The 71409-nt window shown below is 46.1% G+C and overlaps 3 protein-coding genes across 10 annotated transcripts in view; 1 reads left to right on the top strand and 2 right to left on the bottom strand.

Annotated features, from left to right (window-relative positions):
* Positions 1–13475, bottom strand: part of LOC120712047 (protein DCL homolog, chloroplastic-like) — a 15845-nt gene extending 2370 nt beyond the window's left edge. The window contains exons 1-3 of one of the 2 annotated variants that reach the window (XM_039997748.1): positions 13065–13475; positions 12842–12956; positions 12028–12483 (exon numbers count right to left, since the gene is read on the bottom strand). In XM_039997748.1, coding sequence (XP_039853682.1) covers positions 12424–12483; positions 12842–12956; positions 13065–13351 — 462 coding nt within the window. In that variant the 5' untranslated portion in view covers positions 13352–13475 and the 3' untranslated portion in view covers positions 12028–12423. Of the gene's footprint in view, positions 1–12027; positions 12484–12841; positions 12957–13064 lie in introns of those variants that run through there. The other variant, XM_039997747.1, reaches the window with a different exon arrangement.
* Positions 6519–11783, top strand: LOC120712046. Of its 2 annotated transcripts, XM_039997746.1 has the most exons (4): positions 7630–7766; positions 10291–11298; positions 11387–11455; positions 11526–11783. In XM_039997746.1, the coding sequence occupies exons 1-4, from the start codon at positions 7749–7751 to the stop codon at positions 11748–11750; spliced, it is 1320 nt and encodes a 439-aa protein (XP_039853680.1). In that variant the 5' UTR covers positions 7630–7748; the 3' UTR covers positions 11751–11783. The 2 variants fall into 2 exon arrangements, with proteins under 2 accessions (XP_039853679.1, XP_039853680.1); XM_039997745.1 differs by having other exon boundaries at positions 6519–11298.
* A 28702-nt stretch (positions 13476–42177) lies between the features above and the next one.
* LOC120712045 (elongation factor G, mitochondrial-like) lies at positions 42178–69761 on the bottom strand. Of its 6 annotated transcripts, none has more exons than XM_039997739.1 (22): positions 69451–69761; positions 69246–69351; positions 68233–69002; positions 67196–67417; positions 63823–63944; positions 63587–63737; positions 62210–62281; positions 60955–61050; positions 59323–59411; positions 59142–59208; positions 51929–51967; positions 51065–51125; positions 50862–50971; positions 50697–50771; positions 50555–50623; positions 47621–47742; positions 46920–47045; positions 46714–46834; positions 46339–46439; positions 45167–45227; positions 44144–44197; positions 42178–42516 (listed from the first exon to the last, which is right to left on the bottom strand). In XM_039997739.1, exons 3-22 carry the CDS (start codon positions 68644–68646, stop codon positions 42412–42414), a joined length of 2277 nt encoding a protein of 758 aa, XP_039853673.1. In that variant the 5' UTR covers positions 68647–69002; positions 69246–69351; positions 69451–69761; the 3' UTR covers positions 42178–42411. The 6 variants fall into 6 exon arrangements, with proteins under 6 accessions (XP_039853673.1, XP_039853672.1, XP_039853674.1 ...); XM_039997738.1 differs by having other exon boundaries at positions 69446–69752; XM_039997740.1 differs by lacking the exon at positions 69246–69351.
* Positions 69762–71409: the final 1648 nt, after the last annotated feature.

The following is a 71409-nucleotide window of genomic DNA, read 5'->3' as shown; positions in this document are numbered from 1 at the left end:
CGCTGATACGGCGTGCCACCGTGGCTTTGGCGGGATTTTTGCCGCCTTTTCCGTCACGTGATGCCCTCGTGAAGTCGTGAGAGCAGGTAAAATAAGCGAATACCCCCCCCCCCACCCTGATGTTTCCTCACCTTGGTTTCGCCCTCCTCACTTCACCGACCAGACATCTAGAGCGGCGGCAACGAGGAACACAGAGACGAGCCGGCGGCCACAAGGAAGGCTGCGGGTTGGCCCCAATCGAAGACCGCGGCAGTAGGGGGCCGTTTGGCGGGCGTCCCCCCATTCTGGTCCTCTTCCCCATGGCCCCGCAGAGGCGAAAGGAAGGGGAACCACCCCCTGAATATGGTGAGTGCCCTTCTTCCTCCTGGCTTTAGGATCTTCTTCAGCAGTAATAGATTACGATTCGAGTTGTACCTCACAGCTGTAGGTAGAAAGATTGGTTTTTCAGAGGTTAGGGTTTGTGCAATATGTGGACATTTAGGGATTAAAGGTTTTGGTGAATCAATTTGTTGGTTTTTGAAGCAAGCTGTTTATTGTAGGGTCCGATTCTATGAATTTTTCAGTAGAAATTCATCATGGTGGTGTTTTCTGTGGTATTGGAGCCGATCGTGCCTATTTTGGTAGCCAATCAAATTGGTTTGATTATGTGGATCCTGATAGTTGGTCTTATTTCTGGATAGATGAATTCATCATGCTACTGGGCTATGGGTTTAGTCCTAGTAATTTGAAAGTGTATTGGTTGTTGCCTGGCAAGGAGTTGTCTGATGGCTGATGAGGACACACAAGTGATGAGGGCAGTTTCTGATAAGGTGAAGAACATTGTTCTATTCTTTTGTAACACCCGGTTTATAAAAGGACATGAACCGAGCAATCATATACGTGCCAGGATCAAGTCACACGTATATACAACAGAATGAACAGTATATCATAGCACATATCACGTAAAAAGACATAATAAATCGAATACGAATGTTATTTATTACATTAATGACAAAAATGTAATAAATAACATTCGTATTCGCTTTATTATGTTTTTTTACGTGATATGTGCTATGATATACTGTTCATTCTGTTGTATATACGTGTGACTTGATCCTGGCACGTATATGATTGCTCGGTTTATGTCCTTTTATAAACCGGGTGTTACAGAGTGGTATTAGAGCCGTATCGACTGTAGGACGAAGCCTAGATAGAACTGGTCGAGTTTTAGGACTTCTTCTCACCAATCCTTGCCTGCTGAAATTATTTTACTATTATACCCCTTGACTTCTTTGACTTGTTACCCTTCTTGCCTTGATTTCTCTCTCTGAAGAATAGTTTTCATAGATTTGGCCTGAATCAGTCATCTGACCACCATGAGTATAGCTAGGTGATCTTTTTATAATAATACGATAGCACGCTCTGCGACGCGTTGTGTTAGTCGAGTCGTGTGCTAAACTCGGCTAAGTTGTGAAAATTGTCTGCTTGTTATTATGCTACATGTTTGATTTGGATTTTTGAATGATTGCATAGCTTAGTAGCTTAAATTTGTTTAAAGAAAATCACTCTTATGTTAAAGTTAATTAATTAATAAAATGAGTTAGATCGTTGGGGGTAAAACAGTCCACTCTATCCTGTCTACTTTATCATGGCTGAGTCTTTCCAGATGCCTGCAGAGTTATGCGAGGAGTTCGAGCAGTTGAGTCTGGGCTTCTTGCATCATACCTCCAGTGCAGCATTTGAGGCAGTACCGACTCTAGAGTCAGAGATTAGGCAGCATCAGAAAGAAGATGAGAAGCTGCAGGAGATCCGTGAGTTGCTCAAAAAGGGCAAGGCTCCTCATTTCAGAGAGGATGATCAGGGTACCTTGTGGTACAAGAACCGGATCTGTGTGCCAGATGTGAAGGATCTCCGGAAGTTGATTCTGAGTGAGGCCCATGATACAGCATACTCTATTCATCCGGGCAGAACGAAGATGTATTATGATTTGAAGGAACGTTTCTGGTGGTATGGGATGAAGCGTTCAGTGGCAGAGTACGTGGCTATTTGTGACACCTGTCAGCGTGTCAAGGCTGAGCATCAAAGGCCAGCAGGTCTGTTACAGCCTTTGAAGATTCCAGAGTGGAAATGGGAGGAAATCACTATGGACTTCATTGTTGGATTGCCTCGTACTCAGAAAGGGTACAACTCCATATGGGTAGTAGTGGATCGTCTGACGAAAGTTGCTCACTTCATTCCAGTGAACACTACTTACTCCGGTGCTAGACTTGCAGAGTTGTACATCTCCCGGATTGTCTACTTACATGGTGTGCCCAAGAAGATCATATCTGACAGAGGGTCTCAGTTCACTTCTCGATTCTGGGAGCAGCTCCATGATTCGTTGGATACGAAGCTGCGTTTCAGTACGGCTTATCACCCTCAGATAGATGGGCAGACAGAGAGAACCAACCAAGTGTTGGAGGATATGCTGAGAGCTTGTGCCATTCAGTATGGTACTAGTTGGGATAAGTGCCTGTCTTATGCTGAGTTCTCATATAACAACAGCTATCAGGCCAGTCTGAAGAAGTCCCCCTTCGAGGCATTGTATGGCAGAAAGTGCAGAACTCCTCTCTATTGGGATCAGATTGGTGAGAAGCAGCTCTTTGGCCCTGAGATCATAGATGATGCAGAGCAGATGGTTCAGGCTGTGCGAGAAAATCTGAGGATTGCACAGAGCAGACAAAAGAGCTATGCAGATGGCAAACGGAGAGACCTGACTTTCAGTGTCGGTGATAATGTGTATCTGAAGGTGTCTCCGATGAGAGGAATCCGCAGATTCAATGTCAAGGGGAAGTTAGCACCTCGGTATGTGGGGCCATTCAAGGTGCTAGAGCGTAAAGGCGAAGTTGCTTATCGCCTGGAGTTACCTCTCAGCCTCTCAGGAGTTCATGATGTCTTTCATATATCTCAGCTGAAGAGGTGTCTGCGAGTACTCGAGGAGCAGGCACCACTGGATGGAGTAGATGTACAGGAAGATCTGACTTATACTGAGCATCCGGTGAAGATTCTGGAGACATCAGAGAGGGTTACTCGGAACAAGCGCATCAAGATGTGCAGAGTTCAGTGGAGTCACCACAGTGAAGCTGAGGCTACTTGGGAGCGAGAAGATGAGTTGAGGAAGACCTATCCAGATCTCTTTGCTAGCCAGCCCAGCTAAATCTCGGGGACGAGATTTCTTTAAGGGGGTAGGGTCTGTAACACCCTAATTTAATTTCAGCATTTATTAATAAATTTAATTGATTTTATTTAATTTTCTAAGGTTTATTGTGTTAGACTTGCATTTAATCTAATTTTTGTTCTATAAGTAATTAAAATTTTATCATAGGTTTAAAATTTGATGTTGCATTCATGCTGGTGCATACTTTAAATGATTTGAGTGTGGTTGAATTCAAATTTGTATTTGAATTCAAACCTTGTTTGAATTAGGAATAGAAAAATTTAGAAATAAAAAAAGAAGAAAACCCAACAAATCCCAAACCCAACAGCAGCCCAAGCCCAACCCCTCTCAGCCCACTCTTCTCTTTTCCCCTCCTAGCGGCCCAGTTTATTTTCCCTCTCGGGCCGACCCAGCCTCTCCCCGCGGCCTAAGTCCCCACTCGGCCCAGCAGGACCCCGCCCAACCCGCGCGCGCGCGTCCCGCTCCACTTCGGCCCAGCACGTGCCGGCCTGCTCCCGCTCGCCCGCGTCTCGCAGCAGCCCAGCGACTCACCCCCGCGCGTCGCCTCTCGCCCCTGCCAACTGGGCCCCGCACGTCAGCCCCTGCAGCCGCCCGCCTCGCGTCGCCCTCGCGCCCCTGACGGCCCGGGCCCAGCGGTCAGGCTTGTCCCCTTCCTCGCACAACCGCCGCGCCCGGCACGCCGAGATTCTCGGCGGGCTTTCCTTCCTGGGCACGCACGCCCAGGCCATCCCGCCGCCCTACAAATAGGGGCCCGAGCCTCCCCTCCTCCTCCCATCCGCAGCCGCCACCGTAACCCTAGCCCGCGGCGCATCTTGCTCCGCCGGACAGCCGCTCCTCTGCGCCGCCGTGGAGTCGCAGCTCCGCCGCACCTGAGCTCCGTCCAAGGGGCGCACCGGCTCCGCCTCGATCCCTGGATCATCCTCGAGCTCCTTGGCCCCGGACTGAGTCACGCCGCACCGGGAATTTCGCCAGGGACGCATCGCCGGTAAGTGGCTCTGCCGCCGCGATTTCCATGCCGCCGACGACCGCCGGACCACCCTAACCCCCGCTTCACCCTCACTGCCCTGCCGGGAGTCGAACCAGGGAGTCCAGACGCTTGGAACTCCACCACAGTGCCCCGCCACCGAGCGCCGCCCGCGACTCGCCGCCGGAGCTCGCCGCCAACCGGTCCTTCCTTCGTTTCCGAGCCCGGTGAGCACCTCATCAGCCTCCTGGTCCTTTTGTGCAAGATAGCGTAGCCCGTAGCACAGCCCCGCCCGCACAACACCGCTCGCCGGCGAGCACCACCACCCAGCTCCGCCCCGCGCCGTGGCGAGCCCCTGCAGAGCCTCCCCGAACCCGGGAAACCTCCCCAGTGGATCACGCATGATGCGTGGAGTCCTCCCGACCCAAAAACCCGTCGATTCGACCCTAGGATGGCCGATTTCGGCCATCTCCGGTGAGTTCTCCCCACGCGCCGCCGCGGGAACCCGCCGCCGACGCGTTCCGCCGCCGCTGCCGCCGCGAAGCAAGCCCCACCGCCCGATCCGAAATAGACGGCCGCGATTAGAACCTGTTTTGATCAGATCTGGACCGCTAGATCTCGATCCAGCGGCCTGGATCCACGCGTACCGGTTCGGCCCTGGATTTTTGCTAAAGAGCCCTCGGCCTTTTTCTGATTCAACCCGCAGTCCGATCTTATTCAAAAATAATTACGCAGAGGTCCTGTTTTTATCGTTTTGGCCCCTGAGCTTTTCCCTAATAGTACCCGCAGTCCAGCGCTTGTTCTTTTACGAGTTAGACCCTGGAGTTAACGGTTAATTACGTTTTAGTCCTCAGTTTTTGCAGAAAACCCCCTGGAACTTAGTTTTTCTCGCAGATAAGCACCTAGAACTTGTTTTTAGCCTAGAAAATGCGTTTTAACTCCGTTTTAAGCGTTCTTTATGTCCACGCGATCGTTGTAACGCGTAGAATAGTTTTAGCTTAGTTTTTCTTGCTGTTTTTATGTATTGATGTACTGTTTCCTAGTTTTTGTTAGTGATTGCTTGTATGCTTATTTTTGTGCCTTGTTTTGGCCATGTGTTCGTGAGTAGACGTTGATCCATCTGAGGAGCCCCAGTACCAGTACCTGGAGCAGCCGTCTTCCGAGCACTTTGAGCAGCAGCAGGAGCAGTACGAGGAAGGCAAGTATAACATGAACAACACCTATCACTTTAAATACATTTTCATACTGCATTTTAATATTATATGCCTATAAGGACTTTCCTAGCCACTTTATATCCTTTTATATATATCCCTTGGGTTGCATTTTGGTTAGTTGTGCTAGGTTGCTGCGCTATAACACTCTCTTGTCCTTTTTAATTAATTTGATTAATGGTTTACTTAAATTTAATTGTGAGAGTGGCCCTCTGTGCTTCGTGCTTGGGTGGCTCACGTCTCGTTAAAATATGGTTTTTGTAGAAACATGGTTTAGGGGGCCAGCACGGTGCTTAGTGCTTGGTTGGCCACTCTCCATAAGGACCGGTTCATAGAGCGACAACCTGGGACAACAGCGCTACCACAAGACTAGAATGGGATAGACTTGGCGTAATAATTAGATCTTTTTGGTTTGGAGTAACATACCTGCGGGGCAGGGGCGGTAAGCTTCTATGGCCCTCGTGCTGAGTGGCCTCGTCTGTGCTTCGTTTCTTGACGCCCACTAGACCTGCTCCATAGTCGCCGATCCACCCTTGCGGTTACTCCCTACCAACGAGATTCTTTGTAAAGGCCTTCGTCTCTGCAGAGTGTAAAACTGGTATACTAGCCATGCTCACGGTTATGAGCGGCCCAGATCCTCCTTTTGATTAGTGGGGTTGTCTCCTTCCAACGAGGGAGGTGCCTCTCGGGGTTACCTTGGTGGCTTGGTTTTGGTCTGGTTCTCAGTAGTGTCATGATTAAATTTGACTAATTACTATGTAACTGGGTTCATGGTAATTCATCAACTCGTAGTAAATAGCTTTAATAAAACTTTGCCAATACTTAAAAGCTAATGCAGTTGAGTCAGCCAACCTTAGAGCCTCATAGTTTGTGTTATACTTGTTGAGTACAAGTTGTGTACTCACTCTTGCCTCTTCTCTACTTTTTCCTCTTGGCTACGCTACTGCTGCTCAGTTCCTGCCGACACGAGGGAGTTCGCTCTGCGCTACCAGGACTACGAGGACTTCTAGGTGTTCGTCTCCCAGTCGACGTCCCTGTGGCGCCCTGCTTCAGCTTCGGAGAGCTTTTATCGTATTTTGTACTTCGCTTCCGCTGTATCAGACATTTTTGTCATTAATGTAATAAATAACATTCGTATTCGCTTTATTATATCTTTTTACGTGATATGTGCTATGATATACTGTTCATTCTGTTGTATATACGTGTGACTTGATCCTGGCACGTATATGATCGCTCGGTTTATGTCCTTTTATAAACCGGATGTTACATCTTTGATCACGAGTGACATGAAGAACCAAAACCTGCTGCTGAACCTGAGGGGTCTGACGATCCAGAGTATATGGACAGTGACAACAATATAGAGGATGGAGATGATGACCTTTACATGGACCATTTGGATGAGAATGTTACAGAACAAGATCTTGTAAAGAAGAGCAAGAAGGCACCAGGTAGCAAATTGGGAAAAGCAACAGCAGCAACAGTTAGGCAATCAAAGGTGCAGGATGCTGATTCTGAGAGTGAAGAGTTGGATGTCCCAGAAGATTCTGATGGAGAAGGTGGTGTCAAATTTAAGTTCAAGAGTTTTGTGCCAGATGACCTCAACAATCCAACATTTGCTATTGGTATGTGCTTTCCTTCTGTAGAGATGGTGAGAAAAGCAGTGACAGAGTACAGCTTAAGGCATAGAGTTGACATCAAGATGCCTAGGAATGACAAGACAAGGATAGGTGCTCATTGTGCACCTGCCTGCCCATGGAAATTATATGCATCAGTGGATAGTAGGGTAAAGACCATCATGGTAAAGTCATATGTTGGAGAGCACAACTGTAGAAGGGAGTGGGTTTTGAAAAAATGCACTGCTAATTGGCTTGCTAATAAATACATTAAGAGCTTTAGAGCTGATGACAAGATGACCTTGGGTAATTTTGCTAGAGTAGTTCAGAAGGAATGGAATCTGACACCTTCAAGGAGTAAGCTATCAAGAGCAAGAAGATTAGCCCTAAATCAGATTTATGGTGATGAGATTGAGCAGTACAATAAGCTTTGGGACTATGGATGTGAGATTAGGAGGTCCAACCCTGGTAGCACATTATACTTAAGGCTATTAGATGGGCACTTCAACAACTTGTACTTTGCTCTTGATGCTTGCAAGAGAGGATTTCTCAGTGGATGCAGACCAATCATTTGCTTGGATGGATGCCACATCAAGACTAAATTTGGTGGACAGCTTTTAACTGCTGTGGGAGTTGACCCAAATGACTGTATATTTCCAATTGCAATGGCAGTAGTAGAAGTAGAGTCCTTGAGCTCATGAAAGTGGTTTCTTGAAACACTTAGAGAAGAACTGAAAATTAGCAACACATATCCCTGTACCATTATGACTGACAAACAAAAGGTAACTAATACATCACTTCTCATATTATTCTTGCAAGGTCTTATGCCATTATTAATTTACAACAACAACAACATAGCATTTTGTCCCAAGCGAGTTGGGGTAGGCTAGAGATGAAACCCAAAAGACACAAAGGTCACGGTTCAGGCACGCTGATAGCTAGTCTCCAAGCGCTCTTATCCAAAGCTACCTCTTCAGAGATATTCCAATCCTTAAGGTCTCTCTTAACCGACTCGTCCCAAGTCAGTTTAGATCTACCTCTACCACTCTTTACCTTATCGACACGATTTAGAACCCCACTACGCACCGGCACCTCAGGAGGTCTCCGTTGGATATGTCCAAACCTTCTCAACCGATATTGGGTAAATTTCTCCTCAATTGGTGCCACCCCTACCCTTTTCCGAATAACTTTGTTCCGGACTCTATCCCTTCTTGTGTGCCCGCAAAACCACTGCAACATCCGCATCTCTGCTACACTCAGTTGCTGGACATGTCGCCTTTTTGTGGGCCAACATTCAGCACCATATAACATCGTTGGGCGAATCGCTGTCCTATAGAACTTGCCTTTTAGCTTTTGTGGCACCCTCCTGTCACAGAGGATGCCAGAAGCTTGACGTCATTTCAACCTGCCAGCTGAAATTCTATGCCTAACATCTTCATCAATGTCGCCATCCTTTTGTAGCATCGATCCTAAATACAAAAAAGTATCCTTCGGAGCCACCACTTGCCCATCGAGACTAACATCTCCACCCTCATGCATAGTCGCGCTGAAATCGCACATCATGTGCTCGGTCTTGGTCCTACTAAGACTGAACCCTTTCGACTCTAACGTACGTCTCCACAGCCCTAACTTACTATTAACCCCTGTCCTACTCTCGTCAACTAGCACCACATCATCAGCAAAGAGCATACACCAAGGGATATCACCTTGTATGTCCCTTGTGACCTCATCCATCACCAAAGCAAATAAATAAGGACTCAATGCTGACCCCCGATGTAGGCCTATGTTAATAGGAAAGTCAGTGGTGTCGCCATCACATGTCCGGACAAACGTCATCGCATCCTTGTACATATCCTTGATGAAGGTAATGTACTTAGTTGGGACTTTGTGCTTTTACAAGACCCACCACATGACATTTCTCGGTACTTTGTCATACACCTTCTCGATGTCAATAAAGACCATGTGCAAGTCCTTGTTCTGCTCCCTATAACTCTCCATCAATTGGCGTATTAAGAAAATCGCCTCCATGGTCGACCTACCAGGCATGAACCCAAACTGATTTTGGGTCACACTTGTCACTCTTCTTAGGCGGTGTTCGATAACCCTCTCCCATAGCTTCATCGTATGGCTCGTCAGCTTAATTCCACGGTAGTTAGTACAACTCTGAACATCTTCCTTGTTTTTGAAGATCGGTACTAATATACTTCTCCTCCATTCTTCAGGCATCTTGTTTGACCGAAAAATGAGGTTAAAAAGGTTAGTTAATCATACTATCGCTCTGTCACCTAGGCATCTCCACACCTCAATGGGGATACCATCAGGGCCCATCGCTTTACCTCCCTTCATCCTCTTCAAAGCCTCCCCAATCTCTGCCTCCTGAATTCTCCTCACAAAGCGTCTGTTGGTATCGTTAAAAGAGTCATCTAACTCAAGGGTAGGCCCCTCATTCTCCCCATTAAACAACTTGTCGAAGTACTCTCGCCATCTGCCCTTGATCTCTTCATCCTTCACTAGAAGTTGATCTGTCCCATCTTTGATGTATTTGATTTGGTTGATGTCCCTTGTTTTCCGCTCACGGATCTTAGTCATCCTATAAATGTCATTCTCCCCTTCCTTCGTGCCTAGCCGTTGATACAAGTCATCATACGCCTTACCCTTTGCTACACTCACAGCTCGCTTTGCAGCCCTCTTCGCTAATTTATAGCCCTCGATGTTGGCTGTACTCTTGTCAAGGTGGAGGCGCTTGAAACATTCCTTTTTCTCCTTAATAGCCCTTTGCACCTCGTCATTCCACCACCAGGTGTCTTTCCCTCACTATTTGCCTCCCCTACTCACGCCAAATACCTCTGAGGCCACCTTCCGAACACATGTTGCCATCTTTAGCCACATGTCATCTGCATCTTCTCCTTCCCAGGGCCCCTCACCTAGCATCCTCTCCTTAAACGTTTGCGCCGTTTCCCCTCTAAGATTCCACCACTTCATTCTCTCAATCTTGGCACGTTTGTCCCGGTGGACACGTACCCGAAAACGAAAATCCGCCACCACGAGTTTGTGTTGAGGGACAACACACTCCCCAGGAAATACCTTACTATCTAAGCAATCCCGTCTATCCTCCCTCCTAGCAAGGATATAGTCGATCTGGCTCGAGTGTTGTCCACTACGAAAGGTCACAAGATGGGATTCCCTCTTCCTAAAAAGGGTATTCGCTATCAACAAGTCGTAGGCCAATGTGAAGTTCAAAACCTCCTCCCCCTCTTGACTCCTGCTACCATAATTTCTCATGGTCATTTATTTCTGTCCATGCAGGGTCTCATACCAGCAGTACAACAAGTCTTTCCAGAGTCAGAACATCGGTTTTGTGTCCGACATCTTTACCAAAATTTCCAGGAACATTTCAAAGGTGAGAACCTCAAGAATCAGCTTTGGGCATGTGCTAGATCTAGTTCTGTTCAACATTGGAATACTAACATGGAGGTCATGAAGGTTCTTGACTCTGATGCTCACGCTTGGCTTGAGAAAATGCCACCAAACACTTGGGTAAGGGCTTTTTTCAGTACTTTCCCTAAGTGTGACATCCTTCTTAACAATAGTTGTGAAGTGTTCAACAAGTATATACTTGATGCAAGAGAGCTGCCCATACTCAGTATGCTTGAAAGGATAAAGGGACAACTCATGACTAGATTCTACAACAAGCAGAAAGAGGTCAATGACAATTGGACAGGGCCTGTTTGTCCAAAAATTAGGAAAAAACTGTTGAAGAATTCAGACTATGCTAACCTGTGTTATGTGATGCCATCTGGTAAGGGCATTTTCCAAGTGCAGTGTAAGGGTGCTGACTATAATGTTGATATTTGCAACAAGACATGTGACTGCAGAAGGTGGGATTTGACAGGAATCCCATGCAACCATGCTGTGGCCTGTCTTAGGCATGAAAGGATCCCTGCTGAGGAGGTACTTCCAATATGCTATTCCACTAAAACATTCAGTAAGGTGTATGGTTTCAATATAATGCCTTGTGCTGACAAGAATAGTTGGGAAAAGACAAATGGACCTAAAGTGCTACCACCAGTGTATGAGAAAAAAGTTGGAAGGCCAACTAAATCTAGGAGGAAACAGCTCCATGAGGTGCAAGGCAAGGATGGCCCAAAGATGTCCAGGCATGGTGTTATCATTACTTGTAGCTGGTGCAAAGGCCAACATCACAATAGAGCTGGATGTAGTCTTAGAAAACTGGGAATTAAACCTAATGCTCATAGCAATCCAAATCCTGTTGTTGATAAAGAAATCCTAGATGACGAACCTGTCATCACCCAGGTAATTGTATAACCTCATACATTATTTCATAATGTCACAAGTGCTTTTATACTGTCATACATGCATTGTAATCCTACTATCCTTGTAGGAAACTGGTCACCCGCAAGCTGTGGACGTACAACTTCACGACACCATATTATCACAAATGTTAGAAGAGGTAAGCTGGCCCAAAAGTTATTCTTTCATTGCAACTTTTCTTACATTTTGACACTATGATGACTCTGCAGGCTTCAAGTACTATTGCTCCACACCAACCTCTAGGACCTCTGCCAGATTGTTCTTACATTGCAGCCAACCAGCCTGTTCCACCTACCACTGCATCCAAGACTATCAAGGCAGCAATGAACAAGCGAAAGGCTGCAGGAACCAAGCTGAAGGGTGCAACAGGGAAGAAAGGAAAGAGCGAAGGGAACAAGACCAAGACTGTAGGCAACACTGCAAAGAAGAAGTAATGAAGAAGCCACCTTTTGTGAATGGCCGCTGTTGCTGACCCATTTTGTGAATGAAAGAAGCTGACCCCTTTTGTGAATGGAAGATAGGTTTCTTTTGTGATGTAATTTGCTCCAAAACTTTGTGTGGAAGCTTACATCATGTGATATTTCGTAGCTGTAGAAGGGTTGTGTGAGCTCTGTAAAACAGCTAAATCAAAGCTCCTATCCATGGTGCTAGCACGGTAGCACCAAAAAAAATTGTATGGATGCTATGGGCTTATAATATATTAAGCTGGATGCATGACTCGGCTGCTATATTATCTTGTTCTGGTATAAAATGTGAGTATTGCTTGATTGGTAGGGCTGCAAGGGTTTAAATGCAAACTTGCATCAATAGATCGAGGGTGGAGACAACTTCTTTGGCGGCAAAAATCCCGCCAAAGCCACGGTGGCACGCCGTATCAGCGGCCGGATGCCTGCGTGGGCTGTTTGGACCCGCGGTGGCACAGTAAAACAAGTTTAGGGTGCCGCATGCACGTTTTGCAAGTACCGGGACCGGAATGAGAGCGCGGAACAAGTTTAGGGACCGCCAGTGAAATTTACTCTTTTCTTATAGTCGGTAGTTCTGAGCATTGCAAAAATGTATGAAGTTATATAATAATAAAATCCAAACATATTTTGGTTATTTTTATTTTTAAATAAGAGGTCTCATTTTATTTTTCGCACCAGGGCCTCCAAAAACTTTGGTACGGCCCTGCAAATGATAAAAGTTTTCAACAATGAGATGGCTGGTCCACTGTGCAAACCAAAGTTTGATCAGCGGCAGGACAAATCAAACAGGCTCATGAACCGAAACCCGCAAATAAAACAACTGAAATTACACCCCCCCCCCCCCCCACCCCCTGACACACACATTGAGAAAGAAGGAAAAAAAAAGCAACCAATACAAGTAGCCGCAGCATTGCAACAGCTAAAATTACAATACATCGTTATAGTTATTCATTTTTTGGTGGAGTATTACGACATACATGGCCAGTATTCCATATTTTCAACAGGAAATCAAAACTAACTCATCAATAAAATTGCGCAAGTGGTTGTAGAAGCTCACTCACCATTATAGCGTCAAGTCCACAGCCAATCTTATCCTGCGCGCGTGGATGGAACGCGAGGAGCTTCTCCACGACGACGTTTTCGTCCTTTGGGCAGAGGCATTCGCCGTCTCCGTATCTGCTCGGACGCACGCAGCTTCGTTAGAAGGCGAGAAGAAGGGTCGCCCGACCACCGCATTTCGATTTCCACCCAAAGTTCATCGCAGCTGCGGAGAAAGGGGCCCACCTGTCGGAGTGGAGGATATCCTTGATGAGCTGCACGACGGGTTCGATGTCGCGGAGGATCTCCGCCTCGGCGGCCCTAAACGGCAGCGGGGGCTCAGGAGCCCCAACGACCGGGGGGTCGGCGAGCTTGGACGACGGCGGGAGAGCCGGATGTGGGGGTACGCCGGCAGTGGGAGGCCCGGGGAGGAGCCGACGGCGGGGCGCCGGCGCTGCCCACGGCGCGAAACGGACGGAGCGGAGGACGGCGAGCGGGGCCGCGGCGCGCGGGAGGGTGAGGGCGGCGGCCATGCCGCCCGAGGGGGAGGGATTGGTGACTGCGACTGCGAGTCGGGGAGCGTGGTGCCGTGCCGTCAGCTGCGCGGTGGATGGACTCCGGCGTCCCGCTCCGTCCCTAAAATCAAATAAACAGGGAGTTTTTCTTTTTTTTTTTAGACAACAGGGTGTTTTTCTTTGATGGCGCGGTAAATTGTTTGGTGAGTGGTGACTGTTTGGTGGGCTCCGTCTACTTCTGATTTCTCAATGGAGCTGTTGCCGCATTTTTTTTTTTTTTTGAGGGTTGGATCTGTTGCCGCATGTCTCAGCCTACATCGCACTGGTCGAGCAAGGCTCTCCTTTACCGCGCGAGCCAGGCCCTCTATCAGGTTGTCCTCATACCGAGTTGCCCTCCGCTACTCTATGTCCCCAGCCTGCATCGAGTCGACCTGGCCCGACAGAAACGCTCTATTCCTACATTTTCCGTGAGCTTGGCTAAGAGACGCATCTTGCACCTGAAGCCTGGCTCGACTGCTGGCGCGGATAACCAAACACTCAGAAAGTCGCATGTTTGGCTACAACCAGCCAACCAAACGACACTGTACGATGAGTTAATTCTTTTAGAGAAATGATTTCATTATAAAAAAGTGATTGTTTAAAATAAATTTTATGTCAGAGGTGAATCGAGAGAGTCACTTTTGGCTCCTAGGACTTTAGTTCATTTAACAGAATTGCTTTTGAGAATTAAATTAAAAAATCTTCAAAACATACCAGCTAAGTTGACCAGCTTGGCAAACATATATATGATCACTTTAGCTAGCATTCACAGTCTATAAGGAAGTTTGGTAAGGTGCATAAAAGGCTACCCAGGCTTGTATAGTGCAAGTCTGGTTTGTTTAGATAGGTGAAGAAGTCCCTTATGCATGTAGTTGGGTATTTTAACATTGCGAATAAATCCGCAAGCGTACGGATATCGTTGTAACTTTCATCCGTGAGTATTCAAGGGTATCGTATCCACAGGGAACGTGTGTGCACTAACTTCTTACTAAGTCGGTTCAAGAACACACCAAAATAAGTGGCGGGGATAGAGAGGATTCTTGAGGTAGTACTAAGGATAAGTCGGTTCAAGAACACACCACGTCTATGCTACTAATTACAGCCGTAGTCTAACTACGTTTGGTACCCCGTAGCAAACTACGACACTCTGTATAAAACAGAGCAACGAACCCGCGAGTAAGAGAACTAATCTCACTCAAAGATTAATACTATGCAAGATCAAGAAATCACAAATACTAACTTACTTTACTCCGAAAGAAGCCAATATCTGTAGAGGTACAAGCTTGGAGAAGAACACCGACAGGCCCGGTGCTTCCCCGAACTACTCCTCACTCTCCTCATTTATTCTAAACACTAGCGAACTAGCGCGTCGTCTTTGCAATGTGGCACTACTCTACTCCCTTGGATGATGTGTGAAATGAGGGGTGAGGGAGGTCCCATTTTATAGCCCAAGGAGGTCGGTTCCCGCCATTTTTAATAAGGAATCACCTGTGCACCGATTTCTAGAGGATAAGATCAAATCTCTCGCCAAGCCGCACCTGGACGGGAGCCAGTCCGGGTTCGGGCGACCCCAGGGGTCGGCCGACCCCTGGTGGCACTCCCCCGGGTCCTCCTTCCTCTGGCTGGTTTGCAGGTGGGCCCTAACCTTATCCCTTGGGTGCATATTGCTTGGAGCGCCCGTTTTCTATGGTTTGTGGGCCCGTCTTGCAAGTGTAACGCAGGACTGGATCATCTGTGCATTTCTTCTGCGTTCACTTGTGTTTCCTTTGCATTTCAATTGTGGGTGCTTGCAGACCATGATTCACCAAAACTCGTTGAACTTAATTAGGTATATGCCCTACAACTAAGTTTGGTGACAACATGTTATGAAAAGCTGCAGGAGTTGACGGCTGTTTTTAAGACTTAAGGATCGTCAACAACACCCCCACACTTAGCCTTTGCTCGTCCTCGAGTGAAGGAGAAATGACTAAGGTGAAACATAACTTCCAAAGGTATAAAGCGAGCATAAGGGATATTCTAAACCTCACCTTGCACATGTGAACTTTGAAGTGCCTATCATGCCATCTCGGGTAGTTGAGGAGTGGAATGGTCTTGAATCAAGTCACCTCAACTCCTTATGTCAAGTAGCTTGGGATTTTTTTATTAGTTTTCAAAAGAAATCTTGCTTAGCTCCTCATTTGATCCTCTTAGAATGCTCAAGATGTTTCAATCCTCACCAAGGTCTTTTATGTACCTTTCTTTTTCACCTTACTCCTAATGGCTTCTTTTTGTGGAGCTGTAGGTATGGAGGATATGAAGGCAAGCTTGCTTCTCATATTTTGCTAAGTCAAAAATCGGATCCAAAGGAGAAATAAGTCATAAGCCTTGATCAAGATGTGCAGGTGTGTGGGTATTTTTTTTTGTTTGGTAGATGGTGGATGAACTCATTTGCATGATCCCTCTTTCTCCCCCTTTTTCTTTCTTTTTTTTTTCTTGGATGTGGGCTATCTTTTTCTTCTTCTTCTTCTTTTGACATGCCTTGTGGGCATGTGGCATACCTTCTTTGGGTATGCATTTTTTCTCTCTCTTTTTTTACATGCCTTGTGGGCATGTGGCATATCTTTTTTGGGTATGCATCTTTTATTTCTTTTTGCGTAGCCTGTATCCTTGATGGTAACTTAGAGAAAGAGAGTCATGTTATGGCATGGAGTTTTATTTTGTGAGTGTATGGATGGATGTACTTGCTATCTTCCAGTGTGGAAGTATAGCGTGGAAAACTTGCTATCTCACTATGGGTCGCAACAATTTGACAAAGCTCAATGAGAAAACAAGTTGCATAAGTAGAAAGGCTTTTCAAGAAAACTCGTCATATGGCTTTGGTAGGACTTTGGCAAATCAAAGCGGAGCTTTGCAAGTTTTTTTTTAAAATAAATTTTCCCAAGTACTTAAACATTAAGAGCGAAGATCATGTCAACAAACCATATCGCACACATCAACTACTTAGATGAGCATGTTGTCCTAAAGATATTTGTTCACAAGCATCAAGATAATAAGTTCAGAATATAACTTATGCAAGCCAACCATAGAAAGTATGTAGAGTGGATGGAGCATGTTCATTCATTAAGAGTGAAGCTTGGGGTTGCATACCTTCGCTGCGTGTAGACAATCTGGGGGTCGGGTGACCCCCCCCCCCTCCCCACACACACACTTATTCTTCTGCCTGTAATTTATTAGGGAACAAAGCAAAACAAAAGGGAGCCTAGGAAGACAAGGGTTGTTTAGCCTATTTTATTTTGGCAGTTGATTTTAAGGCTAGGTTTCTTCGATGTAGTTGATCACATCATCCTCTTTATTATCAGGTTCTAGGAAGATTTTTAAATGATGACCGTTTTCCTTGAAGGTCTTACCTTCGTCATCTTGAAGAGTGATTGCTCCGTGTGATGCGACATTGACGACGGTGTACGGTCCTTCCCATTTGCTCCGAAGTTTTCCATGTCCGAATAACTTAACCCTGAAATTAAAGAGTAATACCTTATCTCCTGGCTTGAACTCCTTTTGCTTGATCCTTTTGTTGTGCCACTTCTTGGTCTTCTCTTTGTAGATCTTAGCACTATGGCACGCTTTGTTCCTCCATTCTTCCAGCTCTGATAGCTATTGCTTTCTGTGCATTCCGGCTTTCTTAAAGTCCATGTTGATTCTCCAGATTGCCCAGTGTGCCCTGTGTTCTATCTCGACAGGCAGGTGGCATGTCTTCCCATACACTAGCTGATAGGGTGACATGTCCAGTGGTGTTTTGTAGGCAGTTCGATATGCCCACAGTGCATCGGGTAGCTTTGTCTTCCATGATTTCCCCATCTCTTGTACCTCTTTTGCAGAATGTTCTTGATTTGTTTATTTGATGTTTCTGCTTGACCATTGATTTGGGGGTGATATGGAGTTGCTATGTTGTGCTCTGCTCCAAGCTCTTTGAGGAAGCTTCGGAAGGTCTTATCAATGAAGCGAGACCCTCTGTCACTTATCACTATCCTTGGTGTCGCAAAACAAGGAAATATGATCTCATGGAACATCTGTCGAGCATGCTTGGAGTCGGCAGCACGACATGGCATTGCTTCTACCCACTTGGACACATAATCAATTGCCACCAGGATGTATACGCTGTTATAGGACTTTGGGAATGGTCCCATGAAGTCAATGCCCTATACATCAAATAGTTCTATCTGGAGGTTGTTTTGTATGGGCATTGCATCTCGTGCAGTAATTCCTCCATGCTGCTGGCATCTTCGGCATCTTCGAATGAAGTCTCTGGTGTCCTCGTACATGGTTGGCCAAAAGAATCCACTTTGCCAGACCTTGGCCTGAGTACGGTATGCACCATAGTGTCCCCCATAAGGTGCCGCATGACACTTCTCAATGATTCTTATTCCTTCGGCTGTGGGTACACATCTTCTCAGCAAGCCATCAGCACAAACTCTGTAGAGGTACGGATCATCCCACAAGTGATGTCTACTTTCGTAGATCAGCTTCTTCTTGTTTTCTCCCGGTGGTACATACCCTGCAGCCATAAAATTCACAATATTCGCATACCAGGGTGTGGAGTCCGTTACCTTCATGAGCATGTCATCTCGGAGGAAGTCATTTATCGGTAGCTCCTGCATGTTAGTGAAATGCATACGCGACAAATGATCTGCAACAGAGTTTTCTACTCCCTTTTTATCCTTTATTTCAATGTCAAATTCTTGGAGTAGAAGGATCCAACGTATCAAGCGTGGTTTAGTATCTTTCTTAGTGAGCAAATATTTCAAGACAGCATGATCGGTATAAACAACAATCTTTGCTCCTACTAAGTACGATCTAAACTTGTCGATAGCAAAGACAATGGCAAGGAGCTCTTTTTCAGTGGTAGCATATTTTAGTTGAGCTCCTATCAAAGTCTTACAAGCATAAGCGCTTCCTATCCTTAGTCTAGCCGAGGGCAGCCCCTACGGCGTAGTCATTGGCATCACACATGATCTCAAAGGGCAGCATCCAATCTGGAGGTTGGATGATTGGCGCTGAAATGAGTGCCTTTTTGAGAGTGTGAAAGGCAGCGAGGCACTCATCGGTGAAGTCAAAGGGTGCATCCTTAGCTAAGAGGCTCGTGAGGGGTCTAGCGATGTGAGAAAAGTCTTTGATGAAACGGCGGTAGAACCCAGCATGGCCTTGGAAGCTACGGACTCTGTTGACATTGATAGGAGGTGGAAGCTTTTCTATAACTTCAATCTTAGCTCGGTCCACCTCTATCCCATGTTCAGAAATATGGTGCCCCAAGACAATGCCCTCACGGACCATGAAATGGCACTTTTCCCAATTAAGCACCAAGTCTTTCTCCGCGCATCATTGTAAGACCTTATCTAAATTCTCAAGGCAATGATCAAAGTTTTTTCCATAAGCAGAGAAGTTGTCCATGAAAACTTCCATGATCTGCTCAATCATGTCCGAGAAAATAGACATCATGTACCTTTGGAACGAAGTGGGTGCATTACACAACCCGAACGACATCCTACGATAGGCGTACGTTCCCTAAGGGCATGTGAACGTGGTCTTACTTTGGTCATCGGGATGGATTGGGGATTTGATGATAACCGGAATACCCATCAAGGAAACAGAAGAAGGAATGGTTTGCAAGCCGCTCCAGCATTTCATCAATGAAGGGCAGCGGGAAATGATCCTTCTTTGTAGCCTTGTTGAGTTTCCTATAATCTATGCACATCCTCCATCCAGTAGGGAGACATTGAGCGATCAACTCATTCTTCTCATTAGGGACAACTGTCAACCCTCCCTTCTTAGGCACTACCTGAACAGGACTAACCCACTCACTATACGGCACGGGGTAGATAACCCTGGTGTGTAGGAGTTTCAGGACCTCTTTCTTAATGACTTCCCTCATTGCATTGTTCAACCTCCTTTGAGGTTCCCTAGAAGGTGTGATATCTGGATCCAAGGGGATGCGATGGGTACAAAGAGTTGGGCTAATTCCCTTCAGATCATGGAGGGAGTATCCCAGAATAGCTTGATGTTTCTCTAGGACGATGATTAGTCTCACAGATTCTTCTTCTGAAAGTTTATCACTAATGATTACTGGGGACTCGGTGTCACCGTGTAGGAAGGTGTAACGGAGGCCTGCGGGTAAGGGTTTCAACTCTATTGGAGGTCTATGGGGAGTCTCAAACTCGGATATGTCTATGGGTTCTGTGGGTTTGTCCTCCTCCTCAATAAACTTTTCAGCATCTTTTTCAAGGAGGGATTCTGGTGAGTCAAAAGGGAGAATTCTCGTAACCTCCATGATCGGTTCAGACTCATCAAGGGATGGTTCGGCCACAGAGTTTGTGGTTCTAGAGATTTGGACAGAAAAGGTTTCCTTAGACGGACATCGAGCTTACCTAGAGTCGGAGCATCCATCAGCAATTTCTCAATGGGATGCCCGATCATGAAATTGAAGTCTTGGACATCGAAGACATGAAAAATCAAGGATCATATCGATGTTTTCGTGCTTAACAATCATGTTATGCAAAATCCCAATTCCTTCTAGGATTTCTCTAGAGGAAGTCTGGAAGGTTTTGTCAGTTTGAACCATCGACTCATCTCCCAAGAGTTGGAACGCGCATTCACTGGAGATCATATTGGCTCCAACAGTGGGACAATAGAGAACGTCTACCGGGGTTCCCCGTATGGTGCAAGGAATGGTTGATGGAGGGGCGTTGATCCGGAGAACTTCTGGAGACAGTTCTACCTCCCTTGACCATTCACTAGCCATAATGGATGTTATCTTCTTAACATTTTCCATAAGGAATGTGGCTTCTATAGGATCCATGGAAGGGATGGGAACTGATGGCTTCCTCATGCAGAGATAGTTCGAGGTGTTTCCAAAATCTTCAAAATGACCATCCTCGAACTCAAAAGGAAACCCCGAAGGTTGAATTTCTTCTTCCCCCGGAGCCTGTGGTTCACAAAAGGGTTTTAGAGCTGAATCTAGAGTTGTAGGAGGTGAAGGATTAGATTTGGCTGCTAGAATGTCCTCATGGCTTGACGTACACTCTTCCTTGGAGGGTTCGGAGTTGGCAATGAAAGAAGTGTTTTCGGTGATATGATCTAGGATTTTCCTTCCTTCAGATGGAGTCTTGTGGGCAAAGGATCCTCCAGAGGTAACGTCAAGGTAAAAGGCGGATTCTGTGTCGAGTCTGATGTAAAAATGTTGAAGCAACACATGATCGGGTATCGACAGGTTAGGACCAGACATTAGAAGAAGTGAAAATCTAGCCCAAGCCTCACCTATGGATTCCTTCTCATTCTGCTGAAAGCAGAGGATATCCCTTCGTAGTGCGACGATACGGGACTGGGGGAAGAATGACAGACAAAACTTGTCTCTAAGTTGATCCCAGCTTCCGTTCACGCTCCCTACGGTGTATGTGTACCATTGTTTATCCCTCTCAACAAGAGAGAAGGGAAACAACTTCCACTTGAGGGTATCGTGTGGCATGCATGTGATGGCACGACATCAACACACTTGCTCAAACTCCTGCAGAAGATGGTATGGGTTTTCACTATCTAACCCAGAGAAGGAAGATTTCTGAACCAATGCGATCAGTTCAGGGCTGAGCTCATAGCTGGATGCAAGAATTGGGTGTTTGGATTGTGGTGGCTCATTGACCTCGCCCTTACGAGCAGAGAAGCTTAGGATAGAGGGCTACTCCATGATAGAAGGGGTGAAGTTAGAGATAAAGAGAAAAATGAAAAGATTTTTTTTTGAAAATATAAGATACGAGGATGACTAGGCAAGAAGAAAGATACAGCAACCGTTCCCCGGCAATGGTGCCAGAAAGCTTGTTGGGTCTTTTAACGTTGCGAATAAATCTGCAAGCGCATGGATACCGTTGTAGCTTTCACCCGTGAGTATTCAAGGGTATCGTATCCACAGGGAACGTGTGTGCATTAACTTCTTACTAAGTCGGTCCAAGGACGCACCAAGATATGTAGCGGGAATAGAGTGTATTCCTGAGGCAGTGCTAAGGATGAGTTAAGGTCGATCTCTCGGGCTAGATACTCACTTCGGGCACCGGCTTACCCCTGAAATGGACCAATAGGATTGTCACCACCTGTGGACTATCTCTCAGACCGTGGGATATAAGGCAAACAAAGGTAACCCTTAGCCTAGACACCACGTCTATGCTACTGATTACTGCCGTAGTCTAACTATGTTTGGTACCCCGTAGCAAACTACGACACTGTATAAAACAGAGCGACGAACCCGCGAGTAAGAGAACTGATCTCACTCAAAGATTAGTACTATGCAAGAACAAGAAATCACAAATACTAACTTACTTTACTCTGAAAGAAGCCAATATCTGTAGAGGTACAAGCATGGAGAAGAACACCGACAGGCCCGGCGCTTCCCTGAACTACTCCTCACTCTCCTCCTTTATTCTAAGCACTAGCGACCTAGCGCGTCGCCTTTGCAATGTGGCACTACTCTACTTCCTTGGATGATGTGTGAAATGAGGGGTGAGGGAGGTCCCCTTTTATAGACCAAGGAGGTCAATTTCCGCCATTTTTAATAAGGAAACACCTAGGCACCGACTTCTAGAGGATAAGATCAAATCTCCTGCCAAGCCGTACCTGGACGGGAGCTAGTCCGGGTTCGGGCGACCCCAGGTGTCAGCCGACCCCTGGTGGCACTCCCCCGGGTCCTCCTTCCTCTGGCTAGCAGGCAGGTGGGCCCTAACCTTATCCCTTGGGTGCATCTTGCTTGGAGCGCCCGTTTCCTATGGTTTGTGGGCCCGTCTTGCAAGTGTAACGCTGGACTGGATCATCTGTGCATTTCTTATGTGTTCACTTGTGTTTTCCTTTGCATTTCAACTGTGGGTGCTTGGAGACCATGATTCACCAAAACTCGTGGAACTTGATTAGGTATATGCCCTACAACTAAGTTTGGTGACAAAATGTTATGAAAAGCTGCAGGAGTTGACGGCTGTTTTTTGGACTTAAGGGCCATCAACACATGCTTATGTAATGCAAATAGGCTTGTACGACCTGCATTGTGGGAGATGGAATTCAGCTCCATCTCTAGTTATGGCGTGGCCTCCCACTTGGCCGTCCGGAACCACTATAGCCAATGAGTGTTGGCGCTCTCCAACATCACCGCTAGGTTGGGTGCTCCTAGACGGCAACACCCACGAATGCCAAGGAGGCTATAGTATTTCGTAAACCGTTCGTAAACCATTAATGAATCCGCAAGCGCACAGAATACCGTTAAAGCATTTTACCCGAGAGTATTCCGGGGTTTATTTATGTTTTCGCAGGAAAGACGGCGATTAAGGCACATAAGCTAGTTTGTGAACTAATCTTGATTTGATATTCTATTGCATGAACAGGGGTAAGATAAATGGTATAAAGAAGTAGTGTGACACACAAGTTCATACTCAACTCAAAACAAAATAAAGGTGGGAAGAAAGGAAGAAGTTAGCAGCTCAGGTTTAATGTACTTAAGTTAATTATGTAGCATATATTGTACACTATACACATGAATATTCCTACTTTAGCGAATCCAGCAGTACCAGGAAACTGCTACTAGCTTGGTAGAATAGGTCTGACCAAGCCATAGGGCTCGTTATGGACCTCCTACCCCCTAACCGAATATGGAGGATTACTAGGGCTCGAAATAGGGCTGTCACCACCAGCCAGCTACCTCTGCAAACCATGGGAAGAGCGACATCCTGAAAGGACCTTAATCGCGTGATGTCTCCTAGAGGGGGGTGAATAGACATTTAAAAACTAATCCTGCAAATTAAAAACACTTAACACACAGTTAGTTACTGACCGGTCAGACCAGTCAGGCAGACCGGTCAGACCGGTCTTACACTTGGTACAGGAAGCTAAAACTCCAACCGGTCAACCCGGTTGAGCAAACTGGTCAGACCGGTCCGACGCAGAACCTGCACAAACAGAGTTTGTTCTCCCCTTTTTCTAGCTCTAGCACAAATGCAACTTGGTGTGGTGCTTCTGTAGGTGTCAAAGAATATATTCCACAACCCTGCACACACAGAAACAGCACAACCGAGTAGATCGAAGCGGAAGCACAAATAAAGTTAGAGCACAAAGTGTGAGGCAAACTAAATCAAGATGATACAAAGGAGACACAAAGATTTGTTTCACCGAAGTTCAGATTCACCACGTGCACCACGTGTGAATCCTAATCTCCATTGAGGAAGCTTATCGCGACCACAAGGTCAAGCTATCTCCTTCTTTCCACTATATGACCATGTGCCCTTGTGGCACACGATCGCTGCTGCAACAAACTTTCCGCTGCTCACCACAAGCTTGGGAGCTAGCCGGCGACGCCTAGCCATCTAGGAGGCTTCACCTCCAAGAGTAACAAATGCTTCAACAAGTTGGCGACGCAACCGCAGGTGCTCAAGCTACGGCTTATGGTCTCACTGCTCAAATGATCTCTTTTGCAAAGGTTTCACTCAATCCAACTCAAGGATCTAATCTTGATTCACTCAAATCTCACAAAGAAAGGTTAGGGAGGACTTCTCAAGTGCTCTTACGGCTCAGAGATGGCTCTCGAATGTAATGGCATCAGCACCCACGAATGGGTGAGGGTGTGAGGTATAAATACCCCTCTCTCAAAAACTAGCCGTTGCTCTGTCAGTGTTAGACTGGTCTGACCGGTACCCCAGATCGGTCAGTTCAAATAAACTAGCCGTTGGACCCCGACCGGTCAGACCGGTCGGCTAGACCGGTCCCCCATAGGTTTTCGGCTCCCAAGTGTTTCTCTCTGATTTTTCTCACATGGGATAGCTATGAGCACTTTTGGTAATGTCAACCCACTGATGTTGCATCCCCCTTGATAGTACGGCATTCTATACTCAAGTTTACATGAAATGACACATACACCACACTTGAGTTTCATGTCTTGATCAAGCCGAACTTCTTCAATCCATATCTTGAGGCTGCCAACATCCTTAATTTCATTGAGCATGCCTGCTTGAGTTGGTGACTTTGAATCTTGCTTCATATAAGAAAGAAATCCATCTTTGATTCACAAGTCACTTCCATTCTCCAAATAATGACACTCTTCAACATAGAGCTCTCCATGACTCTAGGATCTCCGGTACTTTGACCAGTATCGGTTTCCATGCTCCCCCAAGCTGTTGCTTGCGTAGCCTCTTTAAACACGCCTCTCGGTCCTCTCTACCTTCATCCTAGCTGTCCATTTTGAACTTCACATTGATTTGTGTCATGCATGAAATCTTCTTTACCAATATAAATTCACCATTTAATTTCATATGCAAGCTTTCCAATTTTGAGACAACATATGAATATCAATTCATGTCTCATTCACTTTTCTCTTGCTTTCTTCCCTTGTACAACAATATTCATCTCATATGACAAGTCATTCCAATTTGAGACTATGCAACAACATATCATGTCTCACTCTCATAACCTTTGCTGGTCATATGAATCCCATCACAAGTTGAACAAGCCTTTTAGAGAGATTTGAGCCTTCATATCAACCATGAATACCTTGCTCACAATTTTCCTTTTATAACTTTGCTTGTCACTTTTGAGTCCCACATGAACTAACAAACTTTAACACTTTAGAGCTCTCATATCAAACATGAATACCTTGCTCCTCCATTTTTCATTCACATTCTAGCTTATCACATATAATGATTGCCAATGGGACATGCACAATTGCTTGCAATACATGAGCTATCTCTATTTATATCAATTCACAAATTAAATACATGCTCATGATCTCATGCAAACAAATTAGTCATTTAATCGTGTTGTCAATCAATACACCAAAACCCACTAGGGGCCTAGATGCTCTTTCACATCCAGCAACACATAATTAATCCAGACACCACGTATGCATTAAGAAGCGATACTTTGGTATCCAGCGTGGAGCTCCCACCTTTCGGATGGACAGACATCATACTAGAGCAAACATACGAATACTAGAACGGGCATGAGTGTGCTAAAGCTTTTAGACTAATCATGCAAATCATAGCATAACAATGTGAAATGATCATGAAGTATATGTCTGACACAACAGGATATAAGTCATGCGAACACAAATTACAATAAGATAAGTCTGATACAGACGATCAAGAATTACAAAGAAGAGCTAGAGACGTACTCATACCGAGCCTCCAGAGCAACTTCAGGGTCCGACAACTACTAATTTCAACCTAAACTCCACTAACCTATAGAACTAAACAAGAGAAGAGCTTGAGCTTGAGAACTTGTGGTGCGCTGATTGTTGGGTATTTTAACGATACGAATAAATCCGCAAGATCGTAGCTTTCACCCGTGAGTATTCAAGGGTATCATATGAACGTGTGTGCATTAATTCCTAACTTAGTCGGTCCAAGGACACACCAAGAATAAGTGGCATGGTTGGAGAGGATTCCTGAGGTAGCACTAAAGAAGAGTTAAAGGTCGATCTCTCGGGTAAGACTCACAGTATCAGGCTCAACTAATATTATATTAGTAAGCTAGCACAGGTGTGTGGGATTAATTTGTACATTTTTTGACTAAGTGTTGTAGTGCTGATTTCTTTTTCTTTTCTTTTCTTTTCTTTTTTATAAGTAATAAGTAAACAAATAAAATAACGATTTTCCTTAAATTTACAAACTTCTTCATACATTTTCTGTTTATTACTGTTAGAAAAACTAAACAAGTCAACCTAATTACCAACCCAACCTTAGCCTTCCTCCTTCGCAATTTCTCCTTCAACTAGCAACGAAATCGCGATCACATGGGGTCCATAATCAAAACGAAATGGATCAAGCAGAATTAGATTAAAAGAGGATGTAACAAAACAACCGGACCTGGTACCCCTTCTAGGTGCAGTAGGTGGCAGCGGACTGGATGGTGATTCCCTTTTCACGCTCGAGGTCCATGGAATCCATCTTGGCGCCAATACCGTCGCGCCCGCGAACCTCGTGGATCTCGTGGATCCGGCCGGTGTAGTAGAGGACCCGCTCTGTCAGCGTTGTCTTCCCGGAGTCGATGTGCCTGGAGATGCCGATGTTCCGCATCCGGTCCATCGACTCCCGCCACCGCGCCGCGTCCTTCTTGTCCCGCTCCCGCAGGGTCGACGCTGACGACAGTGCCCGCCGAGCCGAGGCCACCGCGGCCGCGGCCGCCGGCGAAGGGGCATCAGTGAGGGGCGGTTGGAGGAGGAGGGTGAAAGGGAGGAAGGAGGAGAGGAGAAGTGAGGGGCGATGTGGGGTTTTGGAATTTTGGTGGACTTTTTCTTGGAGTACACAAAAAACCCTAGTCCGTCAGTCCGTGTACAAACGAGTGAGGCGCATCACACGTGACAACGTCTTCTCTTCCCCTCAAATCGAGTTATCCAGTTCGTCCTCACCGAAAGATCGGCCACCTATGCCTTCCCCAACTCGGTGCCGCCCGCAGATGGGAAGCGAAGAATGTCGACCCAGAGGCGCACCAGCTCCTGCAGTGGCGGCGGCATGCGGTCCCCCGGGAGCAAGTAGAGGAGTGCCTATGGTCCTCCACTCAAACTCGCGCGCTCCTGGTCCCACCCACTGATGCGACCGCCCCGGTTGGCTAGAAGGGCGGCGGCGGAGGCCACCAGTGACCCTATCGCGATGCGGATAAGCGCGTGGAGGGGGGCATCGCGCACCCATGCTCAATGCGTGTGGGACTCGACAACCGTGCAGTGCTCCTCCTCTCCACTGTCCTCATGGCATGCTCCCCATCGACCACGAGGTGCTCTGGCGAGAAGGACGGCGACACATCGAGCGGGGTGTAGGGAAAGGGAGCACCCTCTGGAATAAATTTAAAAATTATTTTTAGGGGCGGGTGAGGGGGTGACTCGCCTCTAAAAATGCATTTTCATGGACGGATCAGTTGCTACAATAACCCCACTCCATTTGTAGCAACGGGTCAAATTTTGACCCGCCCCTACAAAAAACCGAGGCGTTTCTACAAATCGTTTTTGTAGTAGTGGTTTTCAAGCAGCATTGTATAAATATAACAATATAAATTTCATTTATAACCAATATCTCAATATTAGTTAATGACTAGAGAGGCTCGGGCTTTGCCGCAGTGGGCATGTATTCCGCGTTGTAGTACGATAGTTGATGCAGACTTTAGTTCTTGGATAAAGTAATAATTGTTGTAGGTAGGCAGATGTATATTTTTTTAAGTAACGTAGGTAAGATGAATCCATGTTTAGGGAGTTTGCTCACAACAAGCCCGCACCACCCATGCTGGAGTTTGCGTGCGTATAATTTTTATGTGATTATATTTGCCATTATAGAATAATTTGGATCGATTATATTAGGTTGAATGCAAATGGTTACGTGTATTTGCAAGTGACGTGTAAATTAACAAATAAAGTGTATGTAGTTGCGCAGAAAATATAGTACACTAATTAGTTTATATAGTAGTAGAGATAGTTTATATGGGAATATATACATCTTGATATGGATGGTTCTATTCTTCACAATGAGACTGTGGATATTGAATGAAGATTTATTCCTTCATGCATTCTCAGATTCTATACTGAACTTAGTTTTAAAAAAAAGGTTCTATACTGAACTTAAACTTAGCACAGTCTCTCTCAATCGTATATGAATTTTATGCAGCAAGAATTATGCACTATTAATTAATTCCAAAAATGGATCGACATAAACTGGAGGATGCTTCACGGGATTAAATTTGCACATGATGGGCTTAAATGAGCTGTGCTGCAGCCTTTTAATTTGGGCTCGCTAGGAGGGGGAGGAGGAGAATAGGGATGTCATCCCTTTCCTGTGGATCCTATATATCTTTCGGAAGATTTTTTCTTTCCCATCTTCCAGTGTTTGAGATTCGTGCAATAAATCATATCTATTGGATCCTCATCACTCCCTCCCTCAACCCTAACACTGTTTACCCGCCGCCTCCTTCCTACCCGCGTGCGCCGCCGCCGCCGTCCCCGAACAACCAGCTGCCGCACCGCCTCTGCGCCTCCGCCCATAGCTTGCAGCGTGCGCCGCTGCCCCACCGTCGCGGCGGCCCTCCGTGCCCCGCTCCCGCCGCCGGCTCCCATCACGGCGGCCCTCCGCGCCCTGCTTCTGCCGCCGCGGCTGCACCCCGTCCCCCGCACGCCGCCGCTTATGCATCTTGTGGAAGTTATATAGGAGCCCCCTCCCTTTCCCGGCCCAGAAGAGGGCGCGGTTAGTCATCTCCAGAAGCGATGGGATTCGTAGCCATCACCCAAAGGATCTTAGTTAATTGGGCTGCTTTCAGCCCAATTAACTATTTCTGTAATTCTGTTTTGATGGCAACGGAGTGGGCGGATGGCCCCGACGCCGGACGTCGAAACGCCCGAGGCCGTAGGCGCGGCCTGTCACCGTGTCACCTGTGCCAGGCGTGGTGGACCAGGGCCTGGTAACTCTGCCTCGGGCTTTGCTTGCCACAACCTCCTCTAGTCTGTGGAGGTTTGTAATGCTTATTGTTCTTTTTAATACAGAGGTGGAGTTTCACATATGTTCTTTTTTCAAAGTACGCAATTGCCTGATCCCACATGCAAGGTGTATGTCCATGTAAAAAAAAAACAGCACATGCCTACAGTTCCTTGAACGCTTTTGTTCTGAAAAGATATTTGAAGGGCAAAACAAAAGTCACCGCTGCTAATTGGTGCTAAGCCTAACGGCAAATAAAAGAGAACTTCATGACTTCATAGCCCTCCTTTCACTGTGTTTGTAAGGAAGATGGAAGAATGGGTCCATGTGAGCGTGGGAAAAAAGGCACCGTTTTTCACTTTTGGACCACTACCATCTATTTGATCAACAAATCAAAGCCTTATAGATCGTTCTTTGGTTAGCTACTTGTGGGAACAATCTTCTTCCTCATCTCTCTTTATAAACTTAGATCTTTTGCATATGTTCTCCACTTCCCGGGAGAATGCAAACACACAAGATTGTTTGCAATGAAGGTCTTCTACACAAACAATTATAGAGTTGGGAGTTTGACTTTTGAGTCAAATATTCTTTACCAACCATGGCAAGTTTTACAATATTTCTACCTATTGTTTACTGGGTGATTGCAAATATACTATTAATTAATTTCGAAAATAGATTGACATAAACTGGAGGGTGCTTCACAGGCTTAAATTTGCAAATGATGGGCTTAAGTGAGCTGGGCTGCGGCCTTTTAGTTTAGGCTCGCTTGGAATTATCAGAGGGGGAGGAGGTGAACAGGGCTGACGTTTCTAAATCCGAGGGCATGGGAGAGAGGGGAATAGGGGATGATGTTGGGCTTTCATTTTGGTAGTTCTTGTTGGGGGTTGGGGCATGGAAGGGAGAGGGCCATGGACGGCCATTGTTGCGGGTCTTAAAGCTCGTGGGGAGCTCAGCACAGGCGAGGATAGAGAGGGGCGCGGCTCGGGAGAGTTAGAGGATGGTGTGGAGGTGCTCATTGTCAAACCAATTAGACTTTGGTGGCCGGCCATCGGAGACCAACGATGGCGGCCTGTTTTTGTGTGGAGGAGCGGGAGGAGAAATTGAGGAAGACCGAGAGCGGTGGCCGGCGAGCGTAGATGCGAGCCTCAGGGCTCGTCGAGGTGGTGGGCAGAACAGCGCGGCTAGGTGAACCGCCGAAGGCCTGAGCGGCAGGGTAGCACGACGATCGGGAGGCTGCCCATTCCGATTGGTCGTTCGATCCCCGATCAGATAGCCCATATTTTTTCGAGCGACATGGCGCGAAGAGGTGCCAGAGAATCGCCTGGGGACGGACGCACTTTCGTGTCTAGAGATAAGTGGATTCCAACAAGAATTTAGTAGGGATAAAAGTGACTAAAAATCTGGAAAGCCCAAAATTTCAACTTACTAGTGAATAATGCTGATGTGAGAAAAAAATGACTAATTGAAAGTGCATCTAGACCCCTAATGGGTTTTGGTGAATTGAATTACAACTTGATTAAAGGACTAACACGTTCATCTAAGTTTTCATGAGCAGGAATTTATTTGTATATCAATATGTGTATTGGCTCATGTATCAAGGAATCAAATAAAAGGAAAAATGAGAAAGAATTGTTCTTGAAAGTCAAGCATATTATGAAAAGGAATAAGAAACAAGTGATCATGCAATAACAACGATGGTTTCTATTATGGCTTGATAAAAAGTGATAAATGTATAATCAAAGGAATGATTGCAAAGCTATGACAAGCATACAACAAGGATCAAAAGAAACAAGTGTCCGAACATTGATCATGATGGTTTCTAATTATGGCTTGTCAAGTTGAATAGATTCTTTGTCTAAGAGAATTGATAGTTCATGTTTAAAAAGCAAGACAAAGAAATCAAGATATGAGAGTGAAGAAATGGAATTCATTGTTGATGTGCAAAGCTCAATTCAATATGGCAAGGGTAAGTGATGAAGGAACCAACCGAGATGACTAGTGCGAGGGACTAATCAAGCTTTGGTGAAGCGATGGCTTACCATGTGCGAGTTGCTATGGTGAAGTTGCTAGTATCCGTGGGGTTTTCAAAGTATCATATCTAAGCCTTATTGGGAGAAGCAATTCAATGCATCAAATATATTATGGAGTGACTTGGATTCAAGGATAGATTCTCCTAAGTGATGGAATTCCTAAGTCACTACCTCAAGTATGGATTTGCTCAAGAAAAGAAGATAAAATGCAATGTTGAAGTCCCATGATGACAATGTCAAAGTATGGCCAAGCTGAAATAATTCAAGGCACAAGTGGTTGAATTGTGTTTTATATTTAATCTTGAGTATAGGAATGCCGTACTATCAAGAGGGATGCAACAATGATTATTTGACATTGATCAAAATTGCTCATAGGTCACCCGACCCAAGTAAGAAACCTGATAGAAAAACCCCTGAGAACTAATCTTGAGTCACTTGGATGATCAAGTCTTGACTTGGTGGACCGAATGGAAAGTCTAACGTGTGTATGGAGTTCTCTGGCCCTGACCGGTCTGGGGACCGGTCTGACCGGTCCTTAGGTTTGCAGCAGTGGGTTGGCCAGACCGGTCTGACCGGTATGGGGACCGATCTGACCGGTCCAAGCCCTAACGGCTAGTTGGTTTAAACAGGCTGGTCTGACCGGTCTGTGCTGACAGGAGCAACGGCTAGTTTTTTAGAGTGGGGTATTTATACCCCTCAGCCCTCTCCTTCGAGGGATGCTAGTTCTTTGGCCTTCCTTGTGCTTCCTAAAGCTTTTCTAGTGACCAGCAAGCTCTCCCCAACACTCTTTGTGAGTTGTGCTAACGAGATTGCATATCTTTTGGTTGGGTTGAGAGATTGAGTGTGTGTGAGCAAAGAGAGCTTTGTGAGAGCTGTATTTCAAACAGCAAAGAGCATCCCATAGCTTGAGCACTCTTGGTTCCGTCAAGAATTCATATTGCATTTGTTACTCTTGGAGGTGAGCCTTCTAGACGGCTAGGCGTCGCCGGCTAGCTCCCAACGGTGTGGTGAGCAGCGGGAAGTCTGTGCGGGCGTGATCTTGCCCCCTTGGTGGAAAGGATCAAGATAGTGGAAATGAGGTGTGGTTGAAAGAGACCCAACTCACGGGATCGAGTTGAAAGAGACTCACACCCGACGAGTGCCTCAACGGAGACGTAGGATTCACTGTGGTGAATCTGAACTTCGGGAAATAAATCCTTGTGTCTCCATTGTGGTTTGCCTCACCATTTTGTGTTCTAGCACTTTATTTATAATTCCGCATCGATCTACTTTGGTGTATTATTTCTGTGTGTGCAGGGACTTGAAATATACTTGATATCACCTGCAGAAGCTTTAAACCAAGTTGGATTTGTGTTAGAACTCGAGGAGGAGAGAAACTCTGATTTTGTGCAGGTTCTGCAAGATACCGGTCTGACCGGTCATCCCAACCGGTCTGACCGGTTACCATCTGGTTTCAGCAGTCTAAGTGTTAGACCGGTCTGCCTGACCGGTCAGTGTGCTGACAACTGGTTTAAGTTTTGTAATTTGCAGAATTTGTTGAAACGCCTATTCACCCCCTTCTAGGCAACATCCGAGGTCCTTTCACTAATCGGCGTGGATAAAAGATACATCATTGAACATTGCATTGACAGTCAATACAATAATTTTTACTTTACACCTACCCGTCTCTTACTGAATATATGAATATTCCATGCATAGTCAATCCCTTTTTTGCGGTACCATGTCTAACCGCCCAAGAATAAATTGTAGAACCTTTCGTATGTAGGTGTTTGGAAATCTTTATCAAGAAAAATAAAGATAGGAGATAACATGAAACAATCATTCAAGTCACCTGCCATGTTGATAAACTACATTTACATAGGGAACATGTGACCGTATATGCATACATTTGACAAATTCGTGCATCAATTTGCAAATTCTTCTGCTCATTGGATCAAAGTGATACAACCACACATGCAGACAACTAGCCCAGCCATACCATTAAATAGGCCGCTTCCTGCATCTAAGTTGTTACTCCATCAGAGGCAACACAGACAAGGTCGATAACTAGGTATATGCAGAATCTATACATTATGACCTTCAACGCCAAGCCGAGAAGCAATCTATGCAGCAACCATATCAGCATAGTTAATGACTTTTAGTTCTTCACCATTTGATCCATACTATAAAAATTGAAAATAACTAAAAACATTTCTCACCTAGATTGGGTCCACATGTCGGGGTCGAGGGAGGTTGATAGAGGCGGAGTGCCCGATCTTTCGGTGAGTGGGGATAAATTCGACTTGGCGGAAGATGACCCTCATGATCCGACTACGACGAGCGAGCCCGAAGCGCCAATGCAATCGCTGAACCAACTCCCTGTGGTTACCGACCTTGTTGATGCAAGATCAGCCTGATCACGAAGATCGTTTCCTGTCCGCAATCGAAGAACGAACAAGAAAAAGATGCGAGCAATCTGATTATCACTCGAAGGTGGAGTTCTGAATACACGAGGACAGCGCTGATTTGCGCGTATTCAAGAGTAGCTAAAGCTAGATGTAAAACAAAACTCAAGTCTGAAATGAAAGGAAAACTCTCTCTAAATAGAGGGAGAGGGGGCGCAGCCCCTAGGAGAGGTGCGGCCAGGAGATGGGGGCGCCGCCCCTGGCGTCCAGGGAAAGGGGGAGGGCGCAACCCTAGGCGCCCACACAAGGGCCTTTGTTGGGCCAGCTTCTATTCTTCTGGGCCTTCATTCTTCAGTAGCATGACGAAGTTCAGTTCTCTTGCACGGGCCTGCGTGATTGGTCCAGAAGGTGGCGCCTGGGGTGGAGGTGCATCAGGAGGCGCTGGAGAAGGTGCTGCTGGTGTAGACGTACTCGTGGTGTCCTCATCATCCTCCCCTTCTTGAACTGAAGTCGTCCTCGATGGCAACTCCTCATCCTCGCCCGCATATGGTTTCAAATCTGCAACATTAAAACTAGTGGAAACACCAAACTCCGCAGGCAGGTCAAGGACATAAGCATTATCATTAATCTTGGTTAGCACCTTAAAAGGACCAGCAGCACGAGGCATCAATTTAGAACGACGCAAAGAAGGAAAACAATCCTTTCGCAAATGCAACCAAACCATATCACCTGGTTCAAAAGTAACATGTTTTCTTCCTTTACTACTAGCAACCTGATACTTAGCATTAGTAGCAGCAATGTTTTGTTGTGTTTGTTCATGGAGGTTAAGCATGTGTTCAACATGTGCAACAGCATCTATATGTGGGGCGTCCTCAGCATCAAGCGAAAACAAATCAATAGACGCCCGAGGAATGTAGCCATAAACAATCTGAAAAGGACACATCTTTGTAGAAGAATGTGTTGCACGATTGTACGCAAATTCAATATGAGGCAAACAATCCTCCCAACATCTCAAATTTTTGTCTAAAACAGCCCTAAGCATGGTTGATAAAGTTCTATTCACCACCTCAGTTTGTCCATCAGTTTGAGGGTGGCAAGTTGTGCTAAACAGCAATTTAGTTCCCAATTTATTGCAAAGAGATCTCCAAAAGTGACTGAGAAACTTAGCATCACGATCAGAGACTATTGTATTCGGAATACCATGCAAACGAATAATCTCTCGAAAGAACAATTCAGCAACATTACTAGCATCATCAGTTTTATGACAAGATATAAAATGAGCCATTTTGGAGAATCTATCAACAACCACAAAAATGCTATCCCTCCCCTTCTTAGTTCTAGGCAATCCCAAAACAAAGTCCATAGATATATCAAGCCAAGGGGAAGTAGGGACAGGCAAAGGCATATACAAACCATGGTTGCTCAATCGTGACTTAGCTTTCTGACAAGTAGTGCAGCGTGCAACAAGGCGCTCGACATTACGGCGCATCCGTGGCCAGAAGAAGTGTGCAGCCAGCACCTCATGTGTCTTGTAGACGCCAAAGTGTCCCATGAGGCCACCTCCATGTGCTTCCTGTAACAACAAAAGACGAACCGAGCTTGCTGGAACACACAGCTTGTTAGCACGAAACAGGAACCCATCCTGCAAGTGGAATTTGCCCCATGGTTTGCCATTCATACAATGTGTGAGGATATCATTAAAATCAGCATCGTTGACCTATTGATCTTTCACAGTTTGCAAGCCAAAGATTTTAAAATCTAGCTGTGAAAGCATGGTATATCTACGAGACAAAGCATCGGCAATGACATTTTCCTTCTCGTTCTTGTGTTTAATGATGTAAGGAAAGGACTCAATGAATTCTACCCAGTTTGCATGACGACGGTTCAGATTTGTTTGGGTACGAATATGTTTCAAAGCCTCATGATCAGAATGGATTATAAACTCGCGATGCCAAAGATAGTGCTGCCATGTTTGCAAAGTGCGAACTAAAGCATAAAGCTCCTTATCATAAGTAGAATATCTCAGACTAGCACCGCTTAATTTTTCACTAAAATAAGCAACCGGTTTTCCTTCTTGTAACAAAACAGCACCGAGCCCAATACCGCTGGCATCACATTCAAGTTCAAACACTTTACTAAAATCAGGCAATTGCAAGAGAGGAGCATGTGTTAACTTATCTTTCAAAGTGTTGAACGCTACCTCCTGCGAATCACTCCAAGTAAACGGCACATCTTTCTTTGTAAGCTCATGTAGAGGTGCTGCAATGGAACTAAAGTCACGGACGAACCTGCGGTAGAAACTGGCAAGTCCAAGAAAGCTCCGAATTTGTGTGACCGTCGTCGGTGTAGGCCATTCCCGAATGGCATCGATCTTGCTGCTGTCCACCTCAATGCCCTGTGGAGTAACAACATAGCCAAGAAACGAGACACGTTGGGTGCAAAAGATGCATTTTTCTATGTTACCAAACAAGTGAGCAGCACGCAACGCATCAAAAATAGCACGCAAATGTTCTAAATGTTCTTGCATAGACTTGCTGTAAATCAGGATATCATCAAAATAGACAACAATGAACAATCCTATGAAAGGCCTTAGAACTTCATTCATTAAGCGCATAAAGGTACTGGGAGCATTAGTCAATCCAAACGGCATAACCAACCATTCATATAACCCAAATTTTGTTTTAAAAGCCGTTTTCCATTCATCACCCAGTTTCATTCTAATCTGGTGGTAACCACTACGCAAATCAATCTTAGTGAAAATAATGGCACCACTAAGCTCATCTAGCATATCATCAAGGCGTGGTATAGGATATCGATAACGAATGATGATGTTATTAATAGCACGACAGTCTACACACGTACGCCATGATCCATCTTTCTTTGGAACAAGTAACACAGGAACTGAGCAAGGGCTAAGAGACTCACAGATGTAACCCTTGTCGAGCAACGCCTGTACCTGGCGCTGGATCTCCTTCGTCTCATCCGAATTTGTACGGTACGGTGCGCGGTTCGGAAGCTGTGCGCCTGGAATGAGATCGATCTGGTGCTCAATGCCACGGAGTGGTGGAAGACCCGGTGGCAAGTCCTTGGGAAAGACATCAGCGTACTCCTGCAAAAGGTTAGCAACCACAAGGGGAATATCCAAAGACGGTGCATCATCAAGTGAAACGAGCACACTAGAGCATACAAGTGCATAGCAGGGCAAATGAGCATCGCGTAGATCATCAAAATCAGCACATGTAGCAAGTAAAACAGGGGCATTCAACTTGATTTTAGAATTAGAGGTCGATGGTGAAGTCCTTGGGAAAGACATCAGCGTACTCCTACAAAAGGTTAGCAACCACAAGGGGAATATCCAAAGACGGTGCATCATCAAGTGAAACGAGCACATTAGAGCATACAAGTGCATAGCAGGGCAAATGAGCATCGCGTAGATCATCAAAATCAGCACATGTAGCAAGTAAAACAGGGGCATTCAACTTGATTTTAGAATTAGAGGTCGATGGTGATGGTTCAAGTTGTTTAGCATGCTTAGCAGCTCGAGCAAGATCATCTTTAACAATTTGTTCATGTGTCATTGGATGTATAATTATTTTCTGACCCTTAAACATGAAAGAATAATGATTCGAACGACCATGATGTAAGCTATCCGTATCATATTGCCAAGGTCGACCAAGTAACAAAGAGCATGCTTCCATAGGAATAACATCACAATCAACATAATCAGAGTAAGCACCCATAGAGAAAGGAACACACACCGACCGTGTTACTCTAATTTTTCCACCATCATTAAGCCATTGAATGTGATATGGATTCGGATGCTTACGAGTGGGTAAAGACAATTTTTCTACCAGCACGGTACTCGCCAGATTGTTGCAGCTGCCACTGTCGATGATGATGCGAATCAACCGCTCCTGAACAACGCCTTTAGTATGGAACAGAGTGTGGCGCTGATTTTTCTCAGGCTGGGCGACCTGTGTACTAAGAACACGCTGCACAACAAGATTTTCATACCTATCTGCATCGCCCGGGGTGACATGTACCTCCTCATTAGCTGCATGGTCAGTGGCAAGCATAGCATGTTGAGTTTCTTCGGAATCACTTTCAGAAGAGTACTCACCATTGTCACGGATGAGCAAGGTACGCTTGTTTGGGCAGTCCCGAATCATGTGCCCAAATCCTTTGCAACGATGGCACTGAATATCCCGTGTACGTCCTGTGGAAGGAACAGCGCATGTGGGAGAGGGTGCTGCAGGTTTGGCCGACCTCTCGCGTGGTGTACTGCTGGTCGTGGATGACGTAGGTAGAGCAGGCGCTGAGCTGGTTGCCGAGCTTCTTCCTGCAAAAGAGTTAGGATATGTCTTCGAACGGCATCCCTGCACTTCACGTTCAGCTTTGCAAGCATATGCAAACAATGTGGTCATATCAGAATATTCTTTATAATCAAGGATGTCCTGAATTTCGCGGTTCAAACCACCGCGAAAGCGTGCCATAGCAGCATCATCTGTCTTAAACAAACCACAACGAATCATACCTTTTTGTAACTCCTGATAATAGTCCTCAACAGATTGTTGACCTTGTCGAAAGCACTGCATTTTTTCAAGCAAATCTCGTGCATAATATGAAGGGACAAATCTGTGTCGCATGGCAGCTTTTAATTGAGTCCAAGTGGTGGGAGTGGGATGTTTTTGTTTATATTCACGCCACCAAATTAAAGCAAAATCAGTAAATTCACTAATAGCAGCTTTAACTTGAGAATTAACAGGAATATCATGGCATGAAAATTTCTGGTCGACCTCTAGTTCCCAATCAAGATACGCAGCAGGATCATATTTGCCATTAAAAGATGGAATTTTAAATTTAATCTTAGCAAATGAGTCATTATGTTGATGACGTACCACACAGCGGGCACGACCGCTGCGAGTACCCTCTTCTTGTTCTGTGTCACCGCCATAATCCTTCTGCAACTCTGTGATCGATGTGGACAATGTGTCGAGCCGTGCCACGATGGTGTCGAGCATGGTCTTAGCGGCCATCTGAGCGAGGTCGAGCTGATCGAACCTCTCGGTCGATGACGTGATCGTCGAGTCAAGCCGTTCATGCATCGTCTTCATGTCCGCGGCCAGTCCATCAACTCGTGTCCGCATGTCCTGCAGCTTTTCATTCGTCGTGCCTTCGTCTCCTGCCATAGTTAGCATAAACACAAAAACAAAGCCTACGACAACAAGGGTCTAAGGCGCTCACAGTAGTGCTGTTATCAAATTCTTATCCGTTCTTACCACGCACACAGGGGCGAACTGCAACCAACTGTTGGAACTTGTGAAAGATTGGAGGAGCGATTGCCTGGAGAAACAAAATCTGCTCGTCGTAGAAATATGTGGAGTTCTGGGTAGGCTGCACTCAAATCAAGGATTAGCACAATCAAACAATAATGCAAAGTTGAATTATAGTGCTAAACTTGTGCAAAGCTGCTGGAGACAAAGTGCAAAAAGTGGAGCAAGGTTAGTAGGAGGATAACAAAGGAAATCAGAGAAAGGAGAAAAAAAAAGAAGCAGGGGGGCGCACACGGCTGGCGACCTGCGTGACGGAAGGCCGACGCCCAAAAACGAGATCGCCCACCTCCTGTCTGTTTCCGTCTGTCCTTTTTTTTTCTTTTTTTCGGAGAAACTCACAAACTGATTATATGAACAAAAGAATACAAAAGAGCAAATCACCACACACACTTTTTCTGGAAGGGTAGGGGTAGTCCAGTAAAAAAAAGATACTCTCTCTCTCTTTCTCTCTCAAGAGTGAGCCGAGATCAGCCAATATGAGGCAACCTATTTTTTTTGTGGTGTGCTTTCCTTCTTTGTTTTCCCTTTTTTTTTATTGCTTTCCTTTTTTTTGACTGCTTTCCTTTTTTTTTACTTTCCAAAACACACAAGGCAGCGGAGGGCGATCAGGGGCAGGTCGGCGCAATCCAGGGGCAGGCGCGACCCAGAGGACGGCGTGTTCCAGAGGGATGTTGCGGTCTAGGGACACGCGATCCCGAGGGGTGGCGATCGGGGGACCGGCGCGATCCAGAAGAAGGCCGGCGCGTGGGGGATGGCGAGCGGCAGAGAGATGGTGGCAGCGCTAGGGTTAGAAGAAAAGATAACAAGGATAGAACACAAAGTAACCAGCAACAATTGAACGCGTAAGCACACAAATTCAACAATGCAAATTATTGAAAGAAAGTGCAAGGCTCAAAAGGGTGCTGGGACAAGGATCTAACCTGATAAAAAAAATTTTGGGTTTTGTGTACTGTAGGTAATGGAAAAAAACACTCGATAAACTCACCGATCAACCTGGAAAGCTGATACCACTTGATAGAGGCGGAGTGCCCGATCTTTCGGTGAGTGGGGATAAATTCGACTTGGCGGAAGATGACCCTCACAATCCGACTACGACGAGCGAGCCGAAGCGCCAATGCAATCGCTGAACCAACTCCCTGTGGTTACCGACCTTGTTGATGCAAGATCAGTCTGATCACGAAGATCGTTTCCTGTCCGCAATCGAAGAACGAACAAGAAAAAGATGCGAGCAATCTGATTATCACTCGAAGGTGGAGTTCTGAATACACAAGGACAACGCTGATTTGCGCGTGTTCAAGAGTAGCTAAAGCTAGATGTAAAACAAAACTCAAGTCTGAAATGAAAGGAAACCTCTCTCTAAATAGAGGGAGAGGGGGCGCAGCCCCTAGGAGAGGTGCGGCCAGGAGATGGGGGCGCCGCCCCTGGCGTCCAGGGAAAGGGGGAGGGCGCAGCCCTAGGCGCCCACACAAGGGCCTCTGTTGGGCCAGCTTCTATTCTTCTGGGCCTTCATTCTTCAGTAGCATGACGAAGTTCAGTTCTCTTGCACGGGGCCAAGTGATTGGTCCAGAAGGTGACGCCTGGGGTGGAGGTGCATCTGGAGGCGCCGGAGAAGGTGCTGCTGGTGTAGACGTACTCGTGGTGTCCTCATCAGAGGTTGGAGAAAGTATAGACCCATAAAAATCATGAGTTAGGAATGTTTCTGCAAAAAATAAATTACTCCCTCCGTCCCAGAATATAGCGGCTTTAAGCGTTCAAAATTTGTCCCAAATATGACAACTTTTGGAGTTTCTAACCCACCTAGGACATATAGATTGACCAAAATACCCCCGCATCCTCTATTTCCCCACATCCCTGCACGAACCGTTCCTCTCCCTTTCGTCTCCATGTCCTCTCCTCCCTCTTCTCATCTTCGGCTTCTCCGCGCTGCACACATCGGCCGCAGTCTTTCCTCTCTCGCTCGCTTCTTCCCCCTCCCACCACCGCCGGCTCTCAGCATCCGCAGGTCGAGGGAGGAGTCCTCACTGCATGGCCGCACGCCCGCATGAGGGCATCGTCGAACGGCCACGCCGAGAACTGGCCGCTATAAACTGAAAACGGAAAATAGAAGTGAGAAATCGAGAAAAAGAGAAAAAAATCGGCAAAGAGAAACAATTCGCAAGTAGAGGATTATATTTTGAAAAGCTTGCGAATTGAGGGTCAAAAGACATAAGACGTGCGAATTCGATCTTAAATATCCAAATGTCCTCCTGCGACCCCATCCCCGTGCCAACCAAGTTTATATTTTTTTTTGAAATACGTGCATGTTGCACGTAGACATGTATGCTAGTAACATATAATATCCGTTCTCTTCTCTTCTCTGCAACTAAAAAAAAAGCTCAAGCGGGATGTCCGCGTCTCTCGTCCGCCATGAGGTGCGACCCGTCTCCGTGCTAAACAAATTTGGTTCTGCCTCCAGACGCCAAACACCATCCTATGATTTTCGTTCAGCCGTGACGCTCTCTGGCGCGTCGGATGAATCGGCCATCGCTTCGCTCGCTCGTCCGTAAGTCTCGCCTCTTTCCTATCCTCTCCCTCCCACACCTGGTCTCGCCGATGTGTGCTGCCGCATCCCCCTCCTCCCCTGCCTGCCGCCACTGTGGCCCCATCACGGTGTGGCTTCTTGAGGGCCCGTGCTGGTCTAGGGTGGCCGGCTTTGCCTCTACTACACACTCCTCCACGCCGGGCTCATAGGCTCCCCGCGCAACCCCTTCCGAGTCAATCGCCGGGCTCTACCTAGCCACTCACCGCGTCCCGTGGCCCCGCCCATCTTCGCCTCTACCACCCACACCCCGGCCTTATCCACCACCTTGCTCGTGGCGTTGTCGCCTCCGCACAGCCCACACCTCCCTCCTCGACCATGGTCACCCTCACCCCATGTACGGCCCGCCCTCCTTGATGTCGTCCCACCCTCCGACCGTGGCATTCCCCATCAACATGCCGATGATGGCCCAACCGGCACCCGGGTCCTCAACCGTTACAGATCGGATGGAGTCGCCCGCATGGCGGCTGCAACGACGACAGACAGTGGAGGATGCCCCCGCGCATATGGGACGTGCTCAGGGGCCGTCGTGGCCATCTGTACCATCCAGTACCTTAATCCAGTGAGATGCAGGATCAATTTTCCCATCTGCACCTCAGTCACCCCACGCACATCACGCGCTTGTGTTTTTGTCCAACTAATTTCGTCCAGGTCGGCGACGACTCCTCTGCATATCTAAAAAAGTCAAAATGACCTATAATTAGACAAAGGGAGTACATGACTATTTGTGAATAATAAAATTGTACCATGGCAACTCAAGGTGTGTAGCAATAAAAAAAAAACTCAACCGGTGGGGCGAGAACCGCCCCACGGCATTGCAATTGAGAGACCGTACAACCCCTGCCCAAAAAAACCCCGTACTCACTCTGACCCATGCCTATATGGGCCAAACCGAACTGCACCGTAGCCTGCTGGAAACGCACCACAGCCACAAGCCAGCGAGGTTTTTTTTTTTTTTTGGGTGCAATACCAGGGCCCAAACACTGGTCGCTGGGCACGACCACAACCAGCCACACCACTGAGCAAGCTCCGTTTGCAGGTGTGTAGCAATATATTCTTTCTGAGACTCGAAAAAGACTGCACTACATGATAATCATTACAAATGAAATATGAGCAAATTCCGACATTTTCTAATGGATGTTTGTATAATTGTACCAAGGGATTGCAGACTATAGCAGCATACTTGTATTTTTGCTTCAAACCATTTAGTATGAATCATTGCAAGTTAACATATAAACTGTAAACAAAATTTGTTCCTCTGTAGTCCAGAAGAATCACTCTGTGCCCATGGCCGCCTTGTATGAATTCACTAATTGCATCTGTACATCTTGCGAGACAATATTGTGCTCTAGATACTCCATTGTAAATTCTCCTTTACCCTGCAGGACATGCAAAAAACATATAAACTAAATAGGAAAGCCGAACATTTTTCTCCAGTATTTACAAACACTATTGTGCTACTGTGCAGGGGTTGAAAGGTCAACTTAGGGATATGGAAGTGACATGTGTTAGACAACGGCTGGGAATGACAGAACTTAGGGATATGGAAGTGACATGTGTTAGACAACGGCTGGGAATGACAGGCACATTCCAGGACATTGAAAGAACCTAGCACCGCACAGTACACAGCAAGCTATTCTGAATGGAAATATAACTCATCCAAACAATGTTAGCATGCTATGATCTGAGTCAATTTTAGTGATATTGAGTGAAACAATTTGGCTTGTATGGGAGATCAGATACCTTAATGATCTGAGTCGATAGCATGAGCAAAAGAATAGTGTTTTGGCCATCGTTAGTTGCATGCTATGATGATTCAAATCCTGATAGCATCCTGTTTTCACAAGTGATAAGGCTGTTGTTGGGTGTTCTCTAGACTATGCAACTTGCTTGAGGACTTTGTTGTATCTAAGGTATGGTTTCCATTTTGTTAAATGGAATTCTTACTATGTTCTTATGGCGGCACTTGTAAGGTGTAATAATCCATAATTTTTGCTCCACAAGTGCTAGCCAAAAACTACAGCCTATAATTTCTCTTGTATCTAAGAATCCTAAAAGTGCTAAAGTTATGTTGGTGAAAATTGTGTAGAGCCGTAGAGTTAGCTTCTGCATAAAACTAGCTTGTGGGGGAGTACTGTGCTCAAAGAGATTTATGACTTTTATGTACTGATAAAGAAAAAAGTCACCAATATGAATCTCATATGTGGGAGCACTCTTTACTCATGCTTCATCATTGAAACACCTAAAAGAAGCGGAACAGTATACTGTAATTTAATTTGTCTCTTTCAGCATGCTTGACAGTTTGGCAGACATCTACATGATTAAATTGATCCAGGTCTGTTCTTTGTCCTGCAACTTCTACTCATGATACTAAAACAATTCTGATAGTTTTGTAGTGCAAGGGATAAACATCCGACATGATGCATCAGTACTAACCATCATTTTTATCACTCCTTGAAACATACTGCACGTAGGAATTTAATTAAAAATTTAGGACATGTGTGGTATATCTCATGAAATAATCTTTTTATTTTTAAATATTGTGATGCAGTAGATTATATACTTTTCTGAAAAGCAGGTATGTGGTTATCCATTTGAGTAGCAAACTTGTAAATCATAGTTAACAGATTAGATGTATGTGCTGAGTTCAACAGACACTGTACAAGTAAATAAAAATATCAAAACAAGTTAACCATTATACTCCCTCCATTCCAAAATGTAGGTTTTTCGTTTTGTCCTAAGTCAAACTACTCTAACCTTGATCAAGTTTGTAGAAAAACAATACCAAACAAATGAACTAGCAAGACATATTTCATGGTGCTCATGGTGGGACTTATTGGAACCAATTTGATGTTGTAGATGTGGGTGCATTTTTCTATAAACTTGGTCAAAGTGGAGAAGTTTTACTTAGGACAAAACTAAAACAACCTGTATTTTGTAACAGAGAGTATAATCTTTTATAAGAACATAAAAATCGGGTAGAATTTGGAGAAAAAGAATATTGACCTGAGTCACTGATCGAATCGCTGTTGCATATCCGAACATATTGTTTAGAGGAACCTGCAAGAGAGCAGGACACGATAAGTTTGCGAAAGTGATCAGCATAGAATATGGACCAACATTATGAATTACAAAAGGTATGTTCCCTGTCTGTAGTCAAGCCAGCTGTCACACTCTGTCCTGACTAAGATAAAAATGATACAGGTTTCAAAATGACACCTATGGTCCAAAATTGTACATGACCACATTTACATTTAAGACCGTAATCGACGCTCGTAGGGTATTGTGGATTACTTTGTCAGTTCTTATCCCAGACACAATTGAAGCAAATCGTACGAAACGAAAATCAACTCCTTGATTACTTCTCCATCAGTTCAAAATACATCGTAATACATCAACATGGGGCTATGTTTGGTTAGAGGTGAAAAAGTTTTGATGGAAACTTTTTGCAACTTTGACCACTAATTAGAGGTATTAAATTAAGTCTAATTACAAAAGCACCTCCACGACCATGGTACTGTAGCAATTTTGTACCTAATGAGACCTTTGCCCGCATGATTTGACGATGATCAGAGCATGGTCACTGTAGCATTACTGTATCTAATCATGTATTAATTAGACTCATTATATTCGGCTCGCAAAGTTGCATCCATCTCTAAAAAGGTTTTGCAAATTGACTACATTTAGTACTCCATTTAGTACTCCATGCATATAAGATTCCCTTTTCGCGAAATTTTTACTGTTACAACCAAACACGGCCTGGCCTACAAGGTGAAGCTTTGACAAACAATTCTATGAAAACATGACATTCTCAAGATAGTGGACAGAGAAACTTCTTCATAAGGATCCACAAACAATGTGTAAAAAACCATTATTTGCGAACGATGAAATTAATCATAAAAATTTGCAAGAAACTATTATTCCAAGCTTTGATTAGGATAACATGAAAAGCAAAAGGAAAAAACAACTGATTTCAAAAAGAAGAAAATATGAAACTGGAAGTCAGGAAGGAACCAGGCATTCACATACATGGCAAACTACAATTGTGTCATCACCTTCCTGCTCATTTCCAACTATGATCCCTTTTCTCCTGTTTTCACATGAATAAAACAATAATCAGCAATGCATGCATTGAAGAATGAAACAATAGAAAAAATAATACTGGAGATAATCGCAGTAACAGTCTGCCAAATACAACTGAGAATTGTCATTGACAAGTGGAACTAGGGCTGGATAACGAGCCAGCTTGGCTTGGCTCGAGCCCATTTATATAATGAGCTGACTTGGCTTGACGCAGCAAGCAGCTCGAGCTGGCTCATTTAGCTCGCAAGCTCCGACCGCACAAGGGGATGTCGACCACAATGCTTGGCTGTAGCCTGTGTACGAGGATGACAGAGTCGTGCTCTCAACCATGCATGTCTACTCATTCAGAACTTTGGGGCGGTTACTCGTGCTTGCACTTCTTGTCCTCCATGGGCCATGGATGGCAAAGAAGAATTCCCACCAGGGAAGCAGGGATCAGGGTCACATTGCCATCCCTATCCGTGTGTGGTGGCGGCTTCCTGTGTCAGAGGACGAGGCCAGGTGGTGATGACTGGTGGATCCGGAGATGTGGATTGTGGAGGGCCGAGGTGGCTGAAACATTGGAGCCGGAGATGTGAAGCTGACCCCGGAAACCGGAATCAGGGTCACATTGTCATCCCTATTCAGAACTTTGGAGATGTGGAGGTGACATCCCTATCTTTTTTTTTCTATGAGGACCAACAGGGTCATCTTGGGCTATTCACGGGCTTATCCCTGTTGGCCCAGCTTTGGACTTGTGTGGCTGCTGAGCTGCTGGCCTGCTGATTGCTGTGTATTGTTTGCTCGTTTGGCTCGCAAGCAGCCTAAGCCAACTCATTAATTTTCGTAAGGCAACTTGTTAGCAAAAGACAATGAGCTGAGCTGAGCCAACAGCAAGCCAAGCGAGCTAACAAGTCACGAGCTTTTCACCCCATCCCTAAGCGGAAGTAGGCCCAACCCACCTAGTTATCATAACAGCAAATGACCCTCTAGTGAAGCGTGATTTGTTTGGCGGTAAAGAAGCAAATTACCCCTGTAGAGAAATAGCTGCATTTCTTAAGAATAAGAAGAATACTAATGCATGATGTGCTGGCCATGATTCACCATAGATGCATAGCTTGTGGGAATAAACAACTCACTTGTTCATGTCGCCAGTTACTGTTCCCTGGAACTCGGTCGGAAATTTCAGTTCGACCTTCATCACAGGTTCTAATATTACAGGTTTGGCAGCAGTGTAACACTGAAAAGGAAAAACAAATATTATAAAACACTTCACACTCATGTCCCAGGAGTTCACTAGAAACTGCGTTGTCCATGTCCAAGATATGGCCATTGTTCTCAAGGCGGTAAGGCGGACGCCTAGCAAGGTGGGGCGGCTGGACGCCTAGGCGAGCAAGGCGGGCGCCTAGGTGAGCAAGGCGGGCGCCTAGGCGAGCAAGGCGCAAATCGGTGGACGGCGCATGGACGCCTAGGCGACGCCTAGGCGACGCCTTGAGAACAATGATATGGCTCACCTGTCTAAAAGCATAGATAGCAGCTAGCTTAAAAGCAAGTTCACTGGAATCCACTTGATGTGAAGCCCCATCAGTCAAAACAATTCTAATATTTTCAACAGGATGCCCAATCAATGAACCCCTACAGTATGTAGCATATACATAAATGTTATCACTCTGTGAGGAAAAGGAAATGCTTAAAAAAAACAGCTAAGACATGGACTCACGAATTACAAGCTTCCCTAAAACCCTTCTCTATTGCTGGTATAAAGTTTGAAGGAATTGCTTGTCCGATAATCATGTTGTCAAATTCAAATTTACCATCAGAACCTGATGGAAGAGGTTCAACGTACCTGCATATTGTTTCTTGTCAATTTGTCATCACATTACAAAAAGAACTCAACAAAATATGCAACATAGTTGTTTGGACAAAAGATCTCAAGAAGATATTGCATGAGATCAGGTAAATCTTGCCCTCTGAGCACATAAATACAAAATATATTATGTATCATAAACCCTAGAGATGGGAACGATTCTTCAACACTCTTACAATACCATTATACAAAAAAAAAAACAGGTAAGGAAAGATACAATTAATGCATTTACTTATAGATTGCTCCCTCCAGTCACAAACACTTGGTGTTTTGCAAAACGACACGACTCTAGCCTCAACTACTATTTTCTATGGGAATATATGACATCCAATAAAGTTATGGGATCACGACGCATTTCAAGATAAACCGACAGACGTGATTTTCATGTTCCCAGTGGATCTATGTGAAAAACATTGGTCAGAGTTTCCAGAGCTACCCCCATATGGCCATATATATTAATCAGAAAGCATTACCATTTTGATGTATACAAACTAAAGATAAAAGCAAGTGATGTAAGCAGACTGTCAATAACGATTTGAGTAATATGAACTCACCCACAAACTCGTCCATATTGACCTTGACCACCAGATTGCTTTTTGTGCAAGTAATCAAATTCGGTGCGCTGAGTGATGGTTTCCCTGAAGTTAACGCGAGGTTTCCCTACCTTCGCATCCACCTATGTAAGTTTCAAAATTGCAACATTCATTATAGGACTGTGATGCACTCGGAGAAATTTCTAGTCGTACAAGTATAAGAGCAGAAACTCAATAATGCCAGCAGACAACAGTTCGTATGAATTATTAACATGCACTGCCAAGTAGCACCAAGATCTGTTCAAATGTCAAGTTGTGAATGTTAAGTGTAATATCATGTATGAATCAAGGGTAGTTTTGTCTTTTCCTAATCTAGGGTTTGGGTGCTCTCATGTACTATATTATCCCCTTTGGGGCTATCCAATAATACATACAGTTCAGTCCTCTTTTTCTCTCCATTCCTAACATGGAATCAGAGCTCCAGGTTGCCTGATCCAGCCGCCACCCTCGTCGTCGGCGCTGCACTGCCCCTGGGAGAATCGATCTTGCTCCTGGGGACGGCCTCTCCAGTCCCAAACCTATTTTTTCTCGTTCGTGTCATAGCAGCAGCAGCAGCACCGTCCGCCCGTCCTCCTGTTGCAGCTTGTCCTGGCATCGATTCATGGCCGTCGTTGTCCATCCTCCCGTCCTCATCTCTGTCGGTCGCGGAGCTGGCCGTCCGCCCGTCGCAGCGACCTCCGCCGTTGCAGATCTGCCCGTTACGGAGACGCCGGCCGCCTATCTGCTGCTCGTCGCGGCCATCCCCCCGTCGTCATCGCGGCCGTCAGCTGCTCGTTGAGGCGCCCCTGTCTGCCGCCGCTTCGGGCCCTCTGTTGCGACCGTCCGCTCATCCGCCACCGTCACGGCCACATCACCGTTGCCAGTGCCAGCTGCTTGTAGCAGCCGCTCGTCTCGTCGCTGGATTGGCCGCCCGCTCATCCTCAGGCAGGCTGCACTTCGCAAGACGCCCGCCTGTCCTCCTCTGCCCGCCTGTCCTCCTCTGCCTCCAGACTGCACGCACATCTGCAGTTCTGCACTGCCTAGGCCATCTGCAGTTGCTGTGCTCTGCTCTGCCTGCTGGTGTGCTGCACGTTGTTGTGGTAGTTCCATTTCACATCTGGTGTGATTCCATTTCATGCTAGCCATCTTTTGTCGCTGCTGCTGTCTATCTGCTGCTGCTAGTATCTACTATATCGAGTCATTTTCGTTTGTCTCATGTTCTGCTATATCAGTCCAAGTCCACATATATTTCTCCAGTTCGTCAAACCCATGCGCGTCCACTAATTTATTGTCGGATCAGTCAATCTTCTTCTTATGGTTAGCTGAGTCCCATCGATTTAGCTAATGTCATCATCATTGTGGTGCGACAATGCCCTCTTGGTCCCTTTCAGAGCCATCTTGCTCCAGGTCATGATCAATGGCCGTCTATTTGACCACTTGCCGTCTTGGAGTGGTGCTTTCTATCTTTGGCTGGTTTGACACATCTCACTATTCTTGTCGTGTTTAAAGTCTCCAAAGCAAGATTCATGTTTGAAGAGTCGACGTACTGGTTTGTGAAGACTTGAGGTATTTGCTGAAGTACAGTTGTGAAGGCCATACCCTCTTGTGCAGGAGATCATCTACATCACATGTTCAAGAGTTGCATGCTTTGATGACATCTTTGATTTCGGACTTTGAATGTATCAATTTCATTTTATTTAGTCTAGTGCTTAGTTTCAACTCTCCAAATGCAACGACATTGCATTCACGTTGCATTTGAGGGGGGTGTTAAGAGTAATATCATGTATGAATCAAGGGTAGTTTAGTCTTCCGAATCTAGGGTTTGGGTGCTCTCATGTACTATATTATCCCCTTTGGGGCTATCTAATAATACATACAGTTCAGTCCTCTTCTTCTATCCATTCCTAACAGTGAACACTACAGCACCCCCAACCAGCTGTATCTTAGATGGTATTGTTGTGGAGTTTCTATGCTTTGATCAAGTTTTCAATCAGCCTCCATACTTTGAAGATGACTATAACAACCAGTTGCACTCTCCACAATACAGAAGATGAGTATTGAAAAAGGTCCTAAACTTGGCTGATCCACCATACGATCTTCCTCTGGTTTTGTAAGATAATCCAATAGACTTGTAGCCATCGGGATGGCTTGATGATCTCAAATGCCACCAACTCATCCCATTTTGAACAATTTTTCAAAAGCCGTATTGCTTGATTAGAAGTAGCATAATACCTCATTTTTAATAACTTAGCCATGAACAATACGTCATTTGTGTCAAGAATTGAGGAACGAAGTGATGTTTACTCAGTCAACATGGGAACAAATCTGTACTTATACTGATAGAATAAATCCTTAAATATATATAAAAATATACCCACGTCTACTTAAATTATGAAGGCAAGCCCAGCTGTCTACTATATCTTACTTCTTGGAGTAAGTGCAAAGGTAGCTGTTCGATTCATGTGCCTAAACTCTCCACAAATGAGCTTTCTCAGCTAGGTTGTGTTCTATGTTTGCAAGGCGTCGCCTAGGCGACAAGGCGGTGGTGGCTGGCCTTGCTTAAGGTGTCGCCTTAGTCCGCCTTAGCCCGCCTAGGCGATAAGGCGGTGGTGGGTCGCCTCGCCTCGCCTTACCGCTTTAAAAACACTGGTTGTGTTAATGTGTTAGATACAAGTACTTTCCCAGTTTAGCGAATTCCTATTTAATAGGAAAATCAAGGGTAAAATGGCCATGTTATGGACAAACTAGCTTAAAAGTTTGCCTGTCTGTCAAGAACAAGGATATACTCAAGCATTCTAGTAATATAGATTCAGGTAGCAAGTCTCAACCAGGATCAAGCACCCATCAATATATGAAGCTATTGCACACAAATAGTCAAGGAACTAAAGTATGCCTATGAAATAAATGTTTCCATACCTTGTACTCTCGCTTAATACGTTCAACATATATATCCAAATGCAGCTCACCCATCCCTGAAATAATTGTCTACAAGCAAATTTTATGTATTACAAGCTTCACAAAAATACAAACTGAAAATGAAATGCATTATATGACAAACCTGGCCACTCTCCGGATCCAAACCCACACGGAAAGTAGGATCCTCCTTTTGGAAGCGATTAAGAGCTTTTGAAAACTGAAAGTAAAATGTGTATTTTCATTTAGGACATCTAAGACACCAATCTAAATATAGCAATATTATTCTTTTGATTAAAAAATGATATACTTGTCCTCCAGAATCTTTAGATATAGGCGAAACTGCCAAGGACATCACAGGTTCAGGGACATTCATTGAAGTCATAGTATATTTCACTGTTCCATCTGTAAATGTATCGCCTATTGACAAAAGAAATGGAAAATCAGATGCAGAATAAATGAAGCAAACAGAACTGCAAAAAGTAATATCATTTGCATCGTCGATCTACATACCTGATGCACAATCAACACCAAAAACAGCAACAATTTGGCCAGCATGTGCTTCTTGAATATCCTATATTGAATGAAAATAACATAAACACTAACCCCTTTATTGATATGTTAATAAAACAAGATCACTCGGCTCCTTCCTTAACTCTCTCTATCCTGAATGCACAAGTATATGAGTGATAACACAAATAGCTAGTAACTGTAACTTTGTACTGCGTTGATCATATAACTACACACCACAAGCTTACACAACTGACTTGATCAAGCACTACTAGCTTACATGAATCACAGTAGCTTACACTACTAGATTCCTGCACCCAAGAACACAAATATATGCTAGCTTCTTAGAAGATGGGGTACATGTCCTTTAATGGGAGCTACAAACCAACATGCACAAACATATCTAAGTAACATGCAGCTCATGTTACCTTAATTGCTAACCAAGCAAACTACTTTTACAGCATGAAGTATTGTTCCTTCTCTTTGCTTTCATGCATACACAGCATGTACTTGATCAGTGGTAAACTCTAAGTTGACTATCTACAGTGACAGCTAACACTAAAAACTAGATGCTGCTGAATTGCTAATTTCACTTCCCAGCATGTCCAGCTCACCCACAACAAGTTGACATCTCCTCTGCCAACTTCATGCAGCTCTCTCATGCATGCAATGACCTAGCAATTTAAGCAGCAAGACGGAGCTTGAAAATTGAAATCTTCAAGTGATCAGTAGCGCAATATACTAACCATGCACCTATACATGCATGTTAACACTAACATTTCCATGACAAGATTATTTCCAACATGATCTTCATCTGATTGAAAAATACTATTGAACAGCAAGCAACAAAAATCTGATGCAACATACCTCCATCTCATTGGAGTGCATCCTTACCAAGCGAGGAACCTAGAAAGATGTAACAAAAATTACAACAGGGATTTAGATAAGGCAACACTCCCTCATCCACCAACCAAATGTTAAGGGGAAAAAACATATGTGTATGTGTAATGATCAAAAAAATCAGACATCCAAATGTGTTTTCCTGATACACTGTTTGTTTTCATCAATGCTATAAGCACAATCAGTGGTTGCACTGTAATGCCACACTTTTACCCAACAAAAAATGATAACTCCATACATTTTAGGGTCATACGGAGGGCAGCACTTTTAAAAAAAATGTCAACTGCACAGAATTTAGCGTTCTACAAAACATTGAACACATACAAAAAAAATTACCAAAAGATTAGTATTCTCTAATATCAAATGCAAATAGGGACGTACTTCTTCTTTAAGTTGTAAAATATAAAATACAAACAAATAAGAATGAATTTTGGATGCATGAATGTACTTACTGCAAATTAAAAATAGTGTTGGTGTATATGTGAGCCCATGTATAGAGGCCCATCTAGAGACCCATGTATAGGATCTATATATCCCACCCTTCTAGGGTTTGGAGGAATACAAGCCATTATTCTCTCCATCATGGTATCATTAGCCTAGGGTTTAGCCTCCTCCCTCCTCTCCCCTCCCAGCCGCCGCCGCCGCCGGCAGCCATGGCCGGCCGCCGGCCACCGGCGCCCCCTCCTCTCTCCTTCCCTCCCCTTCCCTCCTCTTCCTCTGCTGCAGCCATGGTCGCCACCTCCTCTGCGCTGGGCGCGTGGGCGCCGCCCAGATCTGCGCCGCAGGCTCCTCCTTCCCAGCCGCCGGCGCCGGATCTGCTCTGCTCGGCACCTCTGCCGCCGCCGCCTGGTCTTCTCCGAGTGGACGCGCCCCTGCCCACGCCATGGTCGTGCTCGGACCGGCCCCGGATGGAGCCGCCGCAGGGCCCGCCCGGGCAGAACCTCCAGCAAGGGCCGCCGCCCCAGCCCCTGCTCGTGGAGGATCCCCCTCTGTAGGGGCCGCCGCCCCAGCCCCTCTGCCCGTGGTGGATCCCGTGCAGGGCCCCCTGCAGAGGATGGCGCCCCTGCAGGTGCCCGATGCCGCCGCCGTCGATCCGGCCGTCCTACGGGCCACGGCACAGCTGCTGCAGGCCGCGGGTGCCGATCCGGCCACCCTGCAGGCCACGGCGCAGCTACTGCAGGATCCCGCCGCCGCCGCCGCGGCCCACCGCGCCGCTATCGCCGCGGGCAAGCAGCCCGTCGCCGACGCCGCGCCTGATGCCACGTGGTTCGGGCTCGGAATGTCGCCCGCGGATGCGCCGCTCTCCGCCGCCGCCGCCCTCCGCGGGCAGCAGGCCGACGCCGCTCTCGCCGCGGCCCTCCACGCCGCCAAGTCGGAGGCTTCGGCGGCCCAGGAGCGGCTCCGCGCGGCTGCTCTCGCTTGGGAGCGCGAGCGCGCCGCGGCCGACGCCTCCGCTCTCCGGGTCGCCGAGGCGGAGCACTTCCTCCACGTGTCCTCCGGCCAGCCCGTCGTCCCCGAGCCCGGAGCCTCTTCCTCCCGCCAGGCCCCGCCCACTGGATCTGAAGCCCGGTACGACCCGACCGACCTCATGGTCACCCAGCTCCACCTCCAGGCCGCCGGTGTCCAGAACATCAGGGCCTTGGTCACCGTCCTCCTCGACCCGACGTCCTCCTACGAACGCTGGCGGGACCAGGTCCTGCTCGCCCTCCGCCGCTACGCCCTCGACGACCACGTCCTCCTCGACACGCCGATCGAGGCGCAGGACGTGGCGTGGCTGCGCCTCGACAGCGTCACCATGTCCTAGATCTTCGGGACTATCTCCCTAGATCTTCAGGACCTCGTCAGGACCCACGGCGGAACTGCGCGGCAGGCTTGGGTGGCGCTCGAGGGGCAGTTCCTCGGCAACGCCGAGTACCGCACCCTCTAGTTCGACGCCACCTTCCGCACCTTCGTGCAGGGGGACCTCTCCGTTGGTGAGTACTGCCGGCGGATGAAGGGCATAGCCGATGCTCTTCACGACCTCGGGGATCCGGTGTCCGATCGGGTCTTGGTGCTCAATGTTCTGCGGGGCCTGAGCAGCACCTATGACCACCTGAAGAGCTGGATCGCCTGCCAGAGGCCCTTCCCCTCCCTGCAGGTCCGGGACGACCTCGCCCTCGAGGAGATCACCAGGAGTCTCGCGCCCGGATCGCCCTCGTCCACCTCCACTGCGCTCGTCGCTGCTCCACCGGCTTCCTCCGCCGCCCCTGCCACCTCTCTCCTTGGTGCTGCTCCCGCCGGGCAGACTGGAGGTGGGGGGGGACGTGGATGCTGCTCCCGCCGGGCAGACTGGAGGTGGGGGGGGGGGGACGTGGACGTCGTCGGCGGGGGGACGTGGTGGTGGTGGTGGCACTGGTGGCCCTGCTTCTGGAGGTACCGGTACTGATGGGGGCCGTCGGGGCGCGCCGACTCCGACTCCCGCTTCTGCCCCTGCCCCTAGAGGTACGCTCTGGCCATCCTTCAGCAACCCATGGTCAGAGCGCATCTCGATGTGGCCGTTCCAGGGTCCGGGAGGGGGGCCTCATCCACAGCTCCAGCTGGCGGCCATGTTCACCGGTGCTGCTCCCCTCTCCGCGCCATACTGGACCCCGCCCGCTCAACCCAGCCAGCAGCCGACCTGGCCTGGGGGTGGGACCAGGCCGCTCTGGCACAGTCCTTCGGCACCATGGGACTGACGCCGCCGGTCAGCACCAAGTGGATCGCCGACTCGGGTGCCTCGTTCCACACCATTCCTGATGCCGGTATCCTCTCTTCCGTCCGACCCCCACACCCCTCTTATCCTTCTTCTATCATGGTTGGTGATGGGTCTTGCCTTCCTGTCACCGCCGTGGGATCTGCTCCTTGTCTTCCTAATGTTCTTGTTGCTCCTCAAATGGTTCACAACCTTCTTTCCATTCGCCAGTTTACTGCTGACAACTCATGTCCTATCGAATTTGACTCTTCTGATTTTACTGCGAAGGATTCGGCTTCCCGGCGTCCGCTCCTCAGATGTGATAGCCCGGGGCCCCTTTACACTCTTCGGCTTCCTGCTTCCGCTACTCCGTCTTCGACTTCTTCTTCGTCTACTGCTTTTGTCGTGACGCCTTGTTCCACCACCTGGCACCGCCGATTTTTGCACACCGGCCGCGACGTTTTGACTCAGCTTAGTCGTAGTACCGATGTTCCATGTACTAGGGCTCCTGCTAAGCACCTCTGTCATACGTGCCAGTTAGGTCATCATGTTAGACTTCTGTTTTCTTCTTCTTCTTCGCATGCTGCGCATGCTTTTGATCTTATTCACTGTGACCTGTGGACATCTCTTGTACTCAGCATGTCTGGCTACAAATATTATTTGGTCATTGTTGATGATTTTTCTCATTACTCTTAGACTTTCCCTTTGCGCGCCAAGTTTGAGACCTTCCCCACCCTCCTCCACTTCTTTGCCTGGGTGTCCACTCAGTTCGGCCTCACTGTTAAGGCCGTCCAGTGTGACAACGGGCGGGAGTTCGATAACTCCACCTCCCGTTCCTTCTTCCTCTCTCGGGGTGTTCAGCTGCGTATGTCTTGTCCGTATACCTCTCCTCAGAACGGCAAGGCTGAGCGGATGATTCGCACGACGAACGACATCATGCGCACCCTTCTGATCCAGGCCTCTGCCCCCGCGCTTCTGGGCTGCGAGCCTCCACACCGCCACCTACCTGCTCAACCGCCTTCCGTCCACTGCTTCTCCTGCTCCCACTCCACACCACGCTCTCGTCGGTACCCCTCCTCGCTACGACCACCTTCGGGTCTTCGGGTGCTGCCACCGCTTCTTACAAGCTGGCGCCCCGCTCGACTCGTTGTGTGTTCCTCGGGTACTCCTCTGACCACAAGGGGTTCCGATGCTTTGACCTCACCTCTCGCCGCGTTCTGATCTCCCGACACGTCGTCTTTGACGAGTCGGATTTCCCCTACTCCACCTCCTCCACACCTTCTCCTGACCCCGAGCTAGAGTCTTTGTTTCCGTCTAACCCGGTGGTTCAGCCACCATTACATGTCTGTCTTTTTCCTGCAGGTTTTCCCGGCCCACCGGCACCGCTTCCGGTGATCCCTGCTGCGCCGAGCGCGGCCCCGGTGCCCGCGGTCGCACCACGCGTGGCCCCCGGGCCTCCGGTCGTGCCGCGGGCGGAACCGGTGTCTCCCTCTGCGCTACGCGCGGCCCCGGTGCCTTCCCCTGCCCCTGCGCAGTACGCTCAGCAGGTGCAAGTGTACCGGCACCGCAGCGGTACGCTCAGCCGGTGCAGGTGTACCGGCGTCGACACCGGCGCGGCCTCCTGCTCCGAAGGCTCCTGTGACGCCTACACCGGAGCCGTCGCCGCCGCCGCCTCCTCCGGCTCCCTCTCGAGCCGAGCCGGAGGTGTACCACCCGCCAGTCATCCATCGGGATCCTCGGCATATTCATCCCATAGTGACTCGGCGGATGGCGTCTCAGGCCGCGACTCTCTCCGCCACCGAGGGAGAACCGCGGGTCTCTCCGGTACCCTCCTATGTCCGTGACGCCTTGGCGGATCCGCACTGGCATCGCGCGTTCAAAGAGTACGTGGCTCTTCTTGTCAACCAGACGGGGGACCTCGTGCCGCGTCCGTCTGGTTGCAATGTGGTGACTGACAAGTGGATCTGGACGCATAAGCGTCGGGCTGATGGCACACTGGAGCGCTACAAGGGTCGCTGGGTTCTCCGGGGGTTCACTCAGCGACCTGGTGTGGACTATGATGAGACATTCAGCACAGTGGTGAAGCCCGCTACGGTGCGCACGGTCCTCTCGCGCTCCTGGCCTGTGCACCAACTGGACGTGAAGAATGTGTTTCTTCACGGGACTCTCTCAGAGACTGTCTACTGCTCTCAGCCAGCGGGATTTGTGGACTCGAGTCGTCCGGGTATGGTCTGCCGGCTCAACAAGTCTCTATGGTCTGAAGCAGGCTCATCGGGCTTGGTACTCTCGGTTCGCCACGTTCCTGCTGACATTGGGGTTCACCGAGGCCAAGTCCGACACGTCTCTCTTCATCTACCGCCGTGGGGATGAGATTGCATATCTGCTGCTCTATGTCGATGACATTGTGCTCACAGCCTCCAATCAGCAGCTACTTCAGAGTGTCATATCCTCTCTGCAGCAGGAGTTTGCTATGAAGGATCTGGGTCAGCTCCACCACTTCTTGGGCGTCACTGTTGAGCCTCGCCAGACAGTCTTCTCCTTCGCCAGCGGCAGTATGCACTCGATATTCTGGAGCGGGATGGGATGACTGATTGCAAGCCCTGCTCCACTCCTGTCGACACTCAGGCGAAACTGTCTGCTGATCTGGGTGATCCGGTGGCTGATCCTACTGACTACCGGAGTCTGGCTGGCGCTTTGCAGTACCTCACATTCACCAGGCCGGACCTCACCTACGCTGTTCAGCAGGTCTCTCCATATGCATGATCCCCGGGAGTCACACCTTGCTGCACTGAAGCGTCTCCTCCACTACGTTCGTGGCACTGTGAACCTCGGCCTGGTGCTTCACCACTCGTCCTCCGCTGAGCTGGTGGTCTACACCGACGCTGATTGGGCTGGCTGCCCGGACACTCGTTGCTCTACTTCTGGCTACGCCGTCTTCCTGGGCGGCAACCTGGTCTCCTGGTCGTCCAAGCGGCAGCCGGTTGTCTCCCGCTCCAGTGCTGAGGCGGATTACCGGGCTGTTGCTAACGGTGTGGCGGAGGCTTCTTGGCTACGACAGCTCTTGGTGGAGCTCCACAGCCCGCTCGCCAAGAGCACGCTCGTCTACTGCGACATCAGCGCCGTGTATCTCTCCACCAACCCCGTCCAGCATCAGCGGACGAAGCATGTGGAGATCGACCTACACTTCGTGCGCAACAGAGTCGCCATCGGCAATGTTCGGGTACTCCATGTCCCGACTACCTCCCAGTTTGCTGACATCTTCACCAAGGGATTGCCCTCCTCGACCTTCTCGGAGTTTCGCTCCAGCCTCAACGTAGCCGGTGGCTAGTTGTGGCTGCGGGGGGTATTTGCCCTTTGTACTCTATTTGTACTCTCTTCTTGTCCAGTCTTGATCACCGCTGCGCCGGTAGTTCAGACTGCAGGGGGTGTTGGTGTATATGTGAGCCCATGTATAGAGACTCATCTAGAGGCCCATGTATAAGATTTATATATCCCACCTTTCTAGGGTTTGGAGGAATACAAGCCATTATTCTCTCCATCAAATAGCTTGAAAAATTCAACTTTGAATTCCATATAGAACTCTTCTAAAAATTATGAATGCATATATCATACTGAATTTTAATTGAAAGTTATAAAATGAACATTGTATTTGCCTAAACTGTTGGCAATAGAATAGAGGAGGTAGGAGCTCTACTACTCGGAGCTAGAACACAGGCTAGACCTTTTGGAGCCGTTAAACTACTCATGCATTGCATATAGGCATTCATATTTATAATTTTATAGTACATATGCCATCGGTTTGAAACCGACCTCTGCACTACTAAGCAAAAACAAAATTGTCTACATCTATTTGCTGTAAGAGAACATCTGCTAGCTTTAGTTACTGAGGAAATATACTAGCTGATCTATAATACTTCTAGAAGGCAATTAAGTACTAACACAAGGATTACTTACTAACATAAACAAGAAGCATACTATCAATATGTTATACTATTACTACTAGCTCTGTCATGAAATGGCCGTCATTTCGACTCAATTGCCATTGATAGCAGTTATTTGCTGTAATAACATGCATTTGTCTATAGAGTAGAATTTTAAGGGCTCCAAAGCTGACACTTGAAAATGCCACCCTTTTGACTATACAGTCAGCCCCTTTTATATTCCTCATAGCATATTCAACCAATAATCTTTTATGGTCCTTTAAGTTGAAAATGTTGCTATATTCAACTGTTAAAGCCTTTAAAGGTCCCTGCTCAAAGAATAATACTCCCTCCGTCCCAAATTATTAGTCGTTTTGGCTTTTCTAAATACATCAATTTTGCTATGCACCTAGACATGATATATAGTTAGATGCATAGCAAAATTGATGTATCTAGAAAACCCAAAACAGCTAATAATTTGGGACGGAGGGAGTAGAAAGCAATGGCTCAACTGCCTTGCTGGGACTTGGAAGTTGGAATTAAGCCTCACTTTGATTTTCTTCCCTGTATTGACATTGTATATGAAGTCACCCTTCCGTATCACACCATCATAAATTCTAGAAAGAAACAATAAGAATAAAGTAGTTAGGTAAATATCATAGAATTTTCTTCCACTGCAGAGATAATCAGCAAGAAGACAATAGATCAGTAACTAGAAGAACAAGAATCACCTTAGATATGTCAGCTGACCAAAACGTCCTTCTTCTAGCTTAAACGCTAATGCCACAAGTGGCTCAGCTGGAGTCCCAGCCAATAATACCTACGACCAAGACAAAAGGTGTAACTCAATGCAAACAATAATAGTATGAAATGTGTCACTAAATATAACGGAGGGCTACAGTGGAAATGCTCGACAGTTACAAACAAGCTTCCCAACCTTCTTACAATTATATACATATACCACCTTGTCATTTCCACTAGTAGGATGCGTGGTACAGGATGGGAAGTGTTAAAACAACAACAACAACAACAACATAGCCTTTTTTTCCCAAGCAAGTTGAGGTAGGCTAGAGATGAAACCCAAAAGAAATAAAGGTCATGGTTCAGGCACATTGATAGCTAGTCTTCAAGCGCTCCTATCCAAAACACTCTCTTTAGAGATATTCCAATCCTTAAGGTCTCTCTTAACCGACTCATCCCAAGTCAGTTTAGGTCTACCTCTACCCCTCTTTACATTATCGACCCGCTCAAGAACCCCACTGCGCACCGGCGCCTCATGAGGCCTCCGTTGGACATGTTCAAACCATCTCAGCCGATGTTAGGTAAATTTCTCCTCAATTAGTGCCACCCCGACCCTATCCCGAATAGCATCGTTTCGGACTCTATCCCTCCTTGTGTGCCCGCAAAACCACCGCAACATCCGCATCTCTGCTACACTCAGTTGCTGGACATGTCGCCTTTTTGTAGGCCAACATTCAGCACCGTATAACATCGCCGGGTGAATTGTTGTCCTATAGAACTTGCCTTTTAGCTTTTGTGGCACCCTTTTGTCAAAAAGGATGCCAGAAGCTTGACGCCATTTCAACCAGCCAGCTGAAATTCTATGCCTAACATCTTCATCAATGTCGTCATCCTTTTGTAGCACCGATCCTAAATACCGAAAAGTATCCTTCTGGACCACCACTTGCCCATCTAGAGTAACGTCTCCCCCCTCATGCCTAGTCGCGCTGAAATCACACATCATGTACTTGGTCTTGGTCCTACTAAGTCTGAACCCTTTCGACTCTAACGTGCGTCTCCACAGCTCTAACTTCCTATTAACCCCTGCCCTACTCTCGTCAACTAGCACCACATCATCAGCAAAGAGCATACACCATGGGATCTCACCTTGTATATCCTTTGTGACCTCATCCATCACTAAAGCAAATAAATAAGGGCTCAATGCTGACCCCTGGTGTAGGCCTATGTTAATAGGAAAGTCAGTGGTGTCGCCATCACATGTCCTGACAAACGTCGTCGCATCCTTGTACATATCCTTGATGATGGTAATGTACTTAGTTGGAACTTTGTGCTTCTCCAAGGCCCACCACATGACATTTCTCGGTATTTTGTCACACGCCTTCTCGAGGTCAATAAAGACCATGTGCAAGTCCTTCTTCTGCTCCCTATATCTCTCCATCAATTGTTGTATTAAGAAAATCGTCTCCATAGTTGACCTTCCAGGCATGAACCCAAACTGATTTTGGGTCACATTTGTCACTCTTCTTAGGCGATTGTTATAATACAATTGTTATAATACAATTCTTAGACGAAGAAAAGATTTGACCTATTGTTATAATACAATTGTTGAAATCCCTTAGTACCTTCTCTTCCGATTTGTTTTGATCAAGGGCGTAGTTGTCAATCTCCAATGGGCATGGTAGATAGTCCAGCACACCATCAAGAAGTAGTTGAACACCCTATAAAACCAATTAAAGCAGACAGTGTAAGCTCAAAAACACCGAGCAATCATCTTATATAAATCATTTTACTGTTATAATTAACAGTATAACTTCCAACATTGTATCACAGCTGATTGTATAAAAGTTCTCATCCTAGAGCGGTTACAAAATTTCAAAGACTTATCTTCACCAAAGTTTGACAAACAGCCAATACCCACAGTTATGGGTGATTGTTCTTGTCTTCTTGACTTAAACAGTCCTAAAGCATTAATAAGTCTGCGCTAAATTGGCTATCTCCTACTACATTGGTACTCGGAGGATGAAGAACAGAGCAAAGCAAATGCTTATCCAATGCAATTACTCTATTATTCCTTTGAGTCAGATCACTCTTGAATGCCCAACATAAAGCAATTGGGCTTCAACAAAAAAATTGTTTCAAAATTCCACAACAGCCTACTCAGATGCTTAGCTCCTAGTAGATATTAGTCTCTTTTATGTTTGTCATTTGTATAGTTGTAGCGTTGTGCTTGATTGTAGGTTTACAGAAGATCTTAAATTGCAAGCACCTAATATATCCAAAGATGGTTGATGGCATAAACATATTTTCAGTGCAACACATAATAAGTTACAAAACAGGTTTATTTGCATATGGTTCATACAGATAATGTGTATATTCTAAAAATAAAAGATCGGTGCATAATTTCAATTTTTAATTTGCTACCTTTACTTTTGGAATTAGAGAAGATTGGCACCTGTATTTGTAGCATTAGGAAAATAGCATATATGACTTAATTTAGTTTGTATTACATTTGGGCTTTCAATACAGCCTTAGTGTGACTTGCCACCTGTACTTTTAAGGGCTTGCTCTTACCACTAGTAGAAATATTATACTTAAAAAGTTTTAGTTATATCATACCACGTGTCATGCATTAAAGTTCTGAAATACAAAAGCAACAGGGCCCATTCAATCACTGCTGCTTGTTTTAAATTTGCAATCCAGCTATTTGCTAAGCAAAATCAGTAACAATTAGAGCTGTTTCAAAACCTTTAGGAACACAGGTTTAGCAACCATTTTCATTATCAACCAAGATGATATGGGTCTTTTAAAACCATTTGCAAAAGAAACAAAAAATAAATGAAAACTTTCAGGGACTGGACGAAAATTGCAGCAACAAACCTTATTTTTGAATGCACTTCCCATGTAAACTGGTATGAACTTTCGTGCCACTGTTGCTCTTCGAATAGCCGCCTGATGAAGAATATAACATCAAGCAGCATGACAACAATTTTGGAAGAACTAACAGGTCATCAATTTATCAATATCATTATCATGCATTTTTAAAACCTGGCATAGCCAGAAATTTACCCAGCATCGGCTGAGATGGTTTGGACATGTCCAACGAAGACCTCCTGAGGCGCCGGTGCGTAATGGGGTTCTTGAGCGGGTCGATAATGTAAAGAGGGGTAGAGGTAGACCTAAACTGATGTGGGATGAGTCGGTTAAGAGAGACCTTAAGGATTGGAATATCTCTAAAGAGATAGCTTTGGATAGGAGCGCTTGGAGACTAGCTATCAATGTGCCTGAACCTTGAACTTATTTCTTTCGGGTTTCATCTCTAGCCTACCCCAACTTGCTTGGGAAAAAAAGGCTATGTTGTTGTTGTTGTTGTTGCTGCAGCAGCATAGCCAGAAATAGGAAAGATGCAAACAAATGTAGATTTTGACTATAAACTTATGTGCCAATAAGTTGGCAAGATATCATGTCATAAATAACAAATCCTGTTGTGAACTCAAATACCAATCAGAAAAACATCATCAGCGTATCTTGAACATAAAAGATTTAATTACAAATTCTAAATGTTTCACTTTCAGCTCATACAAATGCATCAAAAATATTTGCTTTGGTATAGGATCCAAGACTTCAAAGCATTATACATATCACCAATAAACAAGGGCTACAGATTTGCAGGACATACTTTTTTCCTTACAGAGCATATAATTGTGTAAACCATTTGTCATAGCATAGGATCAAAAACTTCAAAAGGTCTGGATTTATAACCCCAACCAATAAGGCCCAAGGACATCACATCCTTTCAACAATCGCTTTTACATCTACAGGAATTTTTTTTATTTAATTAGACGATTACTGTAAACATTTATGCATGCATAATTACATTTCTCTCTTGGTTTTGCTGGACAAATTACAGGTCAATTTTGATCATGAGCTTATCTGCTTATGTTAATTTTAGAAACACCTTGCCATAAATAACAGGTCTGAAATTCAAAAGAAAGTTAGGCTTGTTTTTAGCTTAATTACTGAAAAAATTCAAATAACCATCTTCCATCATACAAATTTCTCGTTACATGTTCTACTAACAAAGAAAGCAGAGCCACTATCTGACTACCAAAATGTTTTTAACATAGCAAGATCAACTATATATATTCTATATTCACAATTCCATGTAAAATATATATTTGCACAATAATCAAGTAGTAGACTTTTTTTTGGGGGGGGGGGGGCATAAACTGCTTTTTAAGGTCAAGTTGAACAAACCTTAAGCTGATTAGCTGTTATTGGCTCATCATTGAGAAAAGCTTCAGCAAGCTGATCATCTACTTCAGAAACAACTTCAATAACTTCACGTCGCTTCTCATTGACTAGATCCGCCATGTTCGATGGGACATCATATGCAGTGACATTCTGGCTGCACATTAGAAATAGATGTGCCATCTAAGATCCCAAAAAAAAACAAATAGCCCTATGGAAAATCTCTAGAGAATAAGACTCACCCACTAGAACCCTCGAACTTATAAGCCTTCATTTCTACAAGATCAACAAGACCCTCAAACTCCTCTTCTAATCCTATGGGTACTTGTACAGCTGCATTGTAGTGCCGGAGCTTGGAACGTGCCTTTACACAGAAAGAATGAAAGCAATAATCAGCGGGAGAAACTGGTTCCAACATATAACCTCAAGATGTCATAACTCATAACCAGAACATCAATAGAAGTAAATATACTAAAGTAACAAAAAAATGTTAAAGCAAATGGGGATAGGATGGAACACAACACTAGAAAAATAAAATATATAGCATAGATGATGATCCGGTGGTCTCGACCAAAAGCCATCATGGCAACAAAATGTAAGCCTTATTTACCTTTAGGTAACAAAACTGCAAGGCACGAATAAGGCTATCTACAATAGAAGATAAAGAGTAAAAAAGTTATCATTCAGAAAATAATAAATACTGATTCGAAATTTTCCCATAAACAATTTGCATGTTCACCTAAAAACGACAAATGTCAATAGAAACATGCGACAACTTTGACAGAAGTCATTCCATAAGAGATGATATCTTCCCTTCCGAATAATATTTTCTCGAGGGGGAAAGGATCGCATTTACCAATTACCAATAATGTAGTCTACATTCAGAGAGGAAGATTATGCGGTAGCAGATTTCAAAAGGAAAAGTTCATATTACACCATCAACCGTTAAACCACACAAAAACATTTCTCATCCATCATCTAACATGGTTTTTAAGTCGACGCCTTGGCGTCCGGATGGAATTTCAATCCTGGAGTGGCAAGTCATCACGGTCGCCGCACCCTCCCCATGTATGGCGTCCAAAGTCGTCCCCTAGGCATGATTGGCGTCGTTTTTCTGCCAGCGGACACCGCACGAGCCAAATCGATTCAGCACGCGGGGGAAACGGCGGGAGCAGCATGTGCGCAGTAATCACGCGCCTACACCTCCCCGAGCGACCCCATCTGTGCCGCACGCGGATTCGGAGAGAGGGAAGGAGAAACGGAAGGAGAAGAGGGCGGCGGTTGTTGGGGATAGCCACCCTCGGAGGGAGCGTAGCTGAAGGTTAAGAGTCCGAACAACAGCTGACTGTTTAACGGGAGCACTTCACCCCGAGAAACATCTCTCTTCCTCTTGTGACTCGTAGGAACAGGACATTTGGTGACAACCTCCGGGAACCTTCGGGCATTTTCAGACGACCATGAAACAGGAAGGAGAATGAAGAGACCCAGGATTGAACGGGGACGATCGTGAAGCTACGGCCGAAGGTCCGGGGCATTCAATTTCCGAAGGTCGTCAATCCCGAAGGTCGCGTATAAGATCACATGAGGAGCGTGATCATGTAAAAAGTAGCCAAATTGTACACTCTTACCTCCGGAAATGACCAAAAGCCCGGGTGCAGTCCTCAGTAGGTCCGGGGCAGGTAGGAGGGCATTTCCGGAATCCTGTAATGAAGGTGGGGGGTATAAATACCCCCTCCCCGCTGCCTTGTAGAAGGTTGGATTTTCAGGAAATGCAGTGCAACTACCGATTGTGCAACCGCTACTGCCCACCGACCTTCGAGTAATTGATTTATTCTGTTCGGGTATCGCAACTTAGATCCCAACAGCGGCTCTCGGAATCCTCGTTGGCGGTGCGGGGCCTCAGTCCAGCTCTGCCCGCACCTCAGTCCAGTGGCTCCCATCCCTTCTGCTAGGACCTATCCAGTCCGCCGACATCTACATCCAGGCGCTCGTCAGCTCGTGCCCCTTCTGCTCTATCCTCCGCTCCGCCCACTCGTCCTCCCGGTCTGCTCACAGTGCACGTACCTCTTCCTCTCCCTTGTTTCTTATGCTTGGTTAGCTTGGACATGGATATACTCTGCTCTGTTGTGCTGAGCTGGCAAACAGCATTGGCTGCTCTGCTCCACTGTACGTATTATATAACAAGCTAGCTTTTTGTGAATGTGTGCCTGATGACTTATTCATGTGATTGTACCTTACTGCATTTTGCTTAGTTTTGCTACTTGCTACTCTCTGCTTCAGAATTGACAGCAACAAGGTATGTTTATGCTGCTTCATCCTAGATTAGGATATGAGTATGGTGTCGCCTCGCCGCGCGTCTTACTTGCCCAGGCATATGGAAGGGGGTGGGTTGCCACAGCTCACCTTACTGCCTTAAAAACCATGTCATCTAATTTGAAGAGTGATTTTGAAAGTATAAGAAAGAAGTGGTAAGAACAAAAAAAAAAATAAGGGAGAACTCTGCAAGTATATTTCTTTTCCAAAAACATTTATATACATTGTAATTCTAACGAAGCTATCTGTGACAATAATTTAAAACATGAATACTTCTGGCGCATGACTATGTAATTTTGTGCACTTCACATAAACTTTTCACCAAATATCCTACAAGTAGGAAATGTGAAATAAATAAATCAGAAAAAAATCGAGAAAGTTATTTTAGTTAGTTGTTCCAACCATATCCATTCTTTCAATTAAAATTATATTAAAAAAAGTGTACTTCTTAATTAAAAAATGATCACACAAGCGAAGGGCAATTGTTCAGAGCAACTTTCATGAGAGTGGGCTACAGGACCACAGAATGGCCTAAGGAGGGCAATCTTTTTGTAACTTTATTAAGCACACGTTAAGTGCAAGGTCAGAGAAGCAAATGTAAACTAGCGGTACTAGAGGGAAGTATAAATCTTCAATGGAGAAGAGGCCAAATGTAATATTCAGTAATGTGGAGCATCTCCCTAGAAATAGAGCGGATATAAGTTTCTGGATCAAGTTGGAGATGGTAATGAATGAGATCACTAACTATGCAGTATCAGGCTCAACTAATATTATATTAGTAAGCTAGCACAGGTGTGTGGGATTAATTGGTACATTTTTTGACTAAGTGTTGTTGTGCTGATTTCTTTTTCTTTTCTTTTCTTTTTTTAAACACAACTTCATTAGAATTTGGGTGAGATCATGGTGATCCAATTTATAGTAATGAGTGTCTCTCTAGTTGGGTACTAATGATAGTACTCTGGATGCGATGAAAAGAAAATACATCAGTCATCAAATACTTCATTTTTTGCCTCCTGAGCAAGCCTATGTGCTGTGCTATTTGCTGATTAGTAAAGCATTGAGAATGATTTCTTCAGATGCATAGGAATGTTCATTATCATACAATGTTCTCCATTACAATGATAGCATCATAGTTTAGCTAATGATATGATACTACCATGGCAATTTCTTAAGTTTGTCTTCTCGGTGCAAAATTCTAAAACATATTGAATACATGGAATAAGGCAGAATTTAATGAACGGAGAAAGGAATTATTTTTTTCCAGAACTAATGCACTATCTGCAAAATCAGACTGATGCTCACCTGGTTAAGAACCTTCCATGGATCAGCTCCCATACGGTCCAACTTGTTAATGAACGCAACCCTTGGAATTTCATATCTTCTCATTTGCCTATCAACAGTGATCGACTGACTTTGTACGCCACCAACACTACATAGCACAAGCATAGCACCATCAAGAACACGGAGTGCCCTTTCAACCTCAATGGTGAAATCCACGTGACCTGGAGTATCAATAATATTAACCTGCATCAACATTATAAAGTGAGTTTTCAATCCCTATAACAAGAACAATGTAATGTGGGTTAAAAAAAGATTCATTTGGATAATCTAACACTCTAATCATTCTTCATGAACTGCCTCAGCCAGTTAGAATGACCCAAAGCCACAGGCCCTGGCCCAAAGACATTAATGCAGTAATTACTAATCAGTTCACCCAATCTAATTAGTCAATATTTTCATGAAAAACGTGTGGATGAAAAGCACACTTGTACAATAGTGCACAGCAAACAACCACTAATTGCCCGGCTAACAGAGCCATGAATATGTCATGAAATACCCGAGGCATATTGGCATCCACTCCAAAACTACTGTGTAAAAATTCATACAATTGTGGTGGATGGCAGCTCCACTGAGATCTTACACATCTAGTAATTTGCCAATTCCTCCACTACCCACCACAGTTTTTTTCCCCTCTAGTATTACCCACCACAGTTTTTTTCCCTGTATGTCCGTGGCTTTAACAATCCTCAATTCCCCATTTTCCCATGTTGCAATCACATTTTCATCCTTTGTCCCTCCACTTTTCTTTTTTATAAGTAATAAGTAAATAAATAAAATAACGATTTTCCTTAAATTTACAAACTTCTTCATACATTTTCCGTTTATTACTGTTAGAAAAACTAAACAAGTCAACCTAGCTACCAACCCAACCTTAGCCTTCCTCCTTCACAGTTTCTCCTTCAACTAGCAATGAAATCGCGATCACACGGGGTCCATAATCAAAACGAAATGGATCAAGCAGAATTAGATTAAAAGAGGATGTAACAAAACAAACGGACCTGGTACCCATTCCAGGTGCAGTAGGTGGCAGCGGACTGGATGGTGATTCCCTTTTCGCGCTCGAGGTCCATGGAATCCATCTTGGCACCAACACCGTCGCGCCCGCGAACCTCGTGGATCTCGTGGATCCGGCCGGTGTAGTAGAGGACCCGCTCTGTCAGCGTCGTCTTCCCGGAGTCGATGTGCGCGGAGATGCCGATGTTCCGCATCCGGTCCATCGACTCCCGCCACTGCGCCGCGTCCTTCTCGTCCCGCGCCCGCAGGGCCGACGCCGACGACAGCGCACGCCGAGCCGAGGCCACCGCGGCCGCGGCCGCCGGCGAAGGGGCATCAGCGAGGGGCGGCTGGAGGAGGAGGGAGAAAGGGCGGAAGGAGGAGAGGAGATGGGAGGCTGAACGCCGGGCCATGGCCATCGCCGCAAATTTCTCGGCAGTAGCGGCACTGGCGGCGGCGCGATGCGACGTGGGGTTTTGGAATTTTGGTGGACTTGTTCTCGGAGTACACAAAAAGAGAAAATTGGAATTTTGCCCCTATGGAAAGCGGGTTTCACTGGAATGCCATCGAACTTGTGGGTTTCGCTGGAATGTCCTTATCAACGTTGTCCTTCACGCTATAATGCCATTTCAGCTCATTTGACCAGTTCACAAAATCTGCAGCTCATTTTTTTAACTTGGATGGACGCTTATGCCCCTGCCAGCATCTCTTATCCTGTCCCTCCGTTATCTCACGGTACTCCCGTTACCCCCTGTTTTTGTACTGCTCCTGTGCCCTGCAGCGAAGAAAAAATTCAGCATGACTATAGAACAGACAAAGACAGATTTATTGGAAAGTGCATGGCACCAGATTGCCCTTGGCATATTAATGGTTGAAAGCAGCATAATTCAACTATTGTTATGGTATATTCAACTTACCGTTTAATTTTTTTTTTGTTTGAATGTACTAGATTTTTGAATTCTGGCAGTGTTCTGATTTCTACATTACTGCAGGTGACAGCACTGACTGATCTACATACCTGTACATCCAGTGCTAGGAGACAGACTACTACACCCACTGCTGCCTGGGTTGCTTCAAGGGGTATCAACCACCTCAGGAAGAACCCAAATACGGGCCCAAAAGATCTAAAGAAGAAAATGCAAAAGGATCACAAATGTGAAATTCACTATGACACCGTTTGGACAAATCAATCATCACTTTAGAGCTTCTAAACCTCACCTCACCTCTGGATCGGGCGTGCAGAGGAGGGGAGGACGCGCTTCGCCGACGGCGGCGCGGTAGGGGCGGCGGCTCCTTGGGGCGGCAGATCCTGGCGGCGCCGGCTCCTTTGGGCGGCGGATCCTTTGGGGCGACGGATCCTGGGGGCGACGGCCGCGGGGTGCCGGCCGCGGGGCGCCGGGAGCCGACTCCTGGGGGCGGTGGCGGCGGCGGCCGCGGGGCAGCTGCTCCGTGGGGGAGAGGCGGAGAGCGGCCCAACTCGAGGAAGAAACGGGAGGAAGACCGGCTCCCGTGAACAGACGGACGAGGAAAGGATAAGAGAGACGAGGCACGGGCAGGGTTAACATATCCGACCGCTAACAGTAACCGTCGGGCTCCGGTATACCGGTCCGGTTTAACCGATTACCGATCGGAATCGGTGGAATTCAAATTTGAATTCAAACTTCGCCGTTCAACTGGTTCCGACCGGTATACCGGTCGGTTTGTCCGGTATACCGGCCGGTTTGTCTGGTAACCAGTCGGTTTGACTGGTAATCGGTCAAATTCAAATTTTTTTCTTTTTTGGTTTAAATTCAAATGCCCGCAAAGTATACTAAATAAATATTTGTAAAAACATATTTTAGTCTAAATGAACCCTCCAGCCCTCTTTTGTACTACTTTTACATTGTATTTGTATACTTTTGTATGCACGCTTTTTTTTAACTTCAAATCCCCGCAAACTATACTAAATGAACGAATTTTTGAGAAAATTTGACACCATTAGATTCGTCGCACCTTGAAATATTTTTAGGAATTTTTTAGGAATTTTTCATTTTTTTGAATTTAAATTTAAATTTTGAATTTGGACCGGTTTCATACCGGACCAAACCGGAACCGGTCTGGTTACCAACGGTTTGGGGAACCCTGGGGGAACCCTGGGCAGGGGCAAAAGAGTCCATGCAGGTAAAAAAATGAGCTGCATATTTTGTGAAATGGTCACACATCGACAAATGGCATTATATCGTGACGAAGGACAATGTTGATAAGGGCTTTCCAGCGAAATCCACAACTTCAATGGCATTCCAGCGAAACCTGCTTCCTATAGGGGCAAAATTCCAATTTTCTCTACACAAAAAACCCTAGTCCGTCAGTCCGTGTACAAACGAATGAGCCGCATCACACGTGACATAGGGTGTGGGCAAAAACTTGGGCACAATACACCATGACCGCGTTTGAACTGAATATAGATTATTCTTGCCACCTCTAATTATGTGGTTAAAGGTGATGAGGACATCAACACCAACGATACATCCACACCACCACCTACACCAGCAGCCGCGACATCTCCAACACTTGGCCCTATTACTCGCGCTCGTGCACGACAACTCAATCATCAAGTAAATTCATTCTTAAACTCTTGTCCATTATATTTAAAAAAAATGGAAACACGCGTACTCTTGTTTTGCTTAGGTGTGATGGAGAAGATAAGAAGGGGAGGGCATTCGCGTGGGTTGGATTCGAAGAGCAGGATAGCACCAACTTGTGAAAGCAAACCGTCAAGGCTTCCTTCAGGCGAAAATTCAGAGTCTCCGGGCCTAACCCCGGAGTATCCAGGATGACGACCGAATGTCCGAACGTCAACCCGGAGTCTCCGGGCCTAAACCTAGAGTATCCGGGCCGAGGTCCGGATGTCCGAACGTCCTCCCAGAGTCTCCGGACCCATACCCAGAGTATCCGGGTTTATCACTCAACGGTGCTGCGCCACCCTATTTGGCCCAATGGGCCGTGTATCTGGTTAAACCCACATTGGGTGCGTCCTAGGGTTAGGTCACCTCTCTTCTACTTATAACCCTAGCCGTCACCATGGAGGGGTTGGGTTTTGTTTAGATGTAAGTTTGCCTTTGCAACTTCATGTAAGCGCGTGTGTTGTAGAGACCATCCGTCTTCTTGTATTCGGAACTCCTCCTTTATTCGATCAATCCAGA

The sequence above is a fragment of the Panicum virgatum genome, chromosome 6K (assembly GCF_016808335.1).
Source record: "Panicum virgatum strain AP13 chromosome 6K, P.virgatum_v5, whole genome shotgun sequence".
Taxonomy (NCBI): domain Eukaryota; kingdom Viridiplantae; phylum Streptophyta; class Magnoliopsida; order Poales; family Poaceae; genus Panicum; species Panicum virgatum.
The sequence above is the reverse complement of the archived record's forward strand: the minus strand, read 5'-3'. Positions and strand labels throughout refer to the sequence as shown.

Excerpts from the sequence above, each read along its gene's own strand:
- LOC120712045 (XM_039997739.1), bottom strand. The coding sequence starts at position 68,646 with ATGGCCATGGCCCGGCGTTCAGCCTCCCATCTCCTCTCCTCCTTCCGC. Across the intron at positions 47,046-47,620 it reads CAATATGGACGAGTTTGTGG|GTACGTTGAACCTCTTCCAT; the intron begins GTGAGTTCATAT and ends AACAATATGCAG. Across the intron at positions 42,517-44,143 it reads CGATTCGATCAGTGACTCAG|GGTAAAGGAGAATTTACAAT; the intron begins GTCAATATTCTT and ends CATGTCCTGCAG.
- LOC120712046 (XM_039997745.1), top strand. The coding sequence starts at position 10,159 with ATGGGATTCCCTCTTCCTAAAAAGGGTATTCGCTATCAACAAGTCGTA. Across the intron at positions 11,299-11,386 it reads ACGAACCTGTCATCACCCAG|GAAACTGGTCACCCGCAAGC; the intron begins GTAATTGTATAA and ends CTATCCTTGTAG. Across the intron at positions 11,456-11,525 it reads TATCACAAATGTTAGAAGAG|GCTTCAAGTACTATTGCTCC; the intron begins GTAAGCTGGCCC and ends ATGACTCTGCAG.